This window comes from Siphateles boraxobius, unplaced genomic scaffold (genome assembly GCF_051911475.1).
Source record: "Siphateles boraxobius isolate OS27281-9 unplaced genomic scaffold, OSU_SipBor_1 6, whole genome shotgun sequence".
NCBI lineage: Eukaryota > Metazoa > Chordata > Actinopteri > Cypriniformes > Leuciscidae > Siphateles > Siphateles boraxobius.
This window is the reverse complement of record NW_027509186.1, coordinates 16870997-16942551: the sequence shown is the minus strand read 5'-3', so window position 1 is coordinate 16942551 and position 71555 is coordinate 16870997. Positions and strand designations below refer to the sequence as shown.

General features: G+C 39.2%; 3 protein-coding genes across 7 annotated transcripts in view; 2 read left to right on the top strand and 1 right to left on the bottom strand.

Annotated features, from left to right (window-relative positions):
• The first annotated feature begins 14309 nt into the window (after positions 1-14309).
• masp1 (MBL associated serine protease 1) lies at positions 14310-28173 on the top strand. 4 transcript variants are annotated; one of them, XR_013195923.1, is made up of 12 exons: positions 14310-14435; positions 14995-15217; positions 17271-17448; positions 17524-17655; positions 19459-19655; positions 20665-20812; positions 20915-21033; positions 21142-21220; positions 24639-24758; positions 24845-24921; positions 25083-25154; positions 26196-28173. XR_013195923.1 is itself a non-coding variant. In XM_077207890.1 (12 exons), exons 1-12 carry the CDS (start codon positions 14422-14424, stop codon positions 27065-27067), a joined length of 2226 nt encoding a protein of 741 aa, XP_077064005.1. In that variant the 5' UTR covers positions 14310-14421; the 3' UTR covers positions 27068-28173. The 4 variants fall into 4 exon arrangements, 3 of the variants coding, with proteins under 3 accessions (XP_077064005.1, XP_077064008.1, XP_077064006.1); XM_077207890.1 differs by having other exon boundaries at positions 24845-24916; XM_077207891.1 differs by lacking the exon at positions 14310-14435 and having other exon boundaries at positions 15065-15197; positions 24845-24916.
• Positions 28174-28439: 266 nt separating this feature from the next.
• Positions 28440-40037, bottom strand: ostn (osteocrin). Of its 2 annotated transcripts, none has more exons than XM_077207894.1 (5): positions 39917-40037; positions 32874-32972; positions 31901-32121; positions 28952-29073; positions 28440-28866 (listed from the first exon to the last, which is right to left on the bottom strand). In XM_077207894.1, the coding sequence occupies exons 1-4, from the start codon at positions 39932-39934 to the stop codon at positions 28986-28988; spliced, it is 426 nt and encodes a 141-aa protein (XP_077064009.1). In that variant the 5' UTR covers positions 39935-40037; the 3' UTR covers positions 28440-28866; positions 28952-28985. The 2 variants fall into 2 exon arrangements, with proteins under 2 accessions (XP_077064009.1, XP_077064010.1); XM_077207895.1 differs by lacking the exon at positions 39917-40037 and adding an exon at positions 34918-35317.
• A 29681-nt stretch (positions 40038-69718) lies between these two features.
• The window catches only part of gmnc (geminin coiled-coil domain containing), a 6045-nt gene continuing 4208 nt past the window's right edge, over positions 69719-71555 (top strand). Inside the window, exons 1-4 of the mRNA XM_077207378.1 lie at positions 69719-69942; positions 70867-71038; positions 71335-71417; positions 71507-71555. The exon at positions 71507-71555 is cut by the window's right edge and continues 68 nt beyond it. Coding sequence (XP_077063493.1) covers positions 70873-71038; positions 71335-71417; positions 71507-71555 — 298 coding nt within the window. The 5' untranslated portion in view covers positions 69719-69942; positions 70867-70872. The remainder of the gene's footprint in view (positions 69943-70866; positions 71039-71334; positions 71418-71506) is intronic.

Here is a 71555-nt window from a genome sequence, read left to right as displayed (position 1 = left end):
AGGGACAAGATTAGAGTTTATGTCAAGCTTCTACACCAATGTTATTCACCTGTCATTTCCCTCTGATTTTAGGGAGAGGTTATGGGTAGGGTTAGGTTCAGGTGGTGGCCATGAATTAATGAAATAATGAATTCACAAAAATATACAACTCAGGACTATGGTGGACATATGGATAAAATGAGAAAAAGTCACAAAATATCAATTAAAATATGTCTTGATATTATTATTTTTTTTAAATGTAGGGTCATGAACATGCATGCGAAGTTATAAAATGTGCATATAAAATTCTATTATTATTCTGATGTTTGCAGGTCAATTCACCCATAGTTAAAGGCTGCATAGAACCAAAACATCTTTGTTTTTTATATAATGTATTTTGTTTTGGTATTTTATTTACATTTATGCATTTGACAGATGCTTTTATCAAAATAAATGTAAATGGCATGGATGGTGTACATTTTTATCAGATCAAGCATGTTCATTTTGCTGGGAATCGAACCGATGTTGCTAGCACCATTCTACTGCGCAGAAAAAGTGCTTTACTTGATTTTGTTGCTGTTGATTTTCTTGGTGTAATTTTTGGTGAAAAATCATACCCAGAATTTGAACATAATACAAGGCTTAAGCAAATTAAGACAGAGGAGGACAGAAATAAAGAGAGAGAGAGTGATAGAGAGAGACATAAACAAGTGTTGGATGATGTCATGTTCTCCTGAAGGGTGAAAAAGAGGCAGACAAGGAGAGGTGTGGAAGATAAATGATGGAAGAGGAAAAAGGTGGGAGGGGATGGAGAGTGAGGTATGGGGTTCCTCTGTTCGCTCCCCATTGTTGTGCTGTCTGTGTGAAGGAGGCCATTACCCTCACAAAGGAGACAAAGTCCTTTAATTCAGGCATTCAACTAGACAATGCAGCCACTGCTGCAGGAGCCTGCAGATAGAATGTCTCTTTAACCCTGAAACCACCCACACACACATACACACACGTAATCAAAACATACAGTACAAAAACATAGAGCGTGGAACACATACCAACTCTAACAAATCACATTGACCACTCAAGAAATATTTAATTTCCTCATGTTTCATACATTATCAATATTTGCTTCCAGAACTGTATGTGTTTGAGTGAGTAGTGTACTGTATACAATTATGATTTTTATCCCTTTTAGTCACTGAAGCTGCAGTAATGAATGCCTGAAAACAGAAAACCCAGCGTTCTCATCATGGTCATAGACAAAACCATCATCTTTTATAACAAAAAGGTTCTTGTGGCTGTTGATGAGAAAACACTTTCACGGCGAGACACACATACACACAGATTGCGCTGAAAGATCATCTGGCTGATAGTGTTCGACAGACCTAAATATGTGACTAATGTGTGATTCTTTTCAGTCATAACTCAAAATGAGAAGAATATTGAGCAGAACTGTTTACCGAGTGTGTGTTTGCCTGGTGTGGAATCATTTATCTTGTATATTTATTGATTAAAATATTAAGCTTCTGAAGCAAACAGGGTCAGTTTAATGTGGTAAGATTAAAGACCTCCAGACCTGCACACACACAGCTCATTAAATGTAAATAAACTTAAGCACTGTAATAAGAATAATTAGCTTTCAATGGAGTTTAGAAATAAAGTTTTCTAAAAGTGTCCCAGGCGGTACATGAAAGAGATAAAGAATATACACAAAATGAAATAGAGCTGCATACTTTTGCACAGTTGGAAATTATATAGCCTATATAAGCTTTGGAAATAAATAACAAATGCTCATTAAGAGTGCATATTTAAAATATTGGAGGTTATTATCTATATTAAATAGACAGTCCCAGTGTCTGGATATGCATGCTTCCCAACCACATAGTAAACAGTGTGTCAAATGAGTATTATTAATTTAAACAGTACGACAACAATACCCAATATTAGCTACTGCATCTGCAGTTATGGAGTGTGCAACCAGCAAATAATATGAAAGAACAGGAATTCAGGCACAGCTAATTTGAACATGTTAACAATCCGTTACTATGCCTTTAAACAAATTAAAATGGCGACTATAATAGTTTAAGTAGTTTAAAGCAGATGTAAATAATATGCATAAAATATCCCTCTTAATTTATAACAAAAAAACTGCCCAAAGAAATCACATTTGCCTCTGTCAGACTCTTACCCGCGGCCCGCGCGTGTTAGCCAATCAGAGGGCTTGTCGTCTTTCTATGAAGGGTATTTGGGGCATGATTTCAATGGCATTGCTTGTGGAAACCTGCCGTAGTGGCCCAAAATCTCTTTAAATGGGACCTCAAACAATTACAGTAAAAATCGTACTGTCTGTCAGTGAGTTTGCTTAATTTCATTATTGAACCATTTATTATTTAAAGGTCCAGTGTGTAGATTTTAGCGGCATCTAGCGGTTCGGTTGCGAGTTTCACTAATGGCTCAGCCCACTGCTCAACCCCCAGCAAACACAAAACGTTCCCCTAACGTTCCCGTATGGTTCCCATTTGGTTATTGTTTTGGGAACCAAATGAGAATGTTCTAGGAGCGTCCCTGTAGGTTATTTTTAGGTTCTATTTTTATAACCTAAAGGGAACGTTCCCAGAACGTTCCCTGTAGAGTTTTTTTAGGTTGATTTTATAACCTAAGGAGAACGTTCTGGGAACATTCCAAATAGGTTCCCGGAACGTTCCCCTAACCTTAAGGGAACGTTCTATTTATGTTAAGAAAACTTTCCTGGATAACCAATAGGGAACGTACTTGGGAACGTGGGGGGCGCGTGCCAAGGATTGAAGCAATATTATCTGTCTGCAGTCCCGGAGGCTGCAGACAGCACCCTGTCTTGCTGCACCCTCTTGCTTGAGGGTGTCAATGATGGCCTTCTGGACAGCAGTCAGGTCGGCAGTCTTACCCATGATTGCGGTTTTGAGTAATGAAACAGGCTGGGAGTTTTTAAAAGCCTCAGGAATCTTTTGCAGGTGTTTAGAGTTAATTAGTTGATTCAGATGATTAGTTTAATAGCTCGTTTAGAGACCCTTTTCATTATATGCTAATTTTTTGAGATAGGAATTTTGGGTTTTCATGAGCTGTATGCCAAAATCATCTGTATTAAAACAATAAAAGACCTGAAATATTTCAGTTGGTGTGCAATGAATCTAAAATATATGAAAGTTTAATTTTTATCATTACAATATGGAAAATAATGAACTTTATCACAATATGCTAATTTTTTGAGAAGGACCTGTATATATTCATCACAATCGAAAATATTTTTGTTTTTAGAATATTATTAGTGATGCATGCAATGATTACAGAATAACCAAAAAAAATGCAAAGAATGGCAATCACTGATTTTTGAAATCCAAAACAAATCCAAATCAGAAATAGTGTCTAACTATTGCGTCCCTTGTTGCACGTCCTGTTTGCTCGTTCTGGCAGAATGCAGGAGGTTGGTTAGGGTCTCCAAGGGGCTCAGGTGCATCATTGTCAGCACAGAGAGGGACATTGCGCTTAGTAGCGATGTTGTGCAGGACAATACAGGCAAGGGTTATGTTGCATGCTTTCTGTGGTTCCGCTCTCAGGTAGTTAAGGCATGCAAAGCGCCTCTTAAGAACTCCATTTAAACGCTATCTTGCACATCTTGCTCTGCAATGAGCATTGCTGAAGCGTGCCTGCGCCGGTGTATTTGCTGTTAGAAAAGGAGTCATCAGCCATGGTAGGAGTGGGTAGGCACTGTCTCCTAATATTATGCCATCTGGTCGGTTAGTTTGGAGGTCTCTATATAGACAGACCCAGGCCACTTGACAACGCAGTTGGTGATGATGAGGTCAGCATCACACACAAGTTGGACATTGATGCTGTTCCTCCCCTTTCTGTTTATAAACTCCCATTCATTCTCATGAGCTGCTTGTATATGCACATGTGTGCAGTCGATTGCTGCAATAGTATTGTGCATATTCCCCAAAAGAAAAAAGCTGCGCTTGGCCTGGGCAGTCTGGTTGTCCTTTGGAAAAGAAACAAATTCATTTACCAGGCTGGCCTGTGCGATTGACACATCTCTCACCACATCACACACAGCTGATTTCACCACTCCCATATAGTCACCAACAACTTGATAGAAAGTCCTACATGCATAAAATCGGAGAGAGATGAGGATCTGGTCTTCCACAGACAGACCGTGACTCCTTTGGGTTCTGTGTTGAAGTTTTGGCCTGAGAAGGTGCACAAGGTACTCTATATCAGCCTTCCCAAAGCGAAACCGGACATACAGTTCCTCAGTGGTGTATTGCTCCAGTGGCTTGGTACGTTCAACATACACCCTTTGACGGTATCCTCTCCTGGCAAAGTGGTGGTGGCGGTGGAAAATCACCTGCCATTTCACTGTCTCTCTGTGAATCCTCTAAGAAAGGCTGATTTCTATGGCTGTTTATTTGGTCTTTTCAAACACACCTATTACAACTGATTAGTTTTGGCTTGTGTTCAATTGAGGCAATTGGACCCAAGGCCTATAATTGATGAAAAATGTTCACTATAGTAAAGCAACGGAACCATGGACTCAAGAAGCTGTAACTTCACTGCTGCTGAAACCAATGCACTACTAGAGGGTGTTCGGTGCCATTATGGAACAATAGTGGGAAGTTTTGATTCTGCTAACTAAGGATACCAACAAAAAGAAAAATGATGTTTAGATTTTAATCACAGAAAATGTGAATGCCATAGGGTCTGGCCAGAGGAGGACCACAGACCAAATCAAATTGCGATGGAAGAATCTTAAGGCCAGGGCAACAAAGGACCATGCTGAAGCCAAAAACCCACAAACAGGCAACAAGCCATTTAAGAGGAGATTAAACAGATGTGGTCCTCGTCATCATTGGAGGTGAGAAGTCACAAGCTCTCCATGGTATTCAAGGTGTTGTAGGGGATGGCGAGCCTTGGATTGAGGAAGAGGAGGAGAATCTGCCAGTTCCTCCTGAGGCTGATCCAGGGAGCGTATTTATATTGAATCTCAGCTCTGTTCCTGAGGAAGAAGCTGGATTCTCATTGGTTGAGCCAGTGGTAGTTGCCACAGGATCTCAGAGGAAAGGCTTGAAGCGCCCTTCATCAAACAAAGATGATGATTACAAGGCACTTCTGCAAAAAGAGACTGAAAGGGCAGAAGCACAGTTTCGTCTGGCAGAGGAACAATTGACTCTGACCAAACTGCAGCCAACTAAGGCCTGACTTGAGATCTGCCTCCTAAAGGCTACGCTCAGACAAGCTGGTCTCTCCACATCAGATGAGGAAGTCTGAAATTATTGTGGAGTATTTGACATGAAGTCTTTTTTTTTTTATTCCATACTATATTTGAAACTTGTTATACATATCCTCAATGTACAGTGTTTGTGTTGTAGGTCTCAGATGAGCGGACTGCTGGAAGAGGATGGGTTGGGGTTTTTCTTGTTTTTAGTTTTTTTAAATGTGTGTGTTTTCATTTCAAATAAAAATAAACTTATGTTGACCCCACACTGGCTATTCTACTTGTTGCTCTTTACATATCTATAGTTCTACATTGTGATTTCCTATCCTGTTTGAGCACTGGTTATCCAGATTTGGTGATCCTGAAAAGTTCCTATCCGGATCAGATTGATCCAATCCAATGTTTTTTTGAAAAACTGGCTCAAAAGTAAGCTGGATTACGTGATCACAGATCGCAAAAAAAAGAATTACTAAATCCGGATAAATTTTATCCGGATTAAACCTTTTGAAAAAACGGGCCGTGGGGACAAAGGTTCTAGAAACACTTATGTCAATAAAGCCCATCTGAACTGAGAAAAAAAAATAGAGAGAGAAACAAGAAATCTGAATAGAAATAATATTATTGACACGACTTTTCCTCCACATATATATATATAAGATTTAAAGCACACATTGGCCCTCATTTATCAAAAGTGCGTACACCAAATTTCCAGCGTACACCTGGCGTACAACCAAAACCACGATGACTTTAATATTTATCAATATGGACGTTGGCGTATAATATGACGTTGGCTCAAATCCTACGCCAGGTCAGGAGGTGGTGTACATGTACACACGTTTTGAGTTAGTGCGGATATGCGCAGAAAAACAATTCCTAACACCACAAAACGCACTGACAAACTAAAAGATATGAGGAGCTCTTTTCCAAAACGCGATAAACGCCATTTTTAAAAATAAATTTGTATTTTATTTCTATTAATAAACTAGTGTTGTGTCTGCAAAGATGAAGTTGATGATCACCATCTCCGTAGTGAACGCGCCTATAGAGAGAGTAGGCTATTTCTTTTTGTTTATAATTGTTTCGTTTAAAGACATTTCAGGCTTTCTTTATAGATATATTTCTCATGTCTGTGAGGCATATACTGAGTTTCGGTTAATTTGTGATGAGATGCGCTCCAGTTCACGTGCAATGCAAGGGACCACGCCCGCGCCTCCATGTCATGACTCATGATTATATTGTCTGCTATTTGCTTCTTATTTATTAAATCCAGGCAAATGGTTAATGAAAAAAAATATTAAAATTAAGATACAATTTATACAAAACGAAATTCACTTTAAAGAAAGGCTTTCTACAAAACAAAACTTAATTAAGTGGCCAAAATCATGTCTGAGCATGTCTCCCGATATATTGCGCATCCTATCTTAGCCTATGTTCACTTTTCATAATCAACATAGATGGGAAAAATAACATTATAATTTTTTAACAAATATGAAACTAAATGCACTTAGTTAATGGCTACAACACGTAGCCTAATAGTAGGCCTGAATATTGTTATCTTTACTTTTTTCAAGTTCGGCACAAATTACTATTAGTCTAAATGTGTTACTAAATGATTTTAATTTATTTTTAACATTGTTGTATTTAAGAACTGTATTTGTGTGTTATTTTTAAATTATTTGTTTTATGTGTTGGACAATATTGGAACGTGACATTGGAAATATTTATTTTATTTTTACTATTTAATTTATTTTACTATTTATTTTGTTTGGCTTTTATTTATTTCATGCAGTTGCACTTATTTAATTTATATTCATTTATAGTATGAGTCCCTGATTATATGTTATATGTTCTCCTGTTGTTGGTTTTTTTTTTGGACAAAAAATGGATGGATTTATAGCGTTTTGGAAAAAAAATACAATTAACTTTGAATTTATCATCAACAATATTGTTGTTTGATTTAATAATAATTTTTCATGATGGTCTCGATCTCCAGAGAAGTGTCTCCTCTTTGCCGTCTTCCGTGTGTCCATGGCGTAAAATGAGGGCGTGGGGGAAGCGGATACTTGAATATATAGGGGCGTGTTATTCTAATGACGATCGTTTTCAGCCGCGGCTACCAAGGGCAGGTATTGCGTACACCTGGATTTCAAAGGTACGCACAGCTTCATAAATCAGGCGGTGAGAGGAGTGTAAGCATAATCTTACGCCAACATATACGCCCATTTCTACGCAAGAATGATAAATGAGGGCCACTGTGATGTAGCTATGCAGCAGCACTACCTACCGATCAGGAAAGGATCTCCCTTCTTGGATTGTTATGTGTTTCTTGAAAAACATTTTTAAGTTAATTTCATATAAATAAATAGACATAAATTAGGCCTAAGCCTAGTACTTAACCAATTTATTTATTTATCTTTTGCTATTGCCTACCCTGAGCTGACATGTGTCCTTGATAGCACTCCATATAGAGTAGGCTACCGTATACAGTAAATTACACAATCTAACACGTGGGATTTTAACAGTCAATTATTATAATGGCCTCTCGGATATGTCTGACTATTAAAATGTCATATGTCTCAACCAACTTTATAAAACCATGTCAAAATAAAGAGACATACACATAAAATGCATTGTGGGTAACATTAAACAGGCTGACTGTGAGCACGTGACAGTGAAAACATTAAGATTATTTTAACTGAATTAAAATGGAAAAACAATGAGTAATTAACAAGCTTTCAGAACGAACATGCTACAGTTTATTGTGCTGCAAATAAGTCAACACAGGCTTATCATGCAACAGTTCCGTTAAATGAACGTGCTAACAATTCATTTTCCAGCATTAGAGGCTAATATATGATGGGTATACATTTAAGACTGTTTAGCAAATCACCAGCACGTTGGCAACGTTAACTTTCCAATGAAATGCATCACAATTGTTTTTAAAGTTAAACAAATAAAAATTGATTCGCATTTGATACTCACACTCTGAATGTCATCCATCTTCGCTGGTCCTCTAATTCGGTAGGTGGCGTTGTCAATAAAAACCTAGGGTCCTACCGTGCGTTCACACCGGACGCGAATAGCGCGTCAAATTCGCGTCTTCTGCGTCTAGTTTGACGCTTGACCACTTTGTGTTAATTCGCGCGACAAGAGTAACCCCTAAAATCCACTGGATTTGTCTACGGCGCGGAACGTCAGCACCACGTTTTTGATACGTCCCTAGCTCGGCGTCAAAGTCCACTGGAAGCGTCTCAGACGCGTTTCAGCAGCGGAGCGTTGGTCTCCACAGGGTGTTTTATTTTGAAAATCGACCGGATCCTCTTTGCCGTTCTGTGTCTGACTTCCTGCCCGGTACGATGAAATCTGTGCTGCTTGACGCGGCAAGCGGCGAAAATAGACCTGCTACCTATTCTCTGCGGAGCGGAGCGGAGAGACGCTTCTGGGACGCTTCTGAGACGCGCTGCGTCCGCAGCTGGTGGACTTAAGAGCATTGACTATAATGGCCGCGATTAGCTCCGGCATCCGCGACGCTGACGTTCCGCGGCGTTGACGGATCTAGTGGATTTTAGGGGTGAGACTGACGCGTGTAAAAACAAAAGTTTGAAGCGAAATTTACACGCGTGGTCAAGCGCGTCAGAGGCGAAAGTTTCGAACCCCGTTGGCGGCCATCTTTTTACAAGATGTATGTTGTTGATGGGTCATTTATCGAGAGAGTCACCGCTCTGTATTTGCTCTGGAGAGCAGAACAGCGGCGTAGGGATCATCATCTCCGTATTTGGGTCCACCAGACCCTTCGGAGGCGAACCCAGTTCAGCGAGTTTCGCCATTTGCTCCAGGAACTGCGCCTGGATGACGGCCGCTTTCAGCGGTACTTCCACCTGTCCGGCACCCAGTTCAATGACCTGCTGTCCCGCATCGGAGCGAGGATCACCCTCGCCCTCACCCACCTAATCTGTAATTTATTTTTGTTTTGATGATTAATGGAGCCAGCCTAGGCTAATACAGAAGTGATTAAACTGTCCTGTGTTTTTTTTCCCTCACACGACACAGACACGAATGTTCTTGCACTAAAGTATGTTGGTTCTCTTTACATTAGAATAATAATAATGTTTCATATAATCTAGATTAGATATGGAATAAATAGCATTCAAAATTAATGTCTCATATATTAAAATCAAGTTTTTATGTGGTAAAATATTTACTTCACGTGACAGCAGCAAACTGGCTCCTGATTGGTTAACTCGGTGCGAATTTGACGCAGAAGTTCACATTTTTCAACTCGGCGCAGACGCGAATTCGCGTCAAACGCGTGAATGCACAAAAAGCACTAAATAAATCATTTGCACGTAACGCGCCAGACGCTCAATTCGCTCAATTCGCTAATGAGGCGAATTCGTGTCTATCGCGCCGCGCTCTACGCCTCATTCGCGCTGCAGCAATTTTGTATGCGTGTAACGTGTCTTTGCATTGACTTAACACTGAAATCACTCACGCTCGAAGCTATATTCGCGTCCGGTGTGAACGCACCACTAGAAATGCGGTCCTAGAAGTGGGGTCCTTCAGCGCCACGTTTTTGATGCGTCCCTAGCTCGGCGTCAAAGTCCACGGGAAGTGTCTCAGACGCGTTTCAGAAGCGGAGCGTTGGTCTCCACAGGGTGTTTTATTTTGAAAATCGACCAGATCCTCTATGCCGTTCTGTGTCTGACTTCCTGCCCGGTATGATGTACTTTGTGCTGCTTGACGCGGCAAGCGGCGAAAATAGACCTGCTACCTATTCTCTGCGTAGCGGAGCGGAGAGACGCTTCTGGGACGCTTCTGAGACGCGCTGCGTCTGCAGCTGGTGGACTTAAGAGCATTGACTATAATGGCCGCGATTAGCTCCGGCATCCGCGACGCTGACGTTACGCGGCGTAGATGGATCCAGTGGATTTTAGGGGTTAACCCATTAAATTCAAGGACTTCCAAAGATACATAACATCTACAAGTGTATGCACAATGCTAGCACTATACCGTATACAGGATTCACCCTATTATACTTTATCGACACATATTGATAAGTCAAACAGCCATTCCCAAATAGTCTATAGATACATAGGCTGTCTTTGACTTATACAAGTGTTAAATTACTCGTCAGGCTACAGAAGAATACCATAATTCATCCTTTCAATTAGGCCTAATAGTGTGTACACACCAAACGCGAATAGAGCGTCAAATACGCGTATATCGCGTCTAGTTAGACGCTTGATCATTAGTTCAAATTTTTCAACTTGCGCGAAAGACGTTCGCGTCAAACGCGTCGCCCAATTCGCGTCATTCATGACGCCCGGCGCGAATGATGCGTCTATTCGCGTCTTTGCATTGACTTTGTATGTAATCTATTCGCGCAAATAATTCAATTCGCGTTCGGTGTGAACACACTGTAAGACATCGAGAGTCACGCAGACCTATAACAACCCAGCCACAATATTGTGAATAACATGCCTTACCTTAACACAGAATGGATTTCAAGGACTTTGCGCGCAGATCAATGGCCTCCACCGTTTATATTTATTCTACGAATCTTTGAGTTAACATGTACTAAACATGATTGGAATTTGCACCGCAGCGCCACCACACATTGATGCTCATGACAAGAATAGCATATAGTTATCTTTATTGAAGTGAATTAGGTTTAAATCGCCGTCATGCATGCATGAATTAATGATATTTTTGCTCCACGATGATCACATTACACAAAACTGAAATTGCACGTTAAAGTAAAACATTGTCAATATTTTTTGAGACCCCCCAAAATTTCACGAATCATGTTTTCAGGGGAGCCCATGTCTTATTAAGGGGAGCCGAGCTCCCCCTAGCTCACCCGTAGTTCGCACCCTGCAACTACAATTTTTTTCTAACAGGGTAGTAAAAGTTTAGCATGGCTAATATGAGCTGTTATGCTGTAGGGCTGTGGCTGAGCTCGTTAAAGCGTAAAGCATTTTTTATACTCGACGCGTCTGCAAAAATGATGTGATTGTAACACCTCCGCATCCCCTTGACACTATTTACTACACACAAATTAATAAATAATAATCAATAAAAATATTGTTTTTTTTTCTCTGGTTTTGAAAACTCTTCGCGATCGACTTAAAATGCTTCCAAGATCGACTTGTCGACCTCAATCGACGGGTTGGTGACTCCTGTAACGTTGTTTTATGGTCAATAGTACTAATCAGCTGATTGTCAAAGCCATAACACAGTGAGGGAGAATAACTAAGTTACATGAACAATCCAACTACATATTTTACACCACTGACAAGGGAAAAGTCACAACTCACGGTGTCTATGGCTAGCTTCTAGCTTTCTGCGGCTTCTCTTTCAAGGTAATGACGAAACGCGCTCTTAGCGCTGTTTGTTCGCTGTCGGCTACGGTAGAAACATGACATCATAAAATGTCGACCTTCATAGAAGGGGGTGCCCGCGGTTATGTAGATATAAATGTCTCATTCTAAGGTAATAAAAACATAACGGTTCATTGAGTAAGGTCTTTATACACCACTGAACACATAGTTATGGATCTTATATTGCATTTCTGTCAATAGATCCTCAGAAACACCACTGAACACATAGTTATGGATCTTATATTGCATTTCTGTCAATAGATCCTCAGAAATATTACACATTGCACCTTTAACGCATCACACTGGTTCCGTGACAAAAACCCAATAGGAGTTTCCCATAGGCTTTTGGATTATCGTTAAAAGCAAGCTAGCTGTGATTGACAAAAGTTTATGATTTTGACACGTTTTGTCCTTAATTATAATTATCACAGAAGAACACAAGTTTTATGAATTCTGAAGCCTAAATGCAGTCGCCAGAAGTAAAAAGCCTATAAACGAACTACACCACGTCCCATGAATTCAAGTCACCATCACTTCCTACAACTCTTTCAGTTTTTATCTAAAAACATTTCCCAGAACTTTTGAGTTAGAATAGTTTATTAGAGCACACTTATAAGCATAATGAGGCAGTAAAAGTGGACTGAGTTTACCTGTTCAGCATGATGACGACATTTAATCTCCTCGACAGCCTCTGTAGTCCCAACTAGCCACTTGCTAGCAACCGCCTTTTTTAAGACATGTAACAGCTTAAAGAAAATCACGAGTGGGATAGTACTAATGTATTTTATGTCGTAGAATAAAACGTGAAAGTGTCTTGAGCTTGTATTCCCCACATACATTGCCTTATTTCAGCCATTTAACCAAAACCCTATTCCAAAAATCCCATTGACTTCGGGAAGATGGAACCTGAAAGGCTCAAATGCTAACTTCCGCATTTTGGCCTACAAACTCACATCTTACCTGCACTTCTTTAAACTTTCAGGATTGCACAAGGCTAAGTTTTGTTTTGTAAGGATGGGCAGGGCCTACTCTTGTTCTGTAGTATTGACCAACTTTAAACTGAAACTTTTAATTTTCACTCTTACTTTGACATGCTACCTTTTTTAACCATCATACACTCTTCTTATAAACATTTAGCCTATGCGAAAGTTATCTCAATGTGACTGGCGGTTCACTCATGAATATTAATTTCGCAGTGCTAACATTTCTTGATAACTTTCCTGGAGCATCCAGTCACGTAAAGTAATTGAAATTCATGAGACAAGCAGTCAGCATGTCATCATCTGGCAAAAAAGAGACCACGAGCTTGCAGAAGCACTGCAGAGCTGGTCAACACCCCCCTCTAGAGGTCGAAATGCTAATAGCACTTCACTCAATTCTATTGACTCCACTTCATTGTCACCCGTCCACTTCATTTACCCAAGGCAATCTTATAGTGGCAGCTGCCATTTGGAGAAGACATTTTTTAACCGGAGTGATAGTGCAGTAAATCTGTCCTAAAGCACCTGGGGTTAAGTACCTTACTTAAGGGCACAATAGTAATAATGCTGGATTTTGAGCTACTCAACCATGACCTGGGACTGGACCTTCACCCATTAGGCAACAGACAACCCAGTGATCTAATTTTACAAAGTTCACAAAGGTGGTTACTATACAGGGCCTTCTTTCATAACGGACATTGCTCTTTTTTTTCCCTGTCTCTCACACACTCATGGCTTTCTAACACACAGCTCATTACCCACCTGTCGACTATAACACTTGTTTTAACAGTCCAACTACCTCTCTCTTGCTATCTCATACTGAGAGAGAAAACAGTGGGAAATGGATATTTCTGGAATTAAAGAACTTCTGGTTTCAAATATATTAATCAGCTCAAATCACCAACAGGGATAACCCACAAAACATATATGCAGTACACACATGGTGACCTCAAACATGGACAGGCTGGTGTTAGCTAGTGGTCATTAGCTATGTACCAACACACATATACGCACGCACGCACGCACACACGCACACACACGCACGCACACGCACGCACACACACACACACACACACACACACACACACACACACACACACACACACACACACACACACACACACATTCATTTTAATCATTGTGATTTTGGAGGTAATAGATCCTTGGCATAGTTTATTTATTTTTTTTTTTTTTTGCTGTTGTACTTATTGTAATTTTGTCTGACAAGCATAGATATCTTCAAATTATATGAAATATGATTATAATGTCATGCTAAACTGGGATCATCTCTGTGATTTAAAAGTGTAGTGAAGACCCAAATACATTGTCGAGAAATCACATGGTCTGTCGAGTTGACAGAAAAGGAGCACAGAACCTGGGTTTTAGGGGCAGATTTTCATGGTCTCACAAGGACAATCATCGACACGGGTCTTTGGTTTGAGGCTAAAGGCCCCTGGAAAATTCAAAGTACTGGCCCCACAACAGTCTAATCTAGGCTACTCCAGCTTTGGTCTTAGAAAGTTATTGGAAAATGCAAAGCAATGATGAAGTTTCAATCAGCAACATATATCATGCCCTGATGTATTTTTCTTAATGCAATACTTGCATTGTTAAAACACCATCCACATTTTGTTGTTGTTGTTTATTGAAATGTAACTTCTCTTTTGTGCAAGTTGCCTATAACTATCTCCGTGAGAAAACACAACGTCCACCCCGCCCCGACGTACACAGTCTGTGGGGGAGATCAAGCACTCATTGTAAACTGTTGCAATGGGACGAGTGTAGCAAAACGAGTTCAGACGGGAATGCAGCACCAACTGACAGAGAAATAAACGAAGTCATGGAGCTTGCATGGTGAGAACTTTCTTTCACCTCAACTTTTCTTCTTTAGTAAAATGTAGCCCAAAGATAGACGTATGCTGTCAAAACAATTTCGATATGTTCTGATCATCTTCAACAATAGCTGAGCCTGATTATAAGCTGTTTGAAAGTATCTATTTAGTCCCCGTGAAAATGATTTCTTTCAGAATGGTCGACACTTCTTATTTTTTGTCCGTAAATTTAGCGGCGCAGTCTCGAATTGTTTTTGCCGTCAACACTAAACAATACGTTTTTAATGGGCTATAATGCCATACCCTATAACAATGTGATAAATAATGTCATCAGCCTAGCCTACTCATCTTTTTTCGATGTAAGTTAGGCTACCGTCCCATACGAAATCTAACTGAAACCTGTAGCCTACGGTTACGACTTCACGCAAACGCATCTTCTGAGCGACAATTAAGCCTCACTTTCATTTCGGCAAAAAATAATAATAGATGGCGCTGCTGTGAATAAGGTATTTTTTTGTTTGTTTAATATTTAAAAAGATGAATTTGATGTTATGGTTTAAATAAAATGCCTCTATACACAGTGTCATTGTGATTTTGGCCCAGTGCGTATGGCCTGTGTGGACTCAAGTAATTCACCTTACGGACATGTATGGGACCATCAAATCTCCAAACTTTCCTGAATCCTATCCGAAAGAGACAGAACTACAGTGGAATATAAGTGTACCAGACGGATATCAAATCAGACTCTATTTTATGCACTTCGACATAGAGCCATCATACTTATGTGAGTATGACTACTTGAAGGTAAGTTTTTGAAGTGAATATTTACAAATGTTTCAATCTCCTCACCTCTACTACCTCTTGTTTATTTAAATTAACACTTGGTTTGATGATGCAAGTAGCATAATGCTGTAACAATGGTATTAGAATGTAAAACCATGGTATGGGATGATTATTATGGTTATTTGTTTGCAACTAATAGGGAATTGCATTGTCATTGTCAACCATGTGTTTCAAAGGTTTAAATTACCCCTTTTCTTGGTGTCAAAAGCTCTTCCTTTCCGACAGTTAAAGAGCAGCTCGATCTGTCTAGACGGACTCACAGGCCTTTTGTAGCTTGGATTATAAGCATCTTTCCAGTCTCAAGAACTTTTTGTTTAAATGGGTAAGAATGGCCTGTAAGAGCGTTTGACAGACAGGTCTGTGGCAGATGCCCTGGTACCCCGGGTGGATGGAGTTAACAGCATTTATTTCACAGGAGCCAATGTGCTGCCCACACTGCAGGGGGCATATTCATATTCAAATACCCCAAGTGGGTCCCACAGTAACCTGCTATGGTAACAAGCCAAGGCAACCGACCAAAAACTGTGTGCCAGACAAAAAGGGCACTGAAAACATAGACACACATAATGACTGCTGTACACGTACACATATAAATGCATATGGAAATCCTATGTATAGGGGTTTCCATCCATTCTGTGTAACATTGCAATTAAATTGCAGTGAAATGCAGTTTGTCCCGCATTTGACCTTGTTATGTGTTATTAAGCTACCTGTTTGTGCAATCCTTTTGCTTGAGGTGTGTCTGGTGAAATAACTATGCAATTAGGATTCTTTTATTGGCATAAGAATGTCTCACACACACACACACACACACACACACACACACACACACACACACACACACACACACACACACACACACACACACACACACACACACACACACACACACAAAATCTTTGGTAGCCGTAGGTTACCCTCCGTTCACTGACACGGGTAAAGTAAACACTCAAGCTGGGAGACAGATAAGAGACATGTTTAGGGCTGTTTTTGTGCATGTGTGTGTGTTTGTGTAGGAGCACAATGATGACTTGGCTGTGGTCTCGGTCTGCAGTGTTTGCATGACCCTGGTTTGATTGACAAGTTGGCTGCCTGCTGTGTGTAATTGTGTTCACGTGGATGCCAGTTTTTGTGTTTGTGCAGATATTTTGTAAATTGAGGGTTTGGCAGCATTCTTTGGTGTAATTTGTGTGGGTACATCAATAGAATGAGAAGCTAGGAGTGTTTGAATTGTGTGGCTTTTTATATGTTCAGGCAGGTATATTTAGAAATTGAAATGTTTTCAGTCCTCCGATTATGTCTGGTTGTGCCATTTACTCACCCTCATGTCATGTTGTTCCAAATCTGACTGACTTACTTTTTTCTGTGGAAAATAAAAGGGGAAATGTTATGAAAAAAGCTGCATTAACATTATGTATAATATATGCTTTTGTGTGTAATAAAAATGAGAAAGAAGGTTAGTAATTGATTAAATAATTTTCATTTGTGGATGATCTATCACTTTAAGTGTATCCAGAGTTATACAGAAACTAAAAACTGTATAATGGTCTCTGTGTGTCTGTGTTTGTGTATGTACACCATTCAAAGGTTTGAGGTCGGTAAGATTTTTTATGTTTTTGAAAAACGTTTTTATGCTCACAAAGGCTGCATTCGTTTGACAAAATATAGTAAAAACAGTAACATTGTGAAATATTATTAAAATTCAAAATAACTGTTAATTTAATATAAATGTGAATATATAAATGTTAATATATTTTAAAATGCAATGCATCCCTGTAATCAAAGTTGAATTTTCAGCACCATCAGCAGTCTTCAGTGTCACATGATCCTTCATAAATCATTGTAATATGCTGATTTGATGTTCAAGAAACATTTCTTATTATTATCAATGTTGAAAACAGCTGTACTGTTCTTACTGATCTTACTGACCCCAATCTTGCTGATCCCAAACGTATGAACGCTAGTGTACCTAGACTGAATGTGATTGTTGTTGCTATTGTGTTTGTTCACACAGGTATATTCAGACACTGATGAGCTGGCAGTGTTTTGTGGGAGAGAGAACACAGACACAGAACAGGTCCCTGCTGCCGATGTCATCATGTCCCCTAGGAGCGTGCTCAGTGTGGCATTTCGTTCAGACTTTTCCAATGAGGAACGCTACTCCGGCTTTGAGGCTCACTTTAGTGCAGTTGGTGAGTGTTTAGAGTAGCAAAACCACGCACATTATTTAAATCTCTTTATCCTGTGCTCTCTTCTTCTTTCTGCAGATGTAGATGAATGTAGAGACAGAAATGATGAAGATCTTGTCTGTGATCATTTCTGTCATAACTACATTGGTGGCTTCTACTGTTCCTGTCGTTATGGGTTCTTGCTTCATTCTGACAACAGAACTTGCAAAGGTAGCCTTTTAGTATCTCTGTAATGATCTCAAAAGATAGCTGCATTTTCTTTATTTGTTCAGAACATCCCCTTTTTGTTTTAATTACAGTTGGGTCTTCCTACAGTAACAAACTTGCATGTTCAATACACATTGTTATACGCATCAACCTGTTGCTCCATAACATACAGGGCCAATGCCAAATTACATTGCCATTTTTACATCTCTTCACAAGAAAAGAAGTTTGACCCATTTCTTTTTAGTGCCAAAAGGTGGCAGAGTTTAAACATTATTTATGTGGCTTGATGAGGAAAATCCTTTAAGTCTCCTAAAACACCTGAAAATGTTGATTCGTCAGTTAAGTTCACGTCATAACTAGAAAGATAATTTCCTTTCAATGCACGGTTGTGTCTACACTGTCGATTTGAAGTGCACACTAGCTGTATACACTCTTATAGACTCTTTATAGAAACTTAAATGAATAGTTCACTTAAAAATTAAAATTATGTCATAATTTACGCACCCTCAAGTTGTTTCAAACCTGTATGAATTTCTTTCTTCTGCCGGAAGAATATTTTGGAAGATATTTTGAAGAATTTCGGTAACCAGACAATTGATGGACCCCATTGACTTCCATAGTAGGAAAAAACTAAAAAAAAAACTATGGAAGTCATTGGGGTCCATCAACTGTTTGGTTACCGACATTCATCAAAATATCTTCTTTTGTTTTCAGCAGAAGAAAGAAACTTATACAGGAGTGAAACAACTTGAGGGTGAGAAAATTATGACAGAATTTTCATTTTCAAGTGAACTATTCCTTTAAAGGGTTCTGTCAGGGGCTTCATATATACTGTATATACAACCTTTTTTAGGGGTTCACATTATGGGATAATTTTATATTTAATTTTAATTAATTAATTTTGTTTTCATTTTTATTAATTACACATCACGTAATCATACTTTATCACCAGAAAAATTTAAATAACCTGTTCAACATTCAAATTTTATGCAATAATTGAAAACATTTCTCCTTATTTATAGCCTTTTTGGCATAAAGTGTCAAGAACCCTATATAGAATTCCACTGAACCCTTTTCCCTCAAAAAGTATACTTAGTTTTAACATCAGTTTAATAACATACTTTTTTATTTATGCAAGATTACAAGAATGAAAACCAAGTGCTGTCTAGGTGGGCTGTAGTCAGACATTTGCTCTAAATTGCATAGATTTTTTAAATAAACCTTGTACCGTTGGATTATCCAGGATTAGTTGCTGGAATTCCTCCTAATTATAAAGCAGTGCTTTAGGAGAAACCTTACAGCAGGTTAACGAGACTGCATTGTGTAAGTCAACTAATTACAAATGTACACTTATTTATATAACGTTGGCTTAGGTACAAATTTGCAATTTTATCATGATTTATGTTGCTGTAATGTGTTGTGGTGGTAGTTAATGTGTGTGTTAAAGTGAGTCTGTTTTATGTCTAACCTCTGCCCCCTCCTCAGCTGATTGTAGCTAAGCACCAACAACTAAATATTTACATTGTGGTGGTCAGCGAGATGTGGATTAACTTGTGAACTTCAAAAACCTGATTAGAAAGGGTGCAAGCAATACAGCTTCCATGTGTTTCAATGCAAAAATAAATATTATAAAATAATATATATATTTTAGCTGAAGATTTAGAGTAGGACGAAGATTCAGTCGTTTATGATCACTGTTCATGTGTGTGCATTCCTCTTTTGGTTGCTTTATTTTGAACACTGAATAATATTGAAATATAAACGTGTGTGTGTGTGTGTGTGTGTGTGTGTTTATAATCATTTCAGTGGAGTGTAATGACAGTGTGTATATGGAGCGGTCCGGGGAGATTGCCAGTCCTGATTTCCCTAAACCGTACCCCAAAAGCTCTGACTGCATGTATCGCATAGAGCTGGAGGAGGGTTTTCAAATCACTCTGGAGTTTGATGACACCTTTGACATTGAAGACCACCCTGAAGTCACCTGTCCCTACGACTTTATTAAAGTGAGAATAGAGTGAGGACATGTTATGTCTTTGTACCATTAACACACCCTGCAAACATAGCTTAAAACATCCTCCTCATTATAAACAAAGCACAAAGCATTTATTTAATCAAGCTCCAAAAATGCCTCGTTTTGATATTGCTGGATCTGTGATGTCACATGGGCAAATTTATTTGGATATGCCTGCCTCCAGAGCAAGACATCGACAAATAGTTACATCATTGCAATATAGACCCCCCCCCCCCCCAATGTACTCACTCATGTTGTTTCAAACCTGTATGAGTTTCTTTCTTCTGTTGAACACAAAAGATATTTTAAAGAATTGACTTCGATTTTTTACTACTATGGAAGTCTATGGCTCCAATCGACTTTCTGGTTTCCAACATTCTTCAAAATATCTTCTATGTTCAGCAGAAGAAAAAAATTCATGGTTTGGAACAACTTGTGGGTGAGTAAAATTAAAATTTTGGGGCAAACTATGTCATGACCCCTTTCATTTAGCCATCATAATACACAAATATTTAACTGCAGAATGTTGTATTTTCCCAATTAGAATGAAGTATTATAGATAGCTTGTAATATATAATTTATTATATATTACTTAACCTGCTGTCTTTATTATTTAATATATGTTTGAATGAATATGTCATGAAAAAGTTGTTATAACAGCCACTGTGTAAATGATATATATATATATATATATATATATATATATATATATATATATATATTAGTGATACACTGAACTGAATTGTTTGCGAAGCATTGAAACCGCAATTGAAGTTTTTATTCAGCCAAAAACGATACTGAAAATAAAGTTTATTTATTAATCTATTATTTAATTGTATGTGTGTGTATGTGTATATCTATCTCTATATATATATATATATATATATATATATATATATATATATAATTGCGGTTTCAATGCTTCGGTAAACAATTCAGTTCAGTGTATCACTAATTAAATATTGATAAGATTTATGATGTCAGTGATGCTTTATCTACAGATTCATGCAGGAAACAAGGAGTTTGACCCATTCTGTGGTGAGCAGTCCCCAGGGAAGATCCAGACAGGAAGCAACATGGTCAGCATCCTGTTTCACAGTGACAACTCCGGAGAGAATCTCGGCTGGAAACTCACTTACACCTCCACAGGTCAGAGACTGACCGATGCATATTATTGCTAAAATTAATTTCATCCATATTTATCATTGTTTGTGTATTTTGTGGCATAGTTGATAATATTGTTATCTTCAGGTTCTGAATGCTCTCCTCCAGTGGCACCTCATAATGGACACCTGGAGCCTCTGCAGTCTAATTACATCTTTAAAGATCACATTACGTTGACCTGTGACCCTGGATACTCACTGAGACAGGTCAGGCAAAGGTCACATTTCACTTGTGCTGATAAAGGCAGTGACTGCTGCAAGCTAATTGAGACAAATCCGTACTGTTTTACGTCACATTCACATTCTCTCTTACAGGGTGATAATGAATTAGAGCATTATCAGATTGAGTGTCAGAGGGATGGAAAATGGAGCAGTGACGTCCCGTTGTGTAAAAGTAAGTCTTCTAACAAAAACTCTAATTCTGTTTTCCTCCTGTCTTTTTTTCTCACTTGCTCTTTCTTTCTTTTCTTCTTCTTCTTCTTCTTCTTTTTCTACTTGCTGCCACCAGAGAAGGAGTCTCAAAGGAGGCGTCGTTCCCTACCAAGCATTTTAACCAATCCGATACTGAGTTCACTATGAACTACAAACCCCATAGGACATTGTGGATATAGAGCTTGATATATACACTACCATATATATCAAAGTTTGGGGTTATAAGGGGTCTTTTTTTTTTTTTTTTTGGTCCAGCAAGGATGATTGAATGTGACAGTAAATATGTTTATAATGTTGCAAAAGATTTCCATTTCAAATAAATGCTTTTCTTTTGAATCGTTCCTATTAATCAAAGAATTCTGACAAATCATGATTTCCATTGATAATTCATTCAACATTGATAATAATAAAAAAAGCATACAATCAGCATATAAGAATGATTTCCGAAGGATCATTTGACACTCACGAGTAATGATGCTGAAAATTCAACTTTGATCACATGAATAAATTTAAAATATAATAAAATACAAAGGGGTAAAATACGAAAGTAGCTTATCACATGCCAAAAATAAATTCCTAAATCTCCGTATTTGTTCTAGGTTTTTCAGTTCCCAGTTTAAGCCTAGTCCTGGACTAAATGGGAATTGTGTGGGTTAGTTCAGGCATAGCCTTAATTTGTGCCTGTGAAAAAAAATATATTTAAAAAAGATTTGAGTTGAATAAATTAAATGTTTTGATTCACTTCAGTTGACTATGTACAAATGTAAGATAATTTTTTTTAGGTTATGAGCAAATTCTGGCAAATTCACAGCACTTGATGATAATAATAATAATAATAATAATAATTGGATAATAATGATCTGTTATTTTGTTACCAGTTAATACAAACTGTCTGTGCCTGTCCTGACAGTGAAAGTGGTGTGGTTGTGAAGGTCACACTGAGTTTAAGTATCATAGAATGTTTCCATCTACTGGTCATTAATGTTGTTTCATAACTAGTGCTGAAATAAACCAGTGAGCATGTACTTGTACTGTATGGATGTGGACATGATCTTTAGTTTTTTTTATACATATTTTTATACCTCTTTCAACAGTACACATTACTTTTACTATTAGGTTCATTTTGATACAGAAGTACATACACATAAATGCACTTAGACTTTCAGACAGGACTGACTGCAAAGCTGCCTCACCTGTTGGGAATGGACAACTCATGTGGAAGAGTGAAGACTTAATGTTTGGTATGAGAGTGATCTTCACCATTTACTGTAAATGGTTCATTTTTTTTTTTCACCAAATGAAAGGGTTAGTCCACCCAAAAATGAAAATTCGGAATTAATTACCAATAAGACAAAGTGGTCTTTACAAATGAAGATATTTTAATGAAATATGAGAAATTTCTGTTCCTCTATTGACAGCTATACACCAATCACTGAAGCTTCAAAAAGATCATAAAACGTTTTCATTAACTAATTCATATAAATTGAGCAGTTTAGTCCACATTTTCTGAAGAGACATGATCGCTTTATATGATGAACCGATTTAGGCTTTTATTCACATATAAACATTGATCAACTCCCACATCAGTTATGGGAGCTCAAGCATGCTTGCTTGACATATGAGAACCAATGAGGTTAATTCTCGTATTATGCAGCACGTTTGAGTTTCAGCAAGAACCAATGAGGTTCATTCTCATGTTCCGCAGCACGTTTGAGTTTCAGCAAGAACCAATGAGGCTCATTCTCATGTTCCGCAGCACATTTGAGTTACAGCAAGAACCAATGAGGTTCATTCTCATGTTACGCAGCACATTTGAGCTCATCAAGCAAGTACGGTTTGAGCTTCTATTCTATGTTTCTCAGATCAATGTTTATATGTGAATAAAAGCCTTAATTCAATCTGTTCAAGCCACGATTTGCATTTTTTTTCGCCACTAGGGTTCGCTAAGCGGAATTATGGAACTTGTCCTTAAGCTGATGGATCTAATAATATTTATGGATGAGTGAATACATTGATGTTTTTAACATGACTGTGGTATGAAGCAGGGCGCAATTGCTAAGCGTGATTTTTTTTCCCAAACCACTTCAGCGGAAATCCCGCCCTGCAGCCGATTCTAAAGTTTTCATTGGTCATGTCAATCACTGTACTGATTGCCTACACCAAACACTGATCCCTAAACCTACCCGTCACTGTAACCTAAACCAATGAAATCGGCTGCAGGGCGGGATTTCCGCTGAAGTGGTTTGGGAAAAAAAATCACGCAATTGCTAATGAGAGACAAACATCAGCGCCACACGCGAGTCCCGCGGATATAAAGGAAGAAGGACATTTCATTCCACCGAACTACCCGCAAGTGCTGAATTAATACTCACACGGGTCATTTTATTAGACGAATGAAACTTGTGAGGTAACGTAGTGCTGTTTCTCTTGGTCTACACACTAAACTGCATTTGAGTGTGTTGAAAGTTATGTTATTCTGTGTTAGTTTGTCTGTGTGAGACTAGCAGTAAGCTAGATCAACATCAGAATAACATACTGGTCATATTCTAACATTTCATAATGTTGAGCTTTATAACATTGATTAGTAATGCAGTTGTCCACGTCTGTCGCCATGGTTACTATGGCAGTACGAGCGGAAACCAGGGATAACGCGGATATTACTTCATTGACAGGCGACAAGTGAACATGGACGAGCCATTATTTAAAATTGGAATTTCTCTGAAATTAAAAATCTTACATAGTGTAGCTTTCATGATATAGTGATCATGTCTCTTCAAAAAAATACGGACTAGTTTCACTATCTCTATGGACTTTTTGAAGTGACAGTGGTAGTTGCGTGGACTGTCAAAGGAGGGACAGAAAGCTCTCAGATTTCATTGCAAAATCTTCATTTGTGTTTCGAAAGATGAACAAAGTCTTACAGGTTTGGAGGGTGTGTAAATGATGACATCTTTTAATTTTAGGGTGAACTAACCCTTTAAATCCCTTCCATCAACAGTCCTCTTACAATAAGCATGGCATGTGCTTCTACAAAATCCACCAATCATATTTGAGAATTCCTGCCATTATTCTATAATTTAAGATTCATTCTTAACATCCTGCAAATCATACAATTTTCACCTCCTGCTCAAATAATTCCTCCCATCTAATCCATCAAACAAATAATGCAATCCTTGTATCCAGTCAAACCTTTAAATTTGAGTAAAATGCAATTATAATAATTATATAATAAATTCTGATAGTGTACTTTTGAAGATTTTTGAAGAATCTCTTTAATAATAAAAAACAAAATTTGAATCGACCCAAAATCTTCATCCAAGGAATCCAAATATGGCTATTATTACTCTAACTTGTTTTCTCTCCTGTTATCTCTCCTTAAGTGGTTGACTGTGGTCCAGTAGATGTAGTTCTGGGTGAGGTTGTTTTCGAGGGTTCTGGAAACAGTACTGTGTTTGGATCTAGAATCCAGTACAGCTGTAAAGACTATGTCAAGGTCAACAGTGAGTATTTCACTTTAAGTCATTGATGCATTTAAGTCAAATCATATTAAATGTCACTGTGGATTTGACTCTGACTGGCCTTACAGACACTTACACTTGTCATCAGAATGGGGAATGGGTGAGTGAGGACGGGACGCCACTGCCCACCTGTCTACCAGGTAAGGTGTGTTACAGAGAGTCACTCACAGTATATTAAAATCACTCCTATGCATATTCTAGTTGTTTTATTATATACAGGGCTTTTTTACATTTAAGCATGGTAACTGTGTGTGTACATGACTAGTGTAGGCCTATAAGTTACTGTTGTGTATGTATTTATGGTAGGAGATTTTGAAAGAACCTTGAGTACCAATCCTGAATCTCAACAACCTACTCCACAAGCAAGCACTCCTATTGGTAAGGCTAGAAATTCAAATATAATGCTTTGGAATTGTTAAAGAATTTTAGCAGGGCACCAGACTGTGACGAAAATATTTGTAATTGCGACCAAAAAAAAAAAAAAAAGATTAGCGATGATAATTTAGAATCTACTCATTGGCGTTAAGTTCTTTAGAGAGCATGCCAGCATTTTCTGATTGCAACAACGAATGGACACAAAAATATTATGACTCTTTGGAACGGAATATTCATGAAGCAGTCTCAGGCAGGCATGGAAGTTTGTGGTTTGAATCTCAGTCAGGGAATTGTTCAAAGCCGGATAATATAAAACTCAATACTCAATAAACCTTGAGTCATTTTTCAGTCCAGTTCAAAATAAACTGGGAAACAACATTGTGATGTATCATTCTTTTTAGTTTATGATTGTTCACTACATTGTTTTATACAAACTAAATAATGCATTAAATATACGTGATTGAATGATTTCTGAGTGATCATGTGACACTGGCTATTGAAAATTCAGCTTTGTTATTCCAGGAATAAATAAAACTATATATTCATACAGAAAAGGGTTATTTTAAATTGTAATAATATTCCACAATATTATAGTTTTTATGTATTTTTATTCAAATGTAGCCTTGGTGAGCATAAGAGATTTATTTCAAAAACATAAAAAAAAATTGTGTGCACCTCAAAATATTAAATAATATTCAATTTAAAAAATCTATATTATTGGTTTTTATATTATTTATTGACAGACAGAACAATTTATATTAAATATAAATAATTTTATATTAATATGAACAATTAAGTAATAAGTAATATCCCTTGATCAAAGCACAGCAGAACAATATTTCTTTTAAGTAAGAATCTATAATTTGTCAACCAAAAAAGCAATTTGTGAACTAAATGTGTAATTTTAGGAGCACCCTTGTTCATTTTTGGTCTAGAGCCCTCTTTAGGGTGTCTCTTTGCGTAGTTGCATGTTTTTGTGTCAAAGAAGTGCATAAATGTTGCTTTATGCATATCTATGTTAACTTGCACCTGTTTTCATTTAAGCATGCGGTGAGCCGTCACAGCTCTTCCCAGCCCAGCAGAAGCGAATCGTTGGTGGAAGAACAGCATCTCCCGGTCTGTTCCCCTGGCAGGCTTTGCTCTCAGTAGAGGATGTGTCCCGTGTCCCAGAGGATCGCTGGTTTGGCAGCGGCGCTCTCCTCTCCCCGACCTGGGTTGTCACAGCCGCTCACGTGCTCAGATCTCATCGCCGTGATCTTTCCGTCATCCCTGTCGCTTCTGAACACATCCAAGTGCACCTGGGCCTCACGGATGTACGGGAAAAGCACATGGCAACCAATCGGTCCGTAGAGAGAGTCATCCTCCATCCTCAGTTTGATCCTCAAAACTATAACAATGACATTGCTCTGGTTAAACTCAGTAAGGAGGTGGTGCTGTCTGCGTTACTACGACCCATCTGTCTACCAAAGCCTGGTGTAGAAGGTCATGTCCTGATGCCTCTTCCCAACACATTGGGTATCGTGGCCGGTTGGGGCATCAACACGGCCAACGCTTCTGCCTCCACCAACGGCTTGAGCTCTGATTCCTCCACCGTTTCCGAGCTGCTCCAGTATGTGAAGCTTCCGGTTGTGCCGCAGGACGAATGCAAAGCTAGCTATGCGTCACGCTCCGTCAACTACAATATCACCAGCAATATGTTCTGTGCTGGCTTTTACGAGGGTGGACAGGACACCTGTTTGGGGGACAGTGGGGGAGCCTTTGTCACCCAGGACTCCCACAGTGGCAGATGGGTGGCACAAGGATTGGTGTCCTGGGGTGGGCCAGAGGAGTGTGGCAGTCAGAGGGTGTATGGGGTGTACACCCGGGTGGCAAACTACGTCCACTGGCTGCACGGGCACATGGATGTGGAGCGCTGATGGTGAGGGTGTCAGAAAACAGCAGCGGAGCCATTTCTTACCATTTGTAACAAAATAACTTTTCTCTGCTTTTTAAAGTGAACAAGAGTTACATGCAATAGTGCTTACATTTTATGCAGTTTGGCAGAAGCTTTTTTTTGTGCTAATTCTTTCATTTGGTCAGATTCACTCCTGAGTTATGGACTTTTTATGTTTCGTTCAAGTTCACAGTCTGTGAATTCATTAGTAGTACAGATGGTATGAACTTGCGCCGGACGCTTGAATCAACCAGTCAGAACCATATTCATTATGACAAGTAGCGTTGTACTCATTTTTTTGTTTGCTGTTGTTGAAAACACTCTACAAAAAGTGTATTGTCCTTCAGTACTTGTTAGGGTCTTTAGCCTATCAAGACAGCATTTTATATTACACTACTGTTCAAAAGTTTTAGGTCATTAAGATTTTTTTCTTTCTAAACAAATGAATACTTTTATTCAGCAAGGATGCATTCAATTTATCAAAATGTGACAGTAGAGACATTTATAACTTTGCATGAGGTTTCTATTTTAAATAAGTACTGTTCTTTTGAACTTCTATTTATCAAAGAATCCTGAAAAAAAGTATCACGGTTTCCACAAAAACTTGAAGCAGCAAGAAATGTTTCTTGAGCAGCAAATCAGCATATTAGAAGGATTTCTGGAGGATCATGTGACACTGAAGACTGGAGTAATGATGCTAAAAATACAGCTTTTCCATCACAGGAATGAATAACATTTTAAAATCTATTAAAATTGTTTTGACTATTTTTATCAAATAAATGCAGCCTTGGTGGTAAGCATAAAAGACTTCTTTCAAACTATTATTATTATTATTATTATTAAATCTGACCTACCACAAACGTTTGAATGGCAGTTTATAGATCATACGCAACAATCAAATATAGACCTTTATATCTATCAATATAAATCATTTAAACCTGATGAAACGCAGTTTCATAGGCATATCTAACAACACCTTTCAAATGTTATAAACACTCCTATTTAAAAGACATTATTTTTCTGTAAGAAATGCACTGATTTTATTGTTGTATTTGCACATGTTGGTGAAATAAATGTTTCAAAAATCTTGTTGCATGCTATATTTATCTAATGTTTAGTGTGTAAGCTTCATTACTAGAATGTATTTTGTCATCTTGTTACCACAGACTTTTATGGACTGCATTGTTCCCTTCTATTCTACAAATAATACAACGGATTAACACTAACCAGGTCTCAACAATTACAATATTTAACATTCATACATAGCACATGTTCACTTATCAGCGTCACAGTGGACTCAGCAATTTTTTTAGCAGCTCAGCTTGCATAAATAGTTGTAAATATAAGAGAGACGGTTGTAGAATTGAATCTGTTTTATTGTCAAGGCTGAACAGCCTTCAGTCAAATTGAGAAAATGACAATAGTTGTGTAAGTTACAGAACATAACAGCAAGCGAGACTTCGTGAGGGAGTAAATATTGAGATGTGCAATGGAAGCTATGAGCAGAATCCTCTCTGATTGGCTATATGCCTCTGACATCATAGACGGAACTCATTTTCTAAAAAGGAATAACGTTACAGTTTAGATGTTGAATTTAAATGATGATGGATCCGAACAGGAAATAAACCGTTTGATCAGACGTTGAAAGTTTTCGTCAGTAATCAATGAGAAAGAACAGCTCTGGAAAAGCGATTATTAAAAGTGTGCTGATCATTCAGTGGTTAGTGAGTTGTGTCGGCTGGTGTGCTTATCATGCATTTCATCTACCTTCGACATTCCCCACTGTGGACAAAAGAACAAATATAATATTTTAATTTTTACAACACATTTAACGAGATTAAATAAGACTGTTTGATATAGCTGATACCTGTTTGTCAGGGCGTGGTCGAAGCAGGCAGAGTCTATCCTCTGCTGTTGGGATTGGGAAGACGACCCACGCCGATCCGGTCTATCGGAACGCTGACTCGTCTCCGCGGCAACTCAACCTTCCTGCAGACATGACGAAAAGATACCACCAGGCATTTCCTTCAGATTACTGCCTAGTCACCCACTCACAATCGTGGAATACCGTTTTATTTCACATTCACATAGGCTAATGCCGAGTGGAAAGACACGCCAGCCTTCAGAAATGAAGCGAAGGCAAGTAGGCTATTGAAAGGACATGTTCAAAATTATGAAAGCCCATTTCCACAAAATAAGAGAAAAAAAAGATAGAAAACATGCTGTGGTAAAATCATCCCTGAATTCACAGACAAGGCTTAAACCTAGTCCCAGGCTATAATGCATGTTTGAGCTGTTTTAACTGAAAACAACTTGCACTCTTACAACATGACAGTGCCATTGTTTTGTCTCAAGATGCACACATGTAATGTTTAAGGCACGTTTATAAAATATACTTAAATGCCCTAATTGAATTTAGATTAGTCCTGGTTTAATCTAAGATCTGTCTGTGAAACCAGGCCGCTGTTTAAGAGATTATGCCGAAATTATGACATAGCCTACCAAGTCATACAACATAGGTTACCAGTCGGTCACAATGATTTTGCCAAGGGATCAACATACATTCCTGTCTGAAAACATAGTCCTAACTCTATCCTTAAAACTAACCTTACCCATTTTTTATCCCTATAAAATCAGAGTTAAATGACAGGTGTATACAACTGATGTAGAAGCACTAACCCTGGTTGTGAACCTAAACTTGACATAAACTGTAAACTTGGCCCTCAAATCTGATTGGTTGATTGGAATGTTGTTCCAAGATCAACAAAGCTGTTTATCCAAGAACTTGTTGACCTTGGTGAAATCATGTTCGTTAAGTCATAGTGACTTAGTAACTGTCATAATTATGACTATATGGGAATGGGCTTCCGTACAAAAAAGAAAGTCACATGTCAATATTCTGATTCTGTGGTATATAGAATGTACACATTGTACATATTACAAATGTTCTGTATACCGGACTGACCTAGACTACCACACTACATTTGCTAAAATCCTATATGACAATGCACACTGCATGAAATATAACAACAGAGCAATGGATAGCTTGCACTTGACTTTCCATTTTTAATGTGATTAATTAACTGAAGTTCCTGGAATTAGCTTTAAAATATTTTTTCATCATTATTTCATCAGACTGATGATTAAGATAAAATAGTTGGACATTTTTACACAACAATGAAACGATGAGGTGTGGCATTTTACTATTTCACTTAGCCTACTATTTAAAATTTAATACAGAGTATATATTTTACAGTACTAGCAATAACTTTATACAAATCCTTTTGCTCATAGGGTCCACCCTATGTTTACTATATGAATATGTCAAATTTTGCAGCTTATGATTTTCGCCTGGAAGATGTAATCATACTGTATTAGGGGTGTGACGGTACATGTATTCATTACAGTTTCGATTTATGTCTTACTCTTATGTATGAGCATAAATGATGGAGTTTTTTAAGTTGGTGAGGCTAAATAATTTGGCATTGTGCCGATTTGTGTTGTGACTTGTGGAAGTCTCACAACTACATTCAATAGTCCAGTGATAAAATGTGCGTGTCCTGGAAATGGGAAGCCTCAGGTACCGCTTCACTCGCTGTATCCTTGTGAAGTAAGGTGAAGTAAGTTATTTTTCTCCTTCTCGCGCATCTCACGCAACGAAAATGACAGCGTTGGCTACCCACAACATGTTAATCAAACCAATAAGTTTGAAAACAGCGGTTGCATTTTACCATGCAGCATTGGTCAATCTATCAATTAACAAATCAACAATTCCTTAATTTTTTAACTTTGGGGGTTGGGGACATGTAAATGTTCTGAACTCGTATCGAACCGTGACCCCAAAACCGAGGTACGTACCGAACTCGTGACTTCTGTGTACCGTTACACCCCTATACTATGATCTCACACTTTCTTTTGAAGACTAGTAACAGAATCCAACATTTGCTTTCGAAATGAATATCTTTACTGAGGATCCGTTGAACAGTCACATTATGGAGGGCTTTCGTGAGCTTTCATCATGTGTTTATCAGGCTCATGAGAGATGGATTCAGGTGTTGAGATTTGATAATGCATGGTGTGGTGCTTTCACTGCTGTTCTTGGCTTCGGTCCTGATCTGATCAAGTGCTGAGGATCATTTAGATAGAGCCTTGTCAGAGCCTCAGGCCATGCTGAGTTACACTGCATGTTCCGTCCGGCATGAAGATCAAATCATTCACAGAGATAAAACAGTTTTGATCATTGACTGGAAGTCCGATGCTACAGTCATCAGCACAGTTGGACTGCCCGTTCCCGTAAGTCAGTATCAGACACTTATTACTGTATGTCATACAAAACCTCAATCCACACCACTGTGACTCCACCCAAGAAATAGAAGTCACTTTAACTGTGGGCTACAGACAAAACATTAATTGCTCTTAGTGAACTGTAAAAACACACAAAACTATCAAGCTGTGCATGACTGACTTCAGCCAATAAAAACTGTATGTGTTTGAGCCAAGGCCAATCAAAGCTACTTATGGTTCATCATCTGTTCGGGATCAAAGCAAATCAAAAGTGTGTTTTGTATGTTTTTCTGGCTTAAAATTTACAGTGATTTAGTTTATTGAGACAATTTTCAGCATGATATGATGATAATATAAACAACTGTTGTTATATAACACCAATAAAGAATTAAGGTGTCAATGTTTCAATTATTATTGAAATCATAATAATGTGAAATATTTTAATCATGATATTTTATTATTTATTCCTGCTATAAATGCTTTTCACTTCTTTTTCCAAACTAAAATAAAAGTGTTGTCTCTTGTCCTCTACCTTTGCTTGTTGCTTTTGGGATCCATGTTGCTGATTGACAGGCGATCAAGAGGCGTGTTGGATCCGGGGAAACTCCGTTTCCTCTTGGTCTCGATGACGTCGTTCTCCAGTCGGACCAGCTGGTCGTGCAGGAGGTGTTTAGCGTTCACGGCTCCTGAGGCCTTCTGCTCGGTTTGGCCTTGCTGGGCACTGCGGCCCTCCACGACAGATGATTCCACATACTAGATCAAAATGAAGAAATGCATGGTAATGTTCAGTTTTCAAAATTGTCAGTAAAATCACAGTCTTCCCAAAAAAAATATATTTTCCCTGAAGGACAATTCATTTAACACAATTTTAAGGAGGTACACTGGTTTTACATGGTTTCTAGATGGACATGGTTTTGACCTTTGTCAAGCTGGTTAGAGCTGTTAAACCATCTTGGAATAGAAACAATATATATATATATATATATATATATATATATATATATATATATATATATATATATATATATATATATATATACAGCTTGTACACCTTAAAGATCAACTGAAAACCTTTAAGATGCAATACTACATTTGGTTCCTTCTATGTCCTATTGAGAAACAGGCAGAATGAGAATGGATGACCCAGTGTCAGTTCTCAGGCGGGAAGACAGGTTGCTCATGTTCATAAGGGGACGGCAATGGTAACCACCTGTGGTGGCTCTCTAGGGGAAACCCCACTGTACTTATAGAGCACTGAGACTGATGACGGCTTATCATCTGTCACTTGTACCAGTTAATCTCATCACATACATGAAAGTTTGTTTGTGTTGTCTGAAGACAGGCAGAGTGAAGTTCCCTTACAAAACACAAAATGTAATCTAACCTTATTCTCTCTCTCTCTCTCTCTCTCTCTCTCTCTCTCTCTCTCTCTCTCTCTCTCTCTCTCTCTCTATATATATATATATATATATATATATTTGTATATCAGTGAGACCTGGACTTACCTCTGGTCTTTCTTGGGGTATGTGAAGACTTTCCACACTGCAGTGGAACAAGGTCAGTGTCAGCAGACCAGAGAGCAGCACACATCCACAGCCCAGCATCTACAATACAATATTAACATTGTGATTTCTGACCACCATGTACATGTATACTACCATTAAAATGTATGGGGTCGGTCAGATTTTTTAATGTTACTGAAAAAAGTCTCTTAAGCTCACCAATGTTGCATTTATTTGATCAAAAATACAGCAAAGCACTGATACTGTGAAATAGTATTACAATTTAAAATATATTTTTCTATTTGAAAATATTTTAAAATGTAATTTATTCCTGTGATGCAAAGCTGAATTTTCAGCATCATTACTCCAGTCGTCAGTGTCACATGATCCTTCAGAAATCATTATTATTATATGATGATTTGTGATCAAGAAACATTCACTTTTGTTATCGATGTTGCTGTTAATTTGTGGCTGCCTAATATGCATGTGGAAACCAAGATACATTTACTTTCAGGATCCTTTGATTAATAGAAAGTTATTAAGATCTGCATTTATTTGAAATATAAATATTTTGTTGCAAAAATGTGTTTACTATTACTTATGATCAATTTAATATATATTTACTTATTAAAAGTATTAATTTCTTTAAAAGAAAATCGGACTGACTGGCAATGGTGAAAAAAGAAAAAATGTATACTAAATATGATATAATATGATACATCTAGCAACATAATTACAGTGATTAAATATTTTATATCTCTGTGTCAGTGCATTGTCAATTGAGAGTTCACACACACACTCCAGCTTCAGCACCGTGTTGAATTACTGTGATACAGGGCGATGTTTACATTCATCCAGACTCCATCTGTGAAAATACACTCTGACTGGGCGGTCCGGCAGCCGCGAGAGTGTGAGAATGCTTCTAACACACACCCTCTACACAAACACATGAACTCAGCCCAAACACACACTCTGACCTGCACCCCTACCTGTGTGTCCCCAAAACACACTCTTAACCAAACTCGCAACAACAACAAAAAAACTTCCTCATGGGGGTACTGCAGGTTACTGTTGTTTCGCATCACTTGAGCAAATGTTTTATAGTGCTGATAAAATTCTTACAGTAAATATTATATTTAAGAGATCACCATTATCTTAGCTGTTTTTTTGTGTGTTTTTTTCTAAAACCACCTTATTCAGATTATGATAATGCACTAAATCCTATATTTTGACTGCTGTCTGCTGGCAGTTGTGTTGAATTGCATTGCACCGGTACCATTAAAAATGGCATTCATCTTTGTGAAATTTGTGTAATTTTCTTTTAAACATAATTCATTTTTAAAGAACTTTGATTGATTTTATTTTGCCCTTCTTTTATTGTCAGTTGTCATTTTTAAAGAAATATTCCAAAGTTTCTCACCCAATATGAACACCTGCCACAGTATTTCTCTTAGAAATTTTTCAAAACTCTTTGGAAGGATTGTATTGTATCTTTCTGAAATGCACCAGTAATACATTTTCACTTTTGACCCAGAGTGTCCCGTCCTCAGTGTTTCAGGGCTGGTGCACTGAACACCGGACCAGATGCGGCCCCTGTCCTGCCCCACGACTGGGGAAATGCATTGTCCAGCAACATGGGCTAACTTTAGCATTTTCCGTCCCCAAAAATAAACAACTCCAGCCATCTCCCATTGCCCACACACTCTTCACTGGACACCCTGCATGCACACACACTCACTCTCTCAAAGACACTCTCAACGGTTCTCTAATATCAGACATGATTTCACACCTCTGTGTCACTATTGCAGCAATGCAAAATCAACAGGAGGTTTACGATACAGGTTCATCTGTAACCCTGGAGCTCAAACAAATGCACAGTTGTTTATCAAACAGCAGATTCTCTATTCCAACTAACCAGAGTTATTCTACAACAACCCCTAACAAATGTCTTTAAATACATCTTCAACACCTGTCTGCTCACCTTTCCACCCAAACACACACAGCCCTGTAGGAGCATAAAGGTTGGTCTTTCTCCAAGGCTCCTTACCCTTAATCAGATTTGGTTTCAGTCACACGGGGACGGACAGATGGACACCGTGCAGTTCCTGGAATTTCTCACGTTCTCTGCCTTTGCTGGTTCCTGCTGTTGTCTTTCCCGGTTTTATAGGCTCTCGTCGGGAATCTCCACTCCAATCGGTGGTCGCGATTGCTCTGACATCATTTCTGCAGGTTTTCCACTGTGGCTCGCCCTGAAGCCGCTCTCCCCAACTCTCTCATCCTCATTACGATTACAAACTAATAGCAACCCGAGGGAGCAGCTGGACACATTTGAATGTGTGTGTATGTGTCACTTCTCTCTTTCTGTCCTTCTTTCTTGGCTTACACGCACATACGATGGCCAAAAGTGCTTGGAAGGTCAGCTTGTAACTGACAACCTGCTTTGTTTCCACTGGTTTGAGCTTGTGAATGTGTTGGAGTTCAGAAAGTGTAGGTGGTTTATCTCTCTCTGGCGTAATCCAATCTCTAGTGAATAAACTATACTGTATCTGGCCACATGAGTGTGTGTGTTGATGGTCGTTGATGACCTGCATCTTGTAATTCATCCATCCATCTTGACCGGGGAAAAGTGCTCATATCTCTCTCTGTCTGAGAAAGTTAGGTGGCGTTAGGATTTGAAGAGTTCCCCAGCAGACTGCCTGTTCTCACACTATATTTATCTGCACACACAGAGCTCATCTCTCTTTACTCCCACTGTTAAATAAAGAGCAGACCGGGCAGGCCTGTCTACCATACCAAAATTTCCACAGAGACCCTACGACGATCCCTCTCTCTCTCTCTCTCTCTCTCTCTCTCTCTCTCTCTCTCTCTCTCTCTCTCTCTCTCTCTCTCTCTCTCTCTCTCTCTCTCTCTCTCTCTCTCTCTCTCACACTAAGATGTTTTGGAAAATCAGGACACCAAAGAGTGTCGCATGTGTGTGGGTACAGATAGAATCACAATACCTGTGCCTGTACCATAGAACAATTGTACTTCTCTTTCATAGCTCATGAGACTCAATCAGTAAAGCATGTTTCTCCAACAATTCCTCAGGAAAGAGGTAAAAAGTGTTTATTAGACAATACACAACAATTGTCATTTGGCGACATACAATAAGAGTACAGAGCTAAAATTAAAGTGGATTGCATAAGATTACGTGGGTTTGGAATAATTTGTTGAAAAAAGCTTGAGCTGACACAGAAATCTGATTTTTGATGGCAGACTTTGAAATCTTGGAAAAATCTGAGTATATTTTAATACTTGTGAGATTACTGGGGTCTTTTCTCAGAAGAAATTTCTGAAAAGTAGGAGACTTAACGTTGCAATGTAAGGTAAGGGAAGTATAGTGACAAATCTTTTGTTCCGTATTTTGCCATACATCCCAAATGGATTATTGAAAATAATATACTTGGATTAAGGCAGATCTGAATATGAGCTTGCAGTCGACTGTAAGAAAGGGGTGAGGTTTTAGGATACTAAATGATTGCAGAAATCCAGCATACATCACCAGAGAGAAGTCTGTCATTTTCCCTGGAAGATCCGGACACTTTGATTGAAAATTACGGTAAATGAATCCTTTTACAATAGAAAATAGAGTATTTCCCATTTCATGTTGACTTTAGGCAAATGTGTCCACTTGAGCTCAATCTAATAGCATTCCCAGTGAATCATTCTTTAGAATCTGAGCTTTTCAATGAATCACTTGATCCAGTTTGCAAAATCTGAATGATACATTCAACAATCAGACTAAACTGATTTTCAAATTCACTGACTCAATGATCTGATTTCAGGGTGTAACAGCTCACTGGAGGTGAAGATTATCAGGTAGTAACTTCAATTTTTTGGTATGTTAACACCACAAAGCTATATCATCTTTAGACTTAAAATACCGCACACATTATTTTTATGATAATTTTATAGTGCTTTTTGAAAGCTCCTGTCTCCAATTGTTATTAAAAGAGCAAACAACACATTCAAAATCTTTCCTTTTGTGTTTCGCAGAAGTAAAAAAGTATTGGAATGTTGTTGTTTTTTAAATAACATGACGGTGAGTAAAATATGACAATATTTTCATTATCTGTGAACTGTTCCATTAAGATCTTTTTTTTTTTTTGTCTAATAGGCATAATACAGAAAATGAACAAGATGAAGAGCAAAATGCATTATGGCATGAGAAAAGCGAGAGATTGAAAGAAAGAAATGGAATGAAATGAGAGAACGAGAGAGAGGAAACCTGTTTCTACACTTATTGAGATGTGAATCTGCAGTGTTCCGTTACCCAATATCCTTAGGGTGAGTCCAGATCTGTGTGTATAGCGACCAGACTCAACACAACCCCATTTAACTATAATCAGACATGAAGATGTGTGTGTGCGCGAGATCGTATCTGTGTTTTTGATCGCTTATCTGTAAGTCCATCGATTGGCAAGCTTCTCGCCGAGACTCTTACATCCAGGTGGATGTGAAATGAAGAATATCTCTTTAATTGCATGCATTTGCTGTTGCGTGTGTGTGTGCAACCGAACATCTCTTGCGGCTCTGTCATTTACCGTTGTGCGGTGTGGGAAGCGTCTCCATGACGATGCTCTTTTAAAAGAGGAAGACCGTCATGTCTGGCCCGAGCTGTCAGGATCCCCATGCTCTCTTGAACATGATAGCTTTCACAGTGATCCAGGCGTCGCATGAGAGTGCAAGTAGTTTGGGGAGTTTTGAAAGAAAATTCTTGGGTACACAAATGTACACAAATGTTAATTTCGTCAATTAAGTAACTAACAAAATGTTTGCTACTAAAGATGAGACTGAAATGAGCATCATGACCAAAATGAAAACATACTGTTGACAAAAATACGAAAAAATAACACTGGAAGATCTTAATGTCTTTTGAAGACGAAACATCTCAAAGGAATTGGATTGTTTCATTGTTTAATGTTATTCATATTTCATTGTTTCCAATGATAGTTAGTAAAGTCAGGACTTTGTTACATCTTGATACATGTTTAAAATAATATAAAAAAGTTGGTTGCACTATTTTAAGGTGTCCTTTATACAATTACGTACATTACTTACTTTAGGGTTAGCATTAGGAAGTGGTTTTGGATTAGTTGCATGTAATTATGCATAATATATAGTTATTACTACATAAACTACATGTAACGTGTAGCAATGACACTAAAATAAAAACAAGTTTGAATATTTGGTTTAATTTAGCACTTTTTCATCAACTAAATTTGACTAACAGTTAAAGAATATGACATGAAATTGACTATATAAAGGACGACTAAATATAAAGGAGATTTTCATAAAAACAGTACATTATCCACATTATGTGTCGTAATAAAGAAGAGACAGAATTGTTTTATGAAAACTGTTGAGAAAAAAAAAATCTAAAAAGAATATGATGGTTTCATTTAATTTTCAACATTCGATGCTGATGCACTGTAAAAAAAAAATATGACAACATATGGTATTGCAGTGCTTAAACTCATCAAATAAGTTTAGCAATTTTCTACTTTTTTATGTTGTGCAATATTCAACAAATTTTTCAAGTCACTTAAATGCAATTTAAGTTGAACATTAAAGTTGATTGTAATTTAAAAATTGTACATATTTAAAATATTTGGTTTCATTTTGCTGATCATCATTAACTAAAGTTTACTATAGGATATTTCTGTCTACACACAAAGAATTGCACAATCGCAATTTTTTGTTGGCGTATCTTAAATGTTGTGTTCATGAACTCAGTTTGACTTTTGTAGGTTCATGGCACGTGTGCGTGTGAGAAGCTTCTCGTGTCGGCTATCCGGCGCCCTGTCTCATCTCAATCTTGGCCCACATAATGTCTATTCAGAGCGACAGAGGGTTTGCTCACTGTAAAAACACACCTGGCCTAATAATGACACTACTAATACAACAATAATGTGGTAGTAATGTCAGAATAATGTCGGAAAAAACAGCCAATCCCCCTGCTCGTCATTAATGGGACCCTTTCCGCTGGTGATGTCATCGGTCCCACCTGCCGTAGCGGAGGAAGCACTTCCGTGCGCTCCAAGGAGACGGGGGTCACGAGGTCGACCACTTAGCGATCGCGTGAAAGGAAGGCTAAGAGTAGCCAAGCTAGTCACTGGAGTGACATTCCCGCACACAAACACACCCACGGTAGCCCGATCTGGAAAAAGTGAGCATGTGCCCTTGTGTTGCTAAGCATCTAAAGGTAGCTTTCTCTCTCAGCTTCTGCCTCCCGGCTCTTCACTGTGTTTTTTTAGTGGCCGGATCCTAATCTCCTTTGAAATGTCAATTTTCACATAATCAAAACACCATCTATATTTAGTTTCCTGCAGGCGGGCCATTATGTTTTATGTGCTATGCTTGATAGCCTAGCCGGACACACTCATTCTGACATAACCTCAGCTTTAAAAACTATTAAGAGCACGTCACTTAGATGCACTCTTTGGCAACCTTGTAAGAAAGGCCTCAGTGGTATATTTGAGTCACTTTCGAGGGGCGAATTTTTTTCAAAGTTCACTCTGTAATTGTTGCAACTGACAGGATGTTATAGTGCTAATGCGACTAGCTGGTTTCTATGGTAATTATGCCATGTGTTTACAATCACAGAGATTTTTTCCCCCTTGATTTCAATTGGTGTTTTTTTTTTCAATCCTAAATCTCTCTTAAAAATTTGCCGTGTTTTCCTGGCGATCGTATAAAATACTGATGATAGAGGTGTGTGTGTGAAAGAGACAGAGCGAGAGGTGGATTAAAGGAAGTGTGCAGCTGTGCGGAGCGACTCAGGGAGGGAAACCTGATCGGATGAGAAGTCCGGACAGAAGACGAAACAGGGTGTAAGGGTGCCGAAAATGAGAGAAAGAAGGCTCTTTTTTCAGTCTGCAGATACAGTGAGATAGTTTTCTCAGGCTGTTGTTTTAGCCACTGAGAGAAAAACCATGTGTGTGTTTTTCCATTTTTGTGTGAGAAGACCCTGAGAAGCAGAGAAATTCCCACTCTCTACTTAATACCTTTGTATGATGGGACATGTCATTTGGCCGGCTGCAGGATTCTCTGCACCTGTCCGAGGTTTAAGATACAAGTCGTCACGTGTAGAGCAACGGTTCACAACTGGTGGCACGCAGGTCTCTTCTGAAAGGGTCATGGACAGAAGAATAAAAACAATGTTCAGCTGAACATATAACATATTGCATGAAAATAAAACACTTACTGTGTCTTTTGCTGTTGACATTAAATGTTTTGCATCCAATCAAACTTATCTGTCACTTAGTAAAAGTGTACATTAGAAACATAATAATAATAAGAAGAAATATTTCTTGAGCAGCAAATCAGCATTATAATGATTTCTGAAGGAGCATGTGACACGTAAGACTGGAGTAATGATGCTGAAAATTTAGCTATAATAAATAAATACATAAATAAATCTTACTTTATTTTATTGTAAAATATAAAAGATATACATTTTAAATGCTAATAATATTTCATAATATTACAGTTTTTATAGTATTCTTGACTGACCAAATAAATGCAGCCTTGGTGACCATAAACCTTTAAACGGTATAGTGTAGATATAGGAATGAAAATACTAATTTCTTTTTGCATATTAATTGACTTACCGCTCAATATTAATAAACAACAATTATTGGTTTTAAAAACATTTTGGTTTACTTTATGACTAACACAGTTGGTTGCTACTTGGTTTCCAATGTAAAAATCTGGCTTCTAAAACAAAACCAGTTCGTGTTAGTGTGCAGATCAAGGTTGAAAAATAAATTATAAATGACATTAGCACAAATCATTTAAGCATATTGATCTCTAACTGGTTTTGCTTTAGGAGCAATGTTTTACATTGGAAATCAATCTAAATTGGAAATCTATAGTAGCTCAATCATTTAGCAATAATTTTTTGCACATACTTAGAATCAATACTGATAATGATGCATATGTTGTTACTATTATAAAGGACTGGACAGAAAAAGGAAAAGAGACAGTCATGACAGTGTCAACAATAAGGCAAAAGCAGAAGAAAGAATCGGTTTGTAATTCCATTTCAGATGGATAGACAGAGTGGAGTTTTTAAAGCCATTTGACATTGCTAGAGAAAGGGAAAAAGAAGCAAGCGATTAGCGTGACACACTTTTTCCCAATCTCATAATCACTTGCTCCAAACCACTGGGGACTGAGTCCACCTCACACAGAGAGAGAGAAACAGTATGAGAGAGCGAGAGCAATGATGATGAGGCTCGTCACCATGGAAACGGGCAGTGGTTACCCCAGTTTAAGGTAAACTTCCCGTCCACCCACCTCCCAGCTCCATCTCTGTGCTTCTCTGGGAGGAAATTGGGGTTACGCTCTCACCAGAGGGCCAAATCTAAAGTTTCCCCACATTTATTCTGAGGGGAAGCAAAGCCAGAACATTGCCTCGGGTTACGGCCCAGACCGAGAGAAACACACAGAGAGAGGTAAGGATGGAGTGAAGGGAGTCAAAGGGTGAAGAAGGGAGTGAAAGAGGATGAAAAATATGTGAGGGTTGTTTTATAAAATGTGTGTCATTTGTGTCCTTCGTATAAATATGTGTAATGATTTTTACTTTAATTAGCTTCACAATGTATTCATACAGACATTGCTAAACGAAAATACATTAACTTTTTATTTTGTCTTGAAGATGACTTCAGTCTGATCTGCTGTTTTTGTCTCCTCTCTAGGTTCCTTGTTGTCTTGAGCACGTGTTTTGTTTTGACAGCTCGCCATGTGCTCGTTGTCATTGTGACGTCTCCCCTCCCAATCGTTATCCTTAATTATCATTGTTCTCTGCACACCTGTTGTCAGTCAATCCCTAATTTTCTCCCCTATTTTAGATCCTCTTGTGTTCAGTCCTTTGTCAGACCGTTGTTGTGTGTCATGCTGTTCCTGTGACCGTCTCAGCCTTGCCTTGCCCTGTCTCAGCCTTGCCTTGCTTTGCCCTGTCTCAGCCTTGCCTTGCTTTGCCCTGTCTCAGCCTTGCCTTGCTTTGCCCTGTCTCAGCCTTGCCTTGCTTTGCCCTGTCTCAGCCTTGCCTTGCTTTGCCCTGTCTCAGCCTTGCCTTGCTTTGCCCTGTCTCAGCCTTGCCTTGCTTTGCCCTGTCTCAGCCTTGCCTTGCTTTGCCCTGTCTCAGCCTTGCCTTGCTTTGCCCTGTCTCAGCCTTGCCTTGCTTCTCCTTGCTTCTTGCTTCTTGCTTCATACTCCGAGTGTGATTTTTGTTTTGTTATGTTTTGTTTTTGCATTTTGATTTTTGTCCTGCTTCCACTGTCTCCAGGCTTGTTTCCTCTACTGCCTGTAGGGATGGGGAAATGAAGCCTTGTGAAGCAATGAGCCTTTCCTCTAACTATTCCGGGAAAAGATTCAAAGCTTCGAGAGTGTCGAGAACAGTGCCATCTGGTGCTTATTTAAAATAAAGCAGCCAGAAGCCTTTCTCTGTCAGATGAAGCAACCACAACACACTCCATAGTTTCAATGTTATGTGTACAAATAAAAAGCCTTACACGTTTGTGTTTGATTTGTCCATTATTAAATAAATTATTTTACCCATTAAAGTGTGACAATAAAATATAAAATGAGCATATGATTTATTAAGATCTAATGTAGGCCTACTCTCTCTCTCTCTACACACACACACACATATATAAAAATTAATTATTCTGTAATGCAAATGTATATAGATGGGGTTAGACATGTTTCTGCATTCTCCAGTATTCAAGTGGATCTTCAGCTCTTTGTATGTTTGTCTCTGTAAGGTATTTATCCACTTCTAGGATCGCATCAGAAGTGTCATTTGAGCTTGTTTGCGCTGGTCTACTGCACCGTCCAACAGAAGACAAAGGTTTCCACCTCAGAAGTGTGAGGATACATTTTTTTTGTTGGGAGTGACTACATGTACATTGACTGAATATAAGACAACAATTATTCAATACAATGATAAAAAATAAAATAATAAAAAATAAATAAATATTTATTTTTTCTTCTTCTTTTTTAGAAATGCATTCATTGGAAGCTATAAGCTCAAAATATTCCCAGTTAGGGGAAGTCTTCCTTTTTTTGGCTGTTGCCATTGCTGTAAATACAAACCCTTCACCAAACACCCAAATACCAACAACAAGTTACCTAAAAAAACACCAAAAGTGCAACGATCTTACAAAAACAAAATTACACAACAATAACAAAAAAATAATAAGTAGTTTTGGTTATTTAAATGTAATGTATTGATAAACTTTCAAAGTACAGCACTCTAGTCTCCTCACAAACCCATCAACCAGACTGAGCCAACAAGGACCTTCGAGCCTTCTGACACCCAAAGCGAAACGCGCACGTGATTAGACAGAAAGTGAGGCTTCGTTTGTCATCGATCACGTGACCTCTGGGAAACCAATACACACCCCGACACGGGGCTTCAATAGAAATTGCTTCGCTTTCGCAAAACGTACATCGAAGCTTCAGTGTCATAAGTAACATCACTAACTGCCTGCCCAGGTGTTTTCTTCTGTTGGTACTTGGATGTACCGCCCCGGTCCTCCTTTGTACTGGGAATTCAGTGTGACTTGGACACTGCGTCGGGTGACGCTATATTTTTGTTTTTGAGAAGTGCTCTCCTGCCCCAGTGGACTCTTTTTGGACTTCCTCTTTTCTTTTGTACTTCTGTTATTTTTCCTGGGCTCATTTTTGAGAGCAAAATAAAGATTTCTGTTACCTGCTACTGGATCCGTGTGTTTTCCGTTACAGATGCCTATACTTCCCAATTTTGATGAAAGCAAAATCTGGAAATTAAGTCTATGTTTACACGACAATGATGTACTAAAAGTTTTTTCCTCTGCTTTTTTCATGTACAGACGGAAAAGTTGTCAAAACGGTCTGTTTATGAGGATCTGCGAAAACTACTAAAAACACAGTTTTACTCATTCCAGACCAGTAGTTGGTGATGTTACTTTTGAAAGAAAAACTACACGCCTAGACTGAACACATAATGCATGCTCATGACGTCACTGTTTTCACAAATTTGCGTTTTTGTAGTTTACAAAAAATTTGCTCTTTGAAACCAGATTTCAAAAGTGTTTTCAGGCCCCAAAAACGCCATTGTCGTGTAAATGAACAGCCAAAATGCATTCAAAGTTTTCTGTTTTTAGTTGAAAATGGTGTTGTGTAAACGGACCCTATATATATAATATATATATATATATATATATATATATATAGTCAGGATACAGGCGCAGAGGCGGAGGTAAGTGAATTCAAATGTGAGTTTTTTTTTCAATGATTCAAGTGACAAGGTGAATTGGCAAGGTTCAAGTGAAGGTGCGGTGACGATCACTACGTGCAGAGTGGATTCCAGGTGAGCAGATCCTCCTTTAGTTAGCTTGGCGTGAGCAGACACTGTTCATTCATACGTCTCCTTTCCTATTTCAGATACAGTAGCGGACACGGAGATCTCGGCGGGAACGTGGGACACTCAGACGAATCTCCAGGACTCGGGCAACATGGGACCAGGCAGGACTTCTGGGAACAGCGGGACAAGGATACAAAGGTGAGTATACGTTACGTGGTGGTTTTCAGGTTGACGTGGAGACTTCAGGAGACAGAGGGTTATGGTCTATTCCTGTTGGAGGCTTGACAAAGACTGAAGTGTGCATGGGTGTTTTGTAGAGCTGGGTGATGAGGTAATTGATGGTGCACAGGTGTGAGTGGTTAGTATTCCGGGGAGAGTGATCTTTGAGTGGTGGATGGGAATGAATCTGATTGATTCCTGACACTACCCCCTCCTCCAGCGTCCCCGCCAGCGGACCCAGGACCCCGACGTCGCGGGGGTCTACCTCGAGGTCGAGGAGCAGGTTTTTCAGGATGTTGTTCATGGAAGTCAGTGAGTAGCATGGGATCGAGGACGTCCTTACTAGGTACCCAACACCTCTCCTCTGGTCCATAATTCTCCCAGTCAACCAGGTACTCGAGTTGACCACCCCGACGTCGGGAGTCCAGGATCCTTCTTACAGCGAAGATGGATTCTGCTTCAATGGGGAGTACCGGAGGATTCTCATCTTGCGCCAGATCAGTAGAGGGAACTGGAACAGGTGAGTGATGGGGCTTCAGAAGGGAGACATGGAATGAGGGGTGGATGCGATACTGGTTTGGCAGACGGAGCTGGTAGGTAACTGGATTAATTTGCCTCGTTATGGGAAATGGACCGATGTATCTTGGACTTAGTTTGCGACAAGGTAGTCTCAGCCGGATATCCTTGGTCGAAAGCCAAACCAGTTGGCCAGGTTGGTATTCGGGGGCGTTGCGACGATGAGCGTCTGCGAAGTGACTGTGGCGGTTTATGGCTTGTTGGAGGTGATGGTGAGCTCGGTTCCATACCCTCTCACTGTTCCGGAACCAGGCGTTGACTGCAGGGACTTCTGAGGACTCCCCGGACCACGGGAACAGTGGGGGTTGGTAACCCAGAATGCATTGGAACGGGGTTAAGTTGGTGGAGGTTTGTCGAAGGGAGTTTTGAGCATACTCTGCCCATACGAGATAGCGGCTCTAGAGATGCTGGTTGGCATGGCAGAAGGTACGGAGGAAACGGCTGACATCCTGGATTTTACGTTCCGCCTGCCCATTCGCCTGTGGGTGATACCCTGAAGTTAGACTTACGGTTACGTTCATTAATGCAAAGAAGGCTCGCCACACCTTTGAGATGAATTGTGGCCCCCTGTCTGACACAATGTCCTCTGGAAGGCCGAAATTCCGGAAGACATGTTCCATTAACAGTTCTGCAGTTACAAATGCTGTGGGTAAGTTCTTCAGGGGAATCAACTTGCACGCTTTAGAAAAGGAATCAATGGCCACCAGGATACAGGTATTTTCCTCTGAGGGTGGAAGGTCAGTCACAAAATCAACCCCAATGTGTGACCAGGGTCTTTGGGGAACAGGTAGGGGCATGAGCTTTCCAGCGGGTAAGTGACGGGGATTCTTATTCATAGCGCACAGGATGCATCCTTGGATGAAGGTCTTGACATCGTGGAGCATGTTGGGCCACCAGTAGCGGGTCTGGAGGGTGGAGCAGGTCTTGGTTATTCCAGGGTGACCCGTCCCAACGGATGAGTGTGCTGATGAGATTAGTGACATGAGAAATTCATCGGGTACGTAAATCTTTCCGGCTGGGCACTCTGGAGGACTGGGCTGGTGTCGGGACAACTCCATCAGTTGCTCGTTTAAATCCCACTGAATTGGATTGACAAACATCCTTTCTAGTAAGATATTCTCGGGTTCTTCGTGGTGAGTTTCAGGGGCATGGAGACGAGACAGAGCATCCGCTCGGACGTTCTTTGAACCAGGGCGATAGGAGATCTGGAAATGGAATCGAGTAAAGAAGAGTGCCCATCTGGCCTGGCGTGGATTGAGTCGCTTTGCTTCCTTTAAGTACTGGAGATTCTTGTGGTCAGTGAGAACCAGGAATGGGTGTTTGGCGCCCTCTAACCAGTGTCGCCATTCTTCAAGAGCAAGCTTTACCGCCAGGAGTTCCCGATTGCCGATATCATAGTTTACCTCAGCAGGCGATAACTTGTGAGAGAAGAACGCACATGGCATAGGTTTGGGGGACGAGTTGGAGTACTGGGATAACACAGCTCCTACCCCAGTAGTGGAGGCATCAACTTCAACAATGAACATTTCCTCAGGATTAGGATGTCGGAGTAGAGGAGCTGTGGTGAACGCTGTCTTTAGAGACTGGAATGCGTGATCGGCCTCACCGGTCCAGAGCAGTGTCTTGGGCTTTCCTTTGAGGAGAGATGTTAGAGGGTCAGTTAACAGGCTGTACTGGTGAATGAACCTCCGGTAAAAATTGGCAAATCCAAGGAACCTTTGCAATTCTTTAACAGTCTGTGAGGTTGGCCAGGAAGCTATCGCCTTGGTCTTGCGATCGTCCATCTCTACTCCTTTTTCACTGAGTTGATAACCGAGGAACTCGACTGAGGTTTGATGGAAGGAACATTTCTCTGCCTTAAGGAACAGGGAGAATTCACGTAGCCGTTGGAGTACTAGGGAGACATGTCGTTGATGTTCCACTGGATCCTTGGAATAGATTAGAATGTCGTCAATGTAGATTATTACGAACCGATTCAGGTAATCTCGGAAGACTTCATCCATGAAGCTTTGGAAGATGGAAGGAGCGTTTACCAGACCATATGGCATAACCAAATATTCGTAATGGCCTGCTGGGGTGATGAACTCGGTCTTCCATTCGTCGCCTTCTCGAATTCGGATGAGATTATATGCGCTTCTCAAATCCAGTTTGGTGAGTACCTTAGCCTCTCAAAGTTGTTCCAGAGAGGAAGGAACCAGCGGGAGTGGATAGCTGAACTTCACGGTTATCCGATTCAGGGTTCTATAGTCGATACACGGACGTAGTCCGCCATCCTTCTTAGGGACAAAGAAAAAACTGGCAGCAGCAGGTGATGTGGATGAGCGGATATAACCCTGTTTCAAGGCTTCTTCAATGTACTGTTCCATGGCTCTTTGTTCGGGATAGACAGGGAGTAGATTCGTCCCTTACTGATGGGCTCTCCTGGAACGAGATCGATGGCACAATCCCAGGCTCGGTGAGGTGGTAATTTGGCAGCCTCGACTGGATTGAACACATCTGCAAACAGAGAGTAACAGGTAGGGATGGACACTGACAGGCTTTCTGTGGGGCTTTCAACGGAGGTTGAGTCACTGGAATGTGTTGCCGGGTATGTTAACGATGGGCGTGATCGCGAGTTCGGCGGACCTGGACGCACATTTACAACCCCAAGTCAGTATTTTACCAGATTTCCAGTTGATATTCGGTTGATGTCGTATAAGCCATGGGCGGCCAAGGATTATATCAGTCTGACTGTTCTCTAATATGAAAGGTTCAAATAATTCATGGTGTGTGTCTTCGACACCGAGGATGACAGGTTTGATCTGAGATGTGACATACCCCTGATTTATGGTTTCACCCGTCACTGCATGGATGGAGTACGGTCTGGTGGTGGCTGACTTCTCGAGCTGGAGTTTTTGACAGAGCTGTCCGGAAATTAAGTTTCCTGCCGACCCGGAGTGCACAATGGCTGTGGCAGAAACATGGAAAGTCGTGGATTTTAGGATCACTGATATCGTTAATGGGGCTGACACCGAATCGGTCGTAAAGACAGAACTCACAAGCAGCCTGGGGGGTCGAGTTGGACATGACTGACGAAAATGTCCTCCCATTCCGCAATACAGACATAATCTTAGCTCTCGACGTCGGGCACGTTCCGCTGGAGACAGTCGGTGAGTATCCACTTGCATCCTTTCTCCACCTGCTTCGGATGGACCTTCCGCGGGGTACTGAGAGGTACTAGTGGGTCGTTGAGTTTCGAGATAGCAGCCCTGAGATCGTTGGTGCACGCGGAGAGCTTGCTGGATAAACTTTTCCACACCCAGGCTGTCATCATATATTGCCATTTGAAGACGGAGAGCAGGATTCAAACCACGTCGGTAGACAGAGATTAGCGCCTTCTCGTTCCACCCACTTGCGGAGGCTAGAGTGCGAAACTCCAATGAATACTCAGAAACCGATTTTCTGCCCTGATGCAGTTGCAGTAGTTTGTCGCTGGTGGAGGAATCATCAACTGGTCGCCCGAAAACTTCTTTAAAATGGTCTACGAATTCCTGTAACGACGAGGTAACAGTGGGTCCTGTAACCACAATGTTTCAGCCCATCTTAAAGCAGCCCCGGATAACTGTTGGATTATAAAAGCGGCGGGAACGTGGGACACTCAGACGAATCTCCAGGACTCGGGGAACATGGGACCAGGCAGGACTTCTGGGAACAGCGGGACAAGGATACAAAGGTGAGTATTTCAAAGGTGAGTATACGTTACGTGGTGGTTTTCAGGTTGACGTGGAGACTTCAGGAGACAGAGGGTTATGGTCTATTCCTGTTGGAGGCTTGACAAAGACTGAAGTGTGCATGGGTGTTTTGTAGAGCTGGGTGATGAGGTAATTGATGGTGCACAGGTGTGAGTGGTTAGTATTCCGGGGAGAGTGATCTTTGAGTGGTGGATGGGAATGAATCTGATCGATTCCTGACATATATATATATATATATATATATATATATATATATACGATCATTCAAAACTTTGGGCTTAATATGTTTTTAATGTTTTTGAAAGAAATATGCTGACCAAGGATGAATTTATTTGACAAAAACTAAAGTAAAACATCAACATTGTGAAATAATATTACTATTTAAAATAACTGTCTTCTATTGGAGCTTTTTCACTGCATGGTACGGCTTGGTGTGGCCCACTTTTGGGGGCCACTTTTTTTTTTTAGTACCACCCCGGTTGAGGTTCCAAGCGAGCTGTAACGATACTAAAATGTCATTGTTATTGTCCAAAACAGTGGCTGCTTAATATTTTTGTGGAAACGTTCATTTTGTTTTCTGGATTCTTTAATGAATAGAAAGTTCAAAAGAACAGCATTTACAGTATTTGAAACAGAAATATTTTGTGACAATATAAATGGCTTTTGTTGTCAGGCATAATTATGTCCCTATATATTAAAAAGCCTTACTTTGGCTTGAGATGGCACAATGCATTTGTTACTTCTCTGACACAATGTTTAAATTCTTACAAAGCTCATCACCTTGAAAAGGCACCATTTGTATAATTGAAATAGTGAAAGAGAAAGAGAGGGTGCTAAAGGTACAGTCAAAGTCCTGAGGTTCATTGAGGCGTGTGATTGCGCTCAATGTTGAGTAAACATCGGCTGACAAGGAAAACAGTAATGTTTCCTCTTTCCTAGGAACCCACTTGGGCTCCTCAAAAACACTGACGGAACGCAGCGTGTAGCTACAGAGCCAATCAGATAACTCACAATGTGTGAGGGCAATTCAGAGTAGAATTGCAGGATTAAGATGTGCACATGATCGACGGTGGGCCCCGAGTAAGAAGAAGAAGAAAAGTTTCCCACTAGAGGTGAAACTAATGACCAGTGTTGATGAGAGCAGATATGGTAATGCAAGCAGACTATGATTGCATTTGATAAAGATTATAACATATTTTAACAGTATTATGATATGATAAGGAACAGCGAGAGATTATGGTATCATAAAAAGATAACAGTATTGCTTAGGGTGATTACGGTGACGGATATATATGTTAAAAATTATCATAAATATTTAGATATCCTATATATTAAAATAGTAAATTTGATAAAAAAAAAATATTGACTTGAGCTATAAAATATATATCATTAACAGCTGGGGGATACACCTAACAACAAACTTGCATTCGCCTAAAATGCCCAAATTGCATATGAATGTGCTTAAACACACCTTAGCACATGATTACATCATTGTGGACATTTTCTTTAGCAAAGGTAAAGGATTAGCTTTGTAAATGTGATAAAAGTGGCCAGACAGGAGTGTGTGTGTGTGTGTGTGTGTGTGTGTGTGTGTGTGTGTGTGTGTGTGTGTGTGTGTGTGTGTGTGTGTGTGTGTGTGTGTGTGTGTGTGTGTGTGTGTGTGTGTGTGTTTAAATCAACATTGACATCAGCTTTAGATGGTCAATGCGCCACCTTCCTGTTGGCTTTTCATTGGGACTGATTTGCATTGCAAACAGTGAGAGGCTGCAGGGCAGCTCTGAATCACAGTTACAATCAGCTTTACTGACACATGTTATAATTTATGAAGTGTGTTAAAGCCCTCAGAGCACTGCCAATCATTCTCTCTGAGTCTCGCTCACACGCACACATACTTAGACACACTAAAATACATGTCCAAATACAACACATATTGCCATCTTGTTCCATATAGTGTGTAAGTTGTGTTGGTGCATAACGCCACCTGTGTTTTCTCTTCTACTCATCAGTGCTGTTTCTAATGATGAGTCTGGCCCCATCCACACTACTACGTTTTAGTTTAGAAACGGAGACCTTTTGCTACGTTTGCACCTCCCGTCCAGACTAAAACGGCAAAAACGAAGACCTAAAACGGAGAAGTTCAGAAACGCTGCTGACCCCGTTTTGCATACATGGAGCGTCAGTTTTGGGTTAAGCCGGGAAGAACCAGCACATGGTGGGATAATTTTATCAATGAAGTTGTGGTTTCTGTGGAATGGTGCGAAAACTTTCAAATGTCCAGACCGGCACTTATCAACCTCAGCGAAATCTGAGGAATAGTCAATCTGTTTCCTGTTTACACTGGCACGCGCACGCCTAGTGAAGGTGAATGGTCACGTGATCCGCGTTTTCAGTCGTTTTAATGTGGACGGAGATCAATTCTATTACGCAGCTAAAAAGCTGGTGTGGACGGAGATTATATTTGTTTTAATTGTCCGTTTCTAAACTAAAACACAGATGGGGCCTCTGTCTAACCGTTTCTTCTCCTGATCTCCTCCATATCGCTTTAAAATATAGCATTCTGTGTAGAATTCAAATAGGTCCAGTGCGTTTTGTGTTGGCTATCTCTGGGCCGGAGCAGCGGTTCGTGACACTAATGTGAAACCAGAAATTGTGTTAACAAGTGAACTGGTTTCTGCGTCTATTTATAACGCTTTAGATTTGAGAGAGCATTAATCGTTACACCTATAGCACCGTATTACGGAGCCCCTAAAGGAACGTGGTGGTGGGAAATAATTGTGATGGGAAAAATCTTTGTTTTCAAATCTGTCAGGAATCAATCAGATTCATTCCCATCCACCACTCAAAGATCACTCTCCCCGGAATACTAACCACTCACACCTGTGCACCATCAATTACCTCATCACCCAGCTCTACAAAACACCCATGCACACTTCAGTCTTTGTCAAGCCTCCAACAGGAATAGACCATAACCCTCTGTCTCCTGAAGTCTCCACGTCAACCTGAAAACCACCACGTAACGTATACTCACCTTTGAAATACTCACCTTTGTATCCTTGTCCCGCTGTTCCCAGAAGTCCTGCCTGGTCCCATGTTCCCCGAGTCCTGGAGATTCGTCTGAGTGTCCCACGTTCCCACCGAAATCTCCGTGTCCGCTACTGTATCTGAAATAGAGAAGGAGACGTATCAATGAACAGTGTCTGCTCACGCCAAGCTAACTAAAGGAGGATATGCTCACCTGGAATCCGCTCTGCACGTAGTGATCGTCACCGCACCTTCACCTGAACCTTGCCTATTCACCTTGTCACTTGAATCATTGTAAATAAACTCACGTTTGAATTCACTTTCCTCCGCCTCTGTGCCTGTATCCTGACAAAATCCTTTTTTTTTTACAAATCAAAACTTTTGCGTTCCCCTGAGAAACTTTGCGTTCCCTCGCAACACTTTTGCGTTCCCACGCAAAACTTTTGCATTCCCACACAAAACCTGTTGTGAGCTCGGACAGGCACTTCCTATTTAATGTCCCGCTGGCAGTGTTTCAGAGCTCCGTACCTTATGCGTTTCATTGAACTTGGACTCAAATAAAGAAATGTGGTCAGTGCTTTAGGCTAGGCTACTCAAGGAGTTATATAGGCTATATTCACAGATTCGTATATTGATCTTAACTTCTCAGATCAATAACTCGTGAGCTAAACGTTCTTAAAACACAAATTATACTTATTTACAATCACAGTAACGTAGAGCTACAACCAAATTCCTCTCAAAACAAGCTTAACAATATAGGCTAATGGATCTCTATGAGCACGCGGCTGAGAGACAATTCCGAAGGGACCGTCTGCAAAGTGCAATACAACCCAAAAAAAAGCGTGATTACAAAAATAGTCATTAACTTCAGAGTTACAAACTGTAGTGCCACCCAATTCAGTTTACACATCAATGGTGTCCCAGTGGTTATATTACACTGCTTTTGCAATATTTTTTATATTATGAAAAATATTCACTTCACTAACACACCAAATTTAGTTCAAACATCACTGCTCTAATGCTGGTTATACAACACTTAGTTTGGGAATTAATATGCACATAAAAAATAAGTAGGCCTATTCTTTACACAAATTATATTGGTACCGTACGCAGCTAACCTAATAGTTACAACCATAGCTTTTGCATTATATTTGCTTACTGAATTTAATGGCATTACACTGTATAACAGTGTGAAGTTATTGAATATTTTTTTCTAAAAAGGGTGAAGTTGTTGATTTTTGTTTCATAATAAATAATCGTAAAAAATTATGCATTTTTATTGTAGTGTAACCAGCAGGAGAGAAGAGATGTTAGAACTGAATTTGGTGACAGTATGTGTGTCACACTGAAGCTATTGAATATGTTTAATAATATAAAAAGTGCAGAAGGGTTTTGGGATTTGCACTTTGCAGACAGCCCCTTATTCGGACTTGTCTCTTAATCGGCTGTTTAGAGACACATTTATATTAAAGTTTGTTGGGTTGGAAATTAAAGGGAAATTGAGTTGTAGCTCGTTGGTTACTGTGATTGTAAATAGTGTCGTTTGTGCTTTAGCAACGTTTAGCTCACGGATATCCTATGCCCTAACTTCGAATAGCCTAGCATATATGTGAATAGATTGCCAACTTCACTGACTGAACTCCTTGAGTTAAGCACTGACCCCATTTCTTTATATTTGAGTCCAACCAAGTTCAAACACTATGAAACGCTCAACGTTACGGATTTCTGAAGCACTGGCAGCGGTACATTAAACAGGAAGTGTCTGTCCGAGCTCACAACAGGTTTTGCATGGAAAGGCTATTTGCGAGGAAACGCAAAGTTTCTCGGGGAACGCAAAAGATTTGAAAAAAATAATGATAATAATAATATTCATAAATTCTCCCAACCTATTTTTTTTCCTTTTTAAACAAAACACTTAAAAAAAATATTCTTTCCACATGTAGGTGTAGCTACAATAAAGTGATGAATAGGCCTAGTAGGCCTACTTTTCTTAGGATTATGTCCGATCCAAGCGCTCGAGTCTTGTAGGCCTAATACTGGTAGGCTACTCAGGCGTGCGCACTTAATAGTTAGCCTTTTTTCTTTCTTCTGAAACATACAGCATAGTTGTATAAAAAAATTGACACCCCAAGCTTCATGAAGGTTTAAACTTAAGCTAGGGAGTTCAGATCCCACAAACCCCCCAAAATTCGTAAACAGAAAATGTGGAACCAGGATGAGGAAAGAAGTTTTCGTTCGATGCTAATATAATTGGCACAATCTATTGATATAATATATTGCTAGTTATAATGTCTGCTAAATTGCAAAATATATTTCTGAAGGTACTGCATTCTTTTATTTTGTCAGAGATCTGGCTGCAGAACTTTTTTTCCGCTAGCAGATGGCGCCATATTGCTACCTCATATTAATGGAATTTCATGAATGTTGGGTGAGTGAGTGTGTACGCGTGCATGTGTCGGGAACGTTTCCCATAAGCTTTGTAAACGGCTTGTAATTTTTGGATTGGTTCCCTTTACCTTCTTTGAATATTTTTTTGTCCTTCTCTTTATCATGTCACCCCTTCAGGCTTGGCCCCTGTCCAGATCTAACCCTTTTTAAAACGGGCACACTCTGTGCACACTCTGTGCCCATTGCCCAAGCACACACACACACACACACACACACACACACACACACACACACACACACACACACACACACACACACACACACACACACACACACACACACACACACACACACACACACACACACACACACACGTATGTAAGCCATGTAAAAAACAAACATACACAAAAAACTATGCTATGTGTGACTGTTAAACCTGTCTTCCTTAAATAATAATTTATTTAATAATTTATCTACTTGTTGCCATTTTAGGCCTGATTGTTTTGTGTTTTAAGATGTTGTGAACAAGGACTCATCATGGCAGATTGAGGAAGCCCAACAGCGTGAAGCTTAGTCTTCATTTGGAGGAGGGATGGTTGAGATTTGGACTGGTTTTGGGTCTCATTATGGACTGGAGAGGGGGTTATTTCTTGGGGTAATGGGGGTGCAGCTGGGGTCCATGCCAGGGCCCCCTCAAAGCAAGAAGTGCACAACAATCAGGAGCTCTGATTGGACAATAGGGTCATCATCCGAGCAACGCGTACAGCCGGCAAAGAGCCACACGCTAACTCCTTGTGTCTCTATGTACCTTTCTTTCTTTCTTTCTTTCTTTCTTTCTTTCTTTCTTTCTTTCTTTCTTTCTTTCTTTCTTTCTTTCTTTCTTTCTTTCTTTCTTTCTTTCTTTCTTTCTTTCAATCACAAACAAGATTTATTTAACTGCACATTTACATACTGAATATCAGTATGTAGAAAGAATACCTTTAGGATTCTTTAGGAGAACACGCACTCACGCACGCACGCACGCACGCACGTACCTAGAAAATATAGGTAGAAATATACAGAAATAAGAACTTTTTAGGGAAACCAATAATTACAACTACACAAATTCTGTTTGTATGTGTTCAGAGAAGGGGTATAAAAGGGGGTAATACCCCCTCAAAAGACCCCCAAAAGATTGAACTCTCTCAACTTTCTCCCCTCCTGTCCCTCTCCCTTTCTACTTCCCAACACTCACACATGTTGGGTTGTCATGTTTTATGGGGACATTCCATAGACATTAATGATTTTTATACTGTACAAATACATTGAACTATAAAGGTAGGTCACCTGAAGTCAGTAGACCAGAAATGATCCATCCACACCAAACACAGCTTATTTATCCACTACCCAATGTATTTTAAAATCATATTTATAATCAACTTCATTGCACAAATAAATGCGGAAATGGTTAACAGACAAGATACATTTCCTCAAGAACTGTGCTTTAAAAACTGCAAAACTTGAGGTAGACAAATCAGGTCACATCTGATTCAATGATAACACTTTTGTGTTACATTACACAAACATTTGTAAAAAATCTGTGACTTGCAATAATTTGGAACGATAGGGTGGTGGTCACCAGAAAATGCCATAAGACTCAGTGGTTGAGTGATTTCCGATCTCAATGAAGTGCGTATCTATACAACGAATGTTATTTCTCGTGCCATTTATACACCAAAAGCAGTTTTTGAATGCATATGATACACAGTTTCGCGTGCATATGATACCCACTTTATGGCGTGTAATACGCACGCACTCCCCACCCCTAATCCTAACCAAGGGGTTTTCAGTACGTAGCATTTGCACGCAAAAAACAACATTTTTGGCGTATTAATGGCACGAGAAATAAAATTTGTGGTATAGATACGCACTTTCATGAGATTGTGTTGGTGATTTTGCACCACCACACTTTTGACGCATGTTTGCATGTCAGTTACAAAATGTTCATTTTTTTGCGTGAACTATCACTTTAAGCATTGAGCACAATTAAGAGTTACATTTCATGTTTTCAGAAGAAATTAATTTATGTTCTCTATACAAATGGTAAGGAAAAAAATTAGCTTTATATAACAGTGAGGATTCAGCTTTTAAGGATAATTGATTCACTCAAACTGACTTCGTAATTGTACCAAGAATATAAATATTCTTCCTATTCTTTGTCTGTTGAATTGTTGTAATGTAAAAATGTTTTTAAAAATCTAGTGCAAATATTTAATGGTTAGAAAAGACGGTCCAGAAAAGTCCCTGCAATACCTCATCTACCACATGCATGTTCTCTTTCTCTCGCAATAAAAGAGGCCACTATTCATTACCCATAAGTCATCTGAATTCTCAATAAATAGTCTGATATGACATCTCCTGTTTGAGCAAAACTAGTTAAACTCAATTCGAACCATTTAGAACATCATTTAGATAACTTTTGAAACAATAATAATCCTGAGCTTTGTTCCAAACCCTTTGCATCTCAAAACATTATTATGTTATGTCAACAAATCATTGAAACATATGATCCATAAAAGGTGTAAACTAACACTGGAGAATTAGCTTTATATTTCAAACATCAGGGTGGAGTCCTTACAGAATTACAGAGTTGTCGTTGTTCGAAAGCGTGTGCCGTTTAACTGTGGACGCCACACTTAAAACCTCAGTTCCAGTTCTCCAACATAGCATTTACGCAAACATTCAGACGGTTCAGACTGTAAAAGAGGAAGAAGACGAGACTGACAGAGAGAGAGAGAGGGTCGAGAGAAAGAGAGATGCTGATGGAAGCTTAGAAAGATGAGACAGTTAAACCTTCATCCTCCCCCTGTCAAGACACATTCTGCATCATTTGCTTTGCTTTAATGTTCAGTTTAAAGTGTGTGGGATTTACAAGTTATCAATTATGTGATCATGTTTTCTCCAAGACTTTTCATACATGCAGTCTGAAATCTTTGTTATGTCAGATTATCTGATTGATTGAAGGATTTCTCTGTCATTAGGTCCCGGAGACACTCCCGGAGATCAGTTAAATGACAGGAGATCAAGTCAGTCTCAAGTGCTCACGTACCAAGACTGTGTGTATGACCATTCAGGAAAAACAGACTCTTCAACAAGTTGCTCAAATGGCAAGGGTTGTTAAAAGGTTAACCGCATTAAAACAAACATCAGAAGCAGTGCAAGTCCTCCCCATTGGGGTGCAAAGGTTATTCTCTTAAGTTGAGACAGTTCATTGCTCATGACATAGCAGATAAAAAAAATAATAAAAAAAAGATATTCAAGAACCTGGCAGATACTGAATCTCAGTGTCATTTTTATTCAAACTAAAACAATCAATAAAAATCAGACTCTCAGTAAAAGACAGCAACATGGCAGTTTTCAAAAACATAATTTGCCATTAAGTACATGCAACGTTGAGTAGATAAATATCTTCTTTCTTTCTTTCTTTAATCCTCTTGGCCCCCTTGGGAGCATAGGGCGTCCACCATGGATCTCCACCTCACTCTCCTCTGTTCTAAGGACTTTACTTCATTCAAGGAGGTCTCCCTCTTGGTCAGTCCATCAAGCGTGGACCGCCTCCAATTGGATATAGGTCTCCCTAGCTCCCTCTTGCAGAGCTTGTCTTCCTATGTTCCTTGGATCCTTCCTAAGTGTGTGACCGATCCATCCCCACTTTCTGGATTTGATTACAATGTGGATTTGCTCCTGGTTCATGCGTTTCGACAGGTCTACATTTGATATCTTGTTAGGGCACCAAATCCTCAGTATGTCTCTGAGACAATTGTTAATGAACACTTGTAATTTATCAATGATTGATTTGGTGGTTGTAGCAAAGTTCAGGGAAGAAGGAGGGACTCCTCCGCTCCCTTCCGGACGGCAGCCGCCCCTCCAGCACCTAGGCGGCCGGCAGCGAGCTCGACCGCCCCCCCCCCCCCCCCAGCAACTCACTCCAGCGCACCGCCTCGAGCGCTCATGGCCGTGAGTCCCCCGCTCCCTGCTCCTCCCCTACCCCGGCGCATGGCAGCAGGCTCCGGCCCACGGAGAGCGGCGGCGATTCGCTCACCATGCTCGATGGCACCGCGGATTCCTCACAGCGACGAGGACTCTCTGACAGCGCGTTCCTCCCTCTTCCCGGGTTTCGACAGATAGATAAATAGATAAATATCTAGCATCATTATAACTGCATTCTGAGGTAATTCACTTAAGCCACAATAAAATTACACTATATATATATCAACAAAATATCAAATCAAGAGAAACGTTTCACTCTACAAAGGTAAACTACATACATCTATACCGAAAATGGGTATTTTGAAGCAGTTATGCATATTTTAAAAAATATATTTTCTAATAAGTAACTAGATAACAAATAGTGGAGAACAAACCCGCGATACGCCAGAACGTTGCTATGACTACGGTGTCAATCATCACAGTTCCGAGATTGAGTCGTGTTCTGTACACACATGTGATAATTAAAATAATTCACCCTGCATTTAAATGCGGCTGTTACACTTGAAATTGTATAGTGTGTGGCCATTGTTGACAGCTCTGTGCCGTGTGTTGGAAACTTGTTTGAGTTATTGGTACATTTGTTCAAGTGTCTTTGTTAGCATGGGGGTCTAACGGCTAGTTCATGGCCTAACCTGTTTGGAGCTCATTGTCCTGTTCAGCATCACTCTATTTATGGTCAACACCACAGTCAGTAAATGTCTATACCTACTCTTCTGATCAATTTTATGCATGCTTGCTGAATAATATTAATTTCTTTCAGAAAAATTGTACTTACTTTTGAAAGGTAGTGTATGTCGAAGAGCTCTGTAGTATTGTTATGTATTTGCAGTTAATTTGTATAAGAAAATCCAGACAGAACTACTACTTCAACCTAGAACATCTCAAAATACAGCCAGTTGTGTTTGATGACTTGACTATCATGGATAACTGTGAACAGTTGACTTGAATCATTAAAAAAAAGCAAAAAATGTGTATAGCAGACTTTGTAAGACATCAATGCACAATATACAGATTTGCTCGTTGGTATCTTGATTTGCTACTAAATATAAAACTCTGTGTGTTCACACTTGGCAGATTTGTTTTGATTTAATTAACTCAGGTGTGATTGCTCTATCAGTGCAAACGCTGCCATCGGAACCCTGGTGCACACCAAGGCCTCTGAAAAGGTGTCTTGATCCACTTCCAATCTAAAACTGGTGCGGTTCGACCCAAATATGAACGCAACACGGACCAAAGACATCTAAACGAAACAAAAACAGGATGTGATGTCTCAATATGCGACTCTACCCACATTGGAAAGAACCTATATGATGATATATGCGCATGTATGAAACCTATATGCAGTTTATATGCACATATATGCTGCATACAGAATATATATGCACATATATGATAATATATATGGTGCATATATGCCACATATAGGCTAAATTGAGGTGCATATATGTGCATATACAGACCATATAGGTCTCCAATATTGCTTCTTTATATCCACATATAAGCCCTATATGTGCATACAAGATATGTCTCCTATATAGCTCATGGCAGGATCTGGTAAGTTTGTATTATCAAGGCAATAACTAAGAACTAACTAAAAAAAATTATGCAAGAACTTATGTATGTGCGAACACGTGAAATTAGACCAGAATGCTCAAGGATACTTGGTTCTTCACATAATAGGAGTTTTGTTGCCAATTACACTTTGGAACAGGTGTTGGAAATGCATTCTCCTTGCAAAGGAGTTCCTGGCGCTGTTTTGACTCCTTTACACACTTTATAAGCACTTTATGAGTTCTTAGCTGGTAAAAATACCATCATATTTGTGCACATTATACAACAAGCCCATTTAGCCCAGCACATAGCATTGTTTTGGATTTTTGGTAAGCTTTAAAATATATACATAATGCTTTTTTTTTTAATGTATCTTTAGGTTCAATGTTAAAAACAACAGTGTAAATGCTAATCGAATTAGGACTAAATGTATCATTTTCATTTTGGACCGGATCAAAAGAACCAAGAGAACCGAACTACAAGTATGAACACACCCTCTGATGCCATAAACAAACTTTTGCCTAATGTATTGGTTATTTCCTTCTCAAAGCACATGTCAACCTTGTGCCTGATAAGATAACACAACAAATCATTTAAAATGCTAGTGCAACTGAAGCCTTCAGCACCTAATAAACGGCAGTGTTTTTGCAGATGAAGTGATATGAAGTGAATGTGTGATATCGCTCATATTTCAAACTGACCTGCCAGCCAGTTTTCCTCTGGTGTTTCTGAACAGTCAGAACATTATGCCCCTTCATTTTATTTTGTATTATAATATCTTTGGCTGACCTACATCCACATATTTTTGTTACTAAATGCCTAATTGAATGACCCTAGAAGAGGAACACCGTAACCTAAACACACACACACACTGACACACACTCAGCAGTGTATTAAAGACAAAGACATCACTCCAGTCGTGCTCTGCTACCTTTCAAGTCCTCCAGGAACTTTTCTATTCCACACGCTTCACTGCTCCTGTAGAACACTTTGTCTAGCAAAAATTTTAACCTGCAACTTTCCTCTCTTTACTACATCACATGATCTGATCGGCAGCCAATCAAGGGCTGAGGAGGGTATTAGGTTATGGTTAGGCGGCAGGCCCATTGTGTTTGAGGGGAACCAAGTGGGCGAGCGGAGGAGTTGTTGGACACTGGGTGTCACCTGAGATCAGGTATGTTCTCTGTGATGTTTATGTTGGTGCCAGACTGGGGGAAGGTATTAGGAATTCCACCATAATCTGTCTTTTCATTGATCATATAATAGATTCATTAGAATAAAGAGAAGAAATGAAACACAAGCACATAATCAGAGGCAGTGCACAGGGGCGGGGCGCGTTTCGGTAATGCTCACATTCCGCACTTAAACAACCCTCTGCACACATCTATACCTGCCGGAAGCCAAGAGCAATTGCGTTATGATAGAAAGGTGAAGTGAGTAGTTAAAAGTCTACCAGAGACAGAATAAAATACTTCTGATTGTACACTGCATTTTGTCTACAGTACCGTTCAAAATTTTGGTAAAGATTTTGTAATACTTTATAGATAGCTCTTAAGCTCTCACCAAAACTGCACTTATTTGATCCAAAATACAGCAAAAACAGTAATATTGTGAAATATTATTACAATATAAGATAAATTCTGAAAAAAAACAAATATATCTTGTTTGAGATTAGTAATTTGACACTTTAAGGCTAAACTCGTTTAATTGGCATGCTTATTGTCTGTATAATGTGTTTAACCTTTTGTAAAGGCATTGTACATGTCGATATATTACTCAGCACCAGCAAAACAAGTTTGTCTGCTGAAATGGATTGGTTACTCAGATAGAATGAAGTCTCAGATTCCAATTTATGAATCATTTTATTTCATATTTTAACCCAAAAGACAGTTATGCACACGTGACATAAGGTTTCGGAAGAGGATTCAGTCTAACATACCCCTAGGAAAGACATATACCAGAATTTTTCAGTTATAAGCTATAATTTTAAGAGACAATATGAAAATGCAGAGCATGAGAAGTGCTTGAGAATGTTACTTTCAAATTTAATGTGCTACATATTCCATTACTACGGAAACCTTAAGAGGCCATGCATTTTTTCAAGGTTTTATTTTTTCATTATAAAACACACCAAAAGCAAGAAAATCAAAATGAAAAAAAAAAAAAATTTGATCATGCAAGGCATAAAGTAATAATGCATGGCCTTTCAAGTCTTCCATACATTACTCCTGATAAAAAGAAACAACTTATTTAAGTAGCATTGTTTCTTTTTATGAAATGTGACCTAATATTTGTGATGCATTAGAGACTTTAGCAATAAAATGTCTGATTGACAGATTTACTCTATGAAATCCATTAAATGCACGGAATAAATAGAAAAACTAACACTATAACAACAAGTAACTTGGGTATTGTGGTTTAAATTAAAAAAGTAACATAACATTTCTTGTTACTATAGTACTTTTGCAACTTTTTGACTGCATGGAAGATATGTTGGAGCTTTTATAAATGGGATTTCTGCTCGTCTTCTGGACCGATTAAAACAAATTAACTGGCACCAACTTCGGCACAAATCTAAAGGCACTTAAATATGGAAGGAGGTGCAAGTGACTGGAAACACAGATGAAATCAGGCCTGGCAGTGGGAAAAGAGGGTTGACCATTAAACGGATGTTAGCGGGGTAAAGGGACGCTGTGGCACAGACACCATCGGCGGTACTTTCATCTACATGGCGTCAGGTTTGGCCTATGAGGGGGTCTGTATATATCCTGCCGAAACCAATATGGCTTTGCTCACGCCACACAAAAGGACCCCAGCTTCGGGCTGTCCTACATGTGCCTGTAGTAAGGGAAGGGGCGTTCGAGATCGGGCCGGAACATGGGCAGCCACGGCAGGCGGGATGCAGGAGAGAGCTCTGGGCTTAATTGGCAGCGTGTGCTTGGCTGGAGACCATTGTTCAGGTAAAAGAGGCTTAGCATCGCAGCACGCTAACAGCGCACAGAGTCTGCTTTGACACGTGTATGGAGCTTAATCTCGTTGGAAGGGGGGCAATTTTCTCGATGGAAGGGGCTGGTAATAATGAGATAGGGTAAAATGGGGAGGGGATTGAGGACCCCCGTGAAGAAGTCAATGGCTCTGTTGACTTTGTTTTGACTTTACATCGACATGTGATTCTCAGTTAATTGGCCCGTCAGTTTTCCAGAGGCCTGAGGAAGACTCTTAAATCAGAGGAAACAAGGTACTTACTTGATGTACAGTGAGTCTTATATCACAAAAGTACTTTACAAACTAATTGATTTCCTTCCTATTAGAAATGAAAATCACAAATGAGACCTCTTAAATGTCTCAATTGTTTCTTCTAGATAGCAATTAGACTGTTTAAATGCTTCTTGTTTCTTCGTTTTTCTTCTGAAAACGTAAATGTTATCGCAGATATATCTTATCAAGAGTTCAAAAAAAATCTCAGTTTGGTCATAAACACAAGAAAGAACAAATTAGAAAGTAGAAAAAATTTGGTATATGTAAGATATTTTTTTACTCAATTTAAGTATAACATTTTCCACAAAAATATTAAGCAGCACAACTGTTTTTAACATTGATAAGAAATGTTTCATGAGCACCAAATCAGTGTAAATTTCTTAGTCTGTTTAGGTGTATTGTGTTTGTTTTTGTTTTCATTGTGTTCCCTGTCCCAATCAGACAGTTCTGTTTGCAACTTAGTTCGCCTAGCCTTAGTTAGTGATTACCTTCACCTGTTGTTCATTTATTCACCTTATTATCTCTGTATATTTATTATGATTTTTTTTTGCTGCATTTTCTTTTTTCCCCCACAATAGACTTACCAGCAGTTTGGATCAAGGAAATCGCTCACTTGAGGACCACACAAGGGACTTTTTAGATCTGGCAGTCCAAGGCACGCCTCGAGGGGATTTCACCGTGTTTGTGGAGTGGGTGCTGGTGAACAACGGATCAGTGTTTACCATCTGCCCTGCTGAGGAGCATATCACCAGCCCCACTCCGGATCCAGAGCCCAGCCAGCTGCCTTCCACACATTGCATGGACTCTTTGCCAGACTTCTGGGCCTTAAACTGTGATTCATCCCTTCAACCCTTCGGCTCCAATAAACTTTTCCTCCATCTCTGCCTCGGTCCTCTGCCATCCTGGCTCCTCCTTGGACACTCATCGCAGCGGCTCCAGATCCAGCGGTGTCGTCCAGTCTCATCGGCTCTTCGGCTCCGCCTCCATCGTCTCAGTCTGTCGTCCTCCAGGGTCCGCCTGCCAAATCTCCACTATAGCTCATCCCTCCCTCGACTCTGCCATGGGCATTCGCCCTAGCTGTGCTCAGGGTTAAAAGTTCCAACCCGGCTCTTCCTGCTCCCGTCACCTCCCTGGCTCCTCCCTCCATCATTGCTGCCCTGGTTTCGCCCGCCATCATCAACTATTGTATCCTACCTGGTGTACTATTGTACCCCCCCCCCCCCCAAGTTGGACTCTTATTAGTGCGAGGACGCACCATTTGGGAGGAGGAGATACTGTAACAATCTTAGTTGATCTTAATCTTTAGTTTCATTGCATTTGGCTTTGTTTTCATTGTGGACCCTGTCCCAATCAGACTGAGCTCTCTTTGCTACTTAGTTCCCTTAGTTACTGATTACCTTCTCCTGTTGTTCATTTAGTTATTTATTATCTTATTATCTTATACTTATTATCTTTGTATAATTAAGCCCTCACTTTCTTCTGTTGATTGTTACGTGTTGTATTAGTATTAGGTGATTGTCTTTTATTATTAACTTATAATCTGATTTTCTAAAATGTGTTCCTTTTGGAGTGTCAAGTCTTATCAAAGTGTCAAGTCTGTTTAATGTATTAAAATATAAAACATATATCTAACAGTTGTTGTAATAATATTTCATAATTATACTGTATTTTTGAACTATTAAATGCCGTCTTGGTAGGCATAAGAGACTTCTTGCAAAAACATAAAAAATATTTCCGACCCCAGACTTTTAAATGCATGAATAATGCATCAAAATGTGCTCAGATTAGCCAATATACCAAAGTCTCCAATCAAAAGTAATAGATCTCATTATAAATTCAAATGTTTCTTATGGATTTCATCCAGTTTTAGGAAAAACATCTCCTCCTCCATGAAAGACCAAAAGCTGACCGTTAAACTTTTCCTTTGGAATGATATATAGCTTAGAAAGTTTTATACCATGATATGTAATTCAAAGACTATGGTACATGTACAAAAAACATTGCAATAGCATGGTCATTTTTTGTAAATATTTGGATCTCTGGATGTCATCTTCCCTTGCACTCTTCTATCTGCTTTTATGAGCTTTTTATCATTTATCTGGGTGAGTTTCAAGTCTTTGCCTTCACGTATGTGGGTACCAACAAACGAGCACACACACACACACACACACACACACACACACACACACACACACACACACACACACACACACACACACACACACACACACACACACACACACACACACACACACACACACACACACACACACACACACACACACACACCATCTGACCCCCCACCACCATAGACACCACTCTCTCCCTCCCTCTTTCAGCAGTTGGAGAATTAATTGCCTTCTCTCAGGGCCGGTGATGATGGTACAGGTGGAGATACCTGGGCGTCTAACCCCTCTGCCCCCGGCCCAGCTGTCTCTGAGTCCCGGGCCTTTTTTCTTGTGCAGCTCCCCACCGAGGGCTCTAATAACCAGCCACTGCTGCTCAGGATTTGTTGGCCAACAAACTGGACTCATGGGGGCTTGCAACCTGTTAGATATGTTAAGTTAAGCTAAACTAGTTAAAGGCTAAATGTTTGTGTGTGTGTGTGTGTGTGTGTGTGTGTGTGTGTGTGTGTGTGTGTGTGTGTGTGTGTGTGTGTGTGTGTGTGTGTGTGTGTGTGTGTGTGTGTGTGTGTGTGTTTGTGTGTGTGTGTGTGTGTGTGTGTGTGTGTGAATGGAAAGAGGGTGAATAATTATATTTGAGTGTTTAGAAGTGCATATCAACGAATATCAGTTCTTTATACATTTTAGGGACTTGGGAAGTGTCTGAATAAGCAAGAACAAGTTTTGTGTGTTGTGCGAAAGTCTTTTGATTTCTTAAACCCCCTGACCCTCCTCTTCACTCCCACTGTCTGCGCTGTGTCAGCAGGGGTCATACACACCCACACACACTCTTTCCTCCTATACATGCTCCTCTTATATTGACATTAATTTGGCAGGTACTTTTATTCAAAATGATATGGAAATGAAGAAACAAACATTCTTAGAACCCATCATGGAATCAATACAAACTTCCATCATTACTTTAAAATGTGCAAGCAAGTACTTGGCATAACATACTTTTGGGAAGCTGACTATTTGAAACATCATTTTGCTTTTGTAAGTACAATTGATATGCATGTTTTTAATTAAACCACATTAGTTGACAGATGACATTGTATATTTGTACTTTTAAAATATATATTTTTTTCACCACAGGACCATTTAAAATAAACAAGTGAATATAAAAAAAATAAGAATGTTTTAAGTTTTAAGAATGATTCAGATGCTAGTTTGTGAGTTTTTTTTTTTTTTGTATAGCGCTTTCCACAATACATATCGTTTCAAAGCAGCTTTAGAGAAAATGCATGTCTACATTACAATTTAGAGTGATTATCAGAAAATGTTTTTTTAAATAATATATAGTAATAATTTGTCTTATAGTAATAATTTGTATGGTAATACAGTAATCATTTCTCTTATTGAATGATTCATATGCTTTTCATAGCCTGATTCACTCACTAACAAAAGCAAAAGCATTTTCTCTTTCATTCGATGCTTCGACATAATTGATATTTAGTTCATTCAATTCTAATGATTCAGTGCTCATTCACCTACAGAAAGAGAGCTGTAAAATCAGACCTGTCACAAGACAGACCGTTAGACCTGCAAAAGAAGTCAGCTCTGCCAGCAGACAGATTGATAAACAGTCAAAGCAGCTGACAGCAATGGACAGAGGCTGTTTAATAGTAGGAGGAGAGTGACAAACTGCCATTCATGCCATAATGAGGCACCTGACAACAGCTCCGCTCTTAATTACCCAAGCTGCCACCTCTGAGTTTAGTTAGCACATAGAGGGGTGCATGAACACACACACCCATTTCACACACTTCAAGAGCGGGCTTTCTTCAATAGATTCCCGCATATTATACCACACACACTTAAATTAATGTATTCTTTATATGTATTGATGAGTCGTGGGTTCATTTAATACATCACACACAGTGTGTTCATGGATGGGACCTTATCACTTTATAGGATGTTTTATAACCTCAAAGTGCACGTCCTGAAGCAGTATTCATGTGAAAGATGATCAAAATGATCATCCGTCATGAAGGTTCACAGCACATACCGTTCTAATGTTTGGGGTCAGTACGATTTTTGAATGTTTTGAAAGTCTCTTATGCTCAAATCTGAATTTATTTGATTAAAAATAAATTAATGATGTGAACTATAATTACAATTTAAAATACCTGATTTTTATTTGAAAATATTTGAAAATATAATTTATTTCTGTGATGTCAAAGCTGAATTTTCAGCATCATTACTCCAACCTTCAGTGTCACATGATCCTTCAGAAATCATTCTAATATGCCAATTTGCTGCTCAAGAAACATTTATTATTATAATCAGTTGCTTAATATTTTTTGTGGAAACCGTGATACATTCTTTTTCATGATTTTTAATGAATAGAAACATCCAAAGAACTGTATTTACTTGAAATAGAAATCTTTTGTGACATTATAAATGAGTTTACTGTCACTTTTGATCGATTCATCGTGTCCTTGCTGAATAAAAGTATTACTATCTTTAAAAAAAAAAGAAACACCAAACTTTTGAACAGAAGTTGATTGCTCAATATGTTTGCAGGTTATGAAAGACTTTGTTTAAAAAAAGTTCTAACATCAATATTTGTGATCAGAGCATGCTATTTTACAATTACCCTGTTACTCAAATATAAAATGAATGCACAATTCTGGAGAACTGTTTGCAGTTTCTCCCATACAGTACTTCATTTAAGTTCACCCCAACTGTTACTGGGTTTCTATATCTCTGGTATCAGGTGAGAGGACTAGGAAAGAAAGACAGAGAGTGTGAGTGAGCCTGGACAGAGGTTTCAGGTGAAATTACCTGTTTAATTGGCAGTTATAGTGTACTGGATTAAACACTATCACCATATCCGTCCTCTCCTATACCTCCGCCTCTCAGCTCCTTTCTACAGACAAGCAAAGCGGCCTCCGAAACCTGTACAAAGTCATTCTAAAACCCTGCAATTAGTGCCCACAGGCCCCATACATCCAAATGGGGAAATACCATAGACTTCATAAAGACTCTACAGACTAAACCAAACCCAAAACACTACTCCTAAAAGAAAACAGGTTACACTTTATTTTACAGTACGTGTACTTACAGTGTCCTTTACCAAGAAAGTATATGTGTAATATACGGTTAAGGTTAAGGCATGGGTTAAGGCATGGGTTTAGGTTAGGTTTAGGTGTAGGTTCAGGATTAGTACCTAGTTATTACCCAGTCATTGTAATTGTTATAGTAAGTAGCAATACTTACATTTGTATGTGCATTATGTCTTATGAATTTTTTTTTTTCAAGTTTGCACGTCCCTAGATGTCCGGAAAGGAAGTTTTGTCAGATTTTGCACATTTAGACTATTTTTTTCCAAAATTTTAGCTACTTTCACACATAGCAGCTTCTTTCTAAATGCCCCATATCCACCCACACCTCATCACACAGTTGTAAAAGTCCTTATCAATAGTTAAACGTAAATGTGTTTTTAAAAAAAATGCAATTACCCAAATAAACACTGCATTCAAAGACATTTTGCAACCCAATTACTATAATTTATAACTGAAAGAAGACCTCACAGTTTACAGCACAGTGTTCACTGCTGGAGAGATCTGGTCAAAATGACAGAAGGGGACTGTTGATTCTGGTTAATGCCCTCTGTACATTTAGTGGGTCTAGCAGGATAAGGTTTCATCCTAAAGTCAACCTGTGTATGTCAAAATCAGTCAACATTTAACAAAGAAGAATGCTTTTCACTATCAAAGATGCAATCAATCACAAAGACAACTGAAAATGACTCATTGTTACTGTAAATTAGATTTTCCATCTTATTAAACAAAATGTTTACTTTTGACAACATTTTAGGAAACATATTTGCCATTAAAATGAACACTTGGACTAATATCTTAGTAATAACATTTTAAGTTCAAATGTTTTGTCAACTTGTCATAATGTTCTGCTCATCATCACATTACTAATGCCTTGAAAAAGACATTTGAAATCTGCATTCTGACATACTGTAATATATAACATAACATTTACAAATGCACTTGAAAATCAATTCCAGGAAGCAAATATCACCCATTAATTAAGTTAAATTTCTGACAACTGACATGTAAAATTATTATTTGGGCTATTTATTTCCATATGATTGTGCTTATCACAGAGTACCATCAGACACCATTCTAGACTGCATTTGGTGATGTCTTCCAAATGGAGTGCAAAGTACAATAAGCCAAGTGAGTATTAAAATTATAATCTTTTAGTTCTTTGGTGAAAAAAAAAACAGACTGACATAAATACACAAAAGTATGTTAATGTGTCACTCTGTGGTATGCACCTTTCATTTAACTCTGAGAGGGGGTCATGAGCATGTCCCTTTGCTCGTTTGGTTAAATTAATTCATCATGCTTCTAAACTATCAGTTGAGCAATTATACATTAACCCACTGGACAGCGCACAGCACCCAGATGCGCAGAGGAACCATCTACCTCTCCATCCAAAGCAATACAACCTTGTGCGTGCTGCATTAAATACTACAATCTCCTCTTAAGGTGAACAAATCACGCGCATTGCCTTCAGCTCGAGCAATCGCTCATTGCGCATCTGCGAACAGTAAAAGTGTCACGTCACTAATCTGACAGCTTCGCACCGAAAGGTTTGCTGCTGCGCTCTGGAGAGCAGCGCTTGAACGAGCGTTAAAGCAATTTGAATGAAGTTTAGCGCACTTGCTTCTCTAGGTCTTTGGAGAGCTCGCACCTACCCGTGTCACCCTACCCCAAGCATAGGTAAGTGTGTCTCTAAATGTTCTAATTATTGGTTAACTAAATGTTTCTATCACCTGTTATTTAAAAAAAAAAAAAAAAAAAACTCGAGAATCATCATGTCGAGCTGGCTTTACGCGCACCTGTCAGTTGGTGTTTAATCAGGTCTCCGAGTGCCATGTGCACATATCTTGATGTTTAGATGTGACTGATATATTGACAGTTATTTGACATGCGTAATTAGTAAAGCAATGCCAGCGCCAATGATAAAGCAATAGAAGGAGAGTAGCAGTTTTTTTGCAGTGAGCGCAACACGTGGGTAGGCTGTGAGGGCATAACACAGAATGATTGTCAATTTCAATAAATAATTAAATGATGACGCAGAAGATGGAGAGTACTGCTCATTTTTCTAGAAAAATTGCACATATTTTCTTGACAGAATATATTTTTGCATTGAACTTCACTGCAGTTTGTAAATGTTGCACCACTTAGCAGGTTGAAAGGTATAGTGCAAAAACAAGTAACCTATATCATACATTTCACCTATAGCCTGTCTCAACAGCGTTTTCAAACAATATTTTAGTAAAAGTTAGATTACAAGTTACAGAGCGCAACTAAACAGAACTTAAGTTGGACTGAGTATGCATTTCCAGTGCTTTCCGTTATGAAACACATTACAAAATAAAAATACTGTCACTGTGTATCACTTAGGAAACATATTATATACGATTTTATACAAAGGGGATGCTGAATACTTGATTCTGACTGGTTGACTAACTTTCTAAGGTGGCCGTTTATCATAGCCTACTCATTAGCTAACTGTTACCCTGTCTATTTGTAAAGTGGACGAGACATGATTAAATATGAAATTATTTCTCATTCAAAATAATTATGAGATTAAATAATTAAATAATTGACGCCTCACACTGTTATGATGGATTTTTTTAGAGCACCATGCTGTCCTGCCAAGATCTGAGCTTTGCAGGAGGCCAGCGCTACGAGTACCCCGCCTCGACGTCAGCTGATGGTAGTGTTGACGTTTCCACAGCGACGATCGTCTCCCTCTGGGACGCCGGTCCCCTGGACAACGCTGCCCGCCAGCACGAGCCACCGCGGCGGGGTAAGTCCTGCAATATGCCGGGATCAGCGGCGCGAGAGGCTGAATTCCCGCCTTGGCAAACTGGAATTTTTCCATCTCGTACTTTTTTTTTTTTCTTTCGTGTTTTGTTAGAGTAGCACTGTGGAGTATGTGGCCACTTCCAAATTGTTAGTTGTTTTGGGCTCTTTCTTTTGTTTTCAAAGTAGCCTATTTATTTCATTTTTTTTCTTTTCACCTTTCAGCTTGCAATTATCCCTAGACCATTAGGCTACTAATCAGGATGATGACCTTTATTTCAAATGTTTCATTTGTTTTAGATTCAGTGCCTGTGTCTGAGCATATGGGACATCAACCCACCTGGCCAGATCAGCTGTCACCTCAACTTCAACGAAACAAGCAGGTATTTAAAAAGACTATCATATCCAAATTACTCCACCGCCTAGCTGCTGACATATTGTTAATGATTGTGAAAACATTTGTCCCATAAAGCTCCAAGACACCCTAATGCAAAGAGAAGAAGAGCTGGCCAGACTGCAAG

Coding starts and splice junctions, on each gene's coding strand:
- masp1 (XM_077207890.1), top strand. Junction 20,813..20,914: donor ACTCACTTACACCTCCACAG/GTCAGAGACTGA, acceptor TGTTATCTTCAG/GTTCTGAATGCTCTCCTCCA. Junction 25,155..26,195: donor ACAAGCAAGCACTCCTATTG/GTAAGGCTAGAA, acceptor TTTTCATTTAAG/CATGCGGTGAGCCGTCACAG.
- ostn (XM_077207894.1), bottom strand. Junction 32,122..32,873: donor TACCCCAAGAAAGACCAGAG/GTAAGTCCAGGT, acceptor ATTTTGATCTAG/TATGTGGAATCATCTGTCGT. Junction 29,074..31,900: donor CCCAAAAGCAACAAGCAAAG/GTAGAGGACAAG, acceptor TCATGTCTGCAG/GAAGGTTGAGTTGCCGCGGA.